At 55.8% G+C, this 60,948-nt stretch overlaps 1 protein-coding gene across 1 annotated transcript; it reads left to right on the top strand.

Moving 5' to 3' along the window:
• The first annotated feature begins 32,116 nt into the window (after positions 1-32,116).
• On the top strand, positions 32,117-59,669 carry KLHL14 (kelch like family member 14). The gene is made up of 9 exons (XM_078862771.1): positions 32,117-32,863; positions 35,040-35,422; positions 36,211-36,332; positions 42,365-42,454; positions 48,222-48,300; positions 50,622-50,812; positions 53,966-54,124; positions 57,920-58,077; positions 59,002-59,669. Exons 1-9 carry the CDS (start codon positions 32,177-32,179, stop codon positions 59,140-59,142), a joined length of 2,010 nt encoding a protein of 669 aa, XP_078718897.1. The 5' UTR covers positions 32,117-32,176; the 3' UTR covers positions 59,143-59,669.
• Positions 59,670-60,948: the final 1,279 nt, after the last annotated feature.

Here is a 60,948-nt window from a genome sequence, read left to right on the forward strand (position 1 = left end):
GCGCGATCGCCAGGCCGCGCCACCCACGTTTGGACTGAGGGGGCAGCCACGAATAGCCCCTGCCGCTCCACGCGTGGGTGGCAGACTTAAGGCTGCCAGTGATCGACTATACTTCACCACGTTGGTCATTGCAGGTTGGTCAAAGGCTGGGATGTAGGGGCGGAAGGTGGGGTAGGGGTGGGGGGGACTAGGCCCAGTTCAGAGTTCACTCGCCACCACTGGACATCTGTGAAAAAGAGCTTCATAGCTCATCGGATTCCTCCTCCAGTTGTAAATGTTCTGAGTCTGATGTTCGCCGTGGTCGGGGATCGAGCGAGTTACAGGACGCCGGGTGCAGTGCGGTAACCAGTGCGCCACCGCTCTCACTACCGCGAGCGGTTGTGTAGTTAGTGTGGTTAGTGTGGTTGTGGTGGTTAGTGTGGTTGAGGTGGGTGATGTGATTGTGGTTGATGTGGTTGTGGTTGAACGTGGTTGTGGTGAATGTAGCGGATGTGGTTGATGTAGCTGATGTGGTTGTGTTAAATGTGGTTGTGGCTGATGTGGTTGTCGTTGATGTGGTTGTGGTTTATGTGGTTGAGGTGCTTGTGGTTGTTGTGGTTGATGTGGTTGGTGGGGTTGTGGTTGATGTGATTGATGTGGCTGATGTGGTTGTGGTTGGTGTGGTTGTGGTTGATGTGGTTGTGGTTGATGTGGTTGATGTGGCTGATGTGGTTGTGGTTGATGTAACTGATGTGCTTGTGTTTCATATGGTTGATGTGGCTGATGTGGTTGATGTGGTTGTGGTTGATGTGGTTGTCGTTGATGTCATTGTTGTGATTGTTGTTGTGACGGCACTGACCACTGCACCTTTCTGCGCTCCACCTCGATCTCCGTGAAACTTTTTTGTGCAATAAAAAAGAAGACATTGAATAGGTATTAAATAATTAATTATTCAATTAATTACTTATTTCGCCACCCGCAATTAAGGCGCGCGACCTTCAGGTTGGGTGCGCGCGCGAGAGGGGCGCGCGCGCGAGAGGGGCGCGCGCGCGCCACGTTATTGATGCCCCTGCCTCGTCCCGCGATCAAAGTTGCTGCAACGGGGACTTTGCACGTCCGCTAATTACCCAGCCTAATTGAGCGCGGCCATCGCTCGCCACGCAGCGAACCCCCCCACCCCCCATTCCCCCCCCCCCCCCCCCCAACGCTCCCCCCCCCCCCCGCGGACTCGATCCCCACGACCCCCTCAGTCCCCCACCACCCCGCCCCTCCCCCAAAGACACGGGACCCCCACGATCGTGACCCCCCCCCCCAACTCCCTCCTCCCCCCTCGCGACTCTACCCCAATCCCGCCTTCCCCCCACCCCCAGCACCCCGCCCCTCGCCCCCACCCCCACCCCCCCCAACCCCCACCCCCTGGTCGCGAGTCGCGTCGGAGTTGCCCGCGTCACGTGGTTTGTCTAATTCGCCCGTTTGGCTCCGACGCAGAGAATGTTTGGTTTCTAATTCGTCAGAGAGGGCGGTTTAATGTGAGAGCTCATAAAGGCGGAAGAGCGGGAGGGAGAGCGGGGGAGAGGAAGGGAGAGGGTGGGAGAGGGTGGGAGGGGGTGGGAGAGGGTGGGGGAGAGGGTGGGGGAGAGGGTGGGAGAGGGTGGGAGAAACTGAGCGGGGGGAGAGGGAGACAGCTCCTGTGAGGGATGACCAAGGGAGGGAGAGAGAGTGGAGGAGAAGGGGGGGGGGGAGAAAGGAAGCGGGGAGAAGAGGAGAGAGAGAGAGAAGGAGAGAGGGGGGGTCTGAGAGAGGTGAGCAGGAGAGGAGAGAGATTGTGGAGTGAGTAGGGCGAGTATGGGAGAGGGTGAGACGTGTTGGGGGGAGGGGGGGGGGGTTGGTGGATGGAGGAAAAAGTGGAAAGGAGTTGTGAAGGATGGAGGGAGGGAGGCATGAGCAGGAGGAAGAGGAGAGGGGGGTGAGTTGGTGGGCGTGGGGGGTGTAGTGGGGAGTGGAGAAGAGGCGAGCGATGAGAGAGAGAGAGGATGGGGAGACGAGGGAGAGTGGGGGGAGATGTATGGGGGAGCGTGCGGGGGTTTTATGCGCGCTCGGGAGCTCGCGCCGCGCGTCTGAATTTGAGCGAAATGAGAGCCCCGAGCAGTCCCCGCTTTGCGGAGCGGTCCACGTGGAGCGAGAGGCGGAGCGGGGGGGGGGCAATGGGGGGGGGGGGCGATGGGGGGGGGGGGGCGATGGGGGGGGGCGATGGGGGGGGGGGCGATGGGGGCGATGGGGAGGGGCGAGGGCGGAGTCCTGGTGGGGGATCCACAATTTGTGCAACTTTAGCGGAGTGAACCGCTGGGTGAGCACTGGGGAGTGAGTCGCTGGGTGAGCACTGGGGGGTGAGTGGCTGGGTGAGCACTGGGGGGTGAGTGGGTGGGTGAGCACTGGGGGGTGAGTGGGTGGGTGAGCACTAGGGGGGGGTGAGTGGGTGGGTGAGCACTGGGGAGTGAGTCGCTGGGTGAGCACTGGGGAGTGAGTCGCTGGGTGAGCACTGGGGGGTGAGTGGCTGGGTGAGCACTGGGGGGTGAGTGGGTGGGTGAGCACTGGGGGGTGAGTGGATGGGTGAGCACTAGGGGGGGGTGAGTGGGTGGGTGAGCACTGGGGAGTGAGTCGCTGGGTGAGCACTGGGGAGTGAGTCGCTGGGTGAGCACTGGGGAGTGAGTCGCTGGGTGAGCACTGGGGGGTGAGTGGCTGGGTGAGCACTGGTGGGTGAGTGGGTGGGTGAGCACTGGGGAGTGAGTCGCTGGGTGAGAGATGGAGACGGCGAGGAGAGTTTGTGGATCAAGCGGAGGTTGGCGTCTGGAGAGGCGCACAGAGACGAGGGGAGATGCGAGCAGAGAAAGTGGGCGGCAGGAGTGCGGGAGAGATGGAGGGAAGAGTCGAGGGGGTGGGGGGGGGGTAGATGGATGGAGACGAAGCAGCGGGGGGAGGGACGAGGAGTGCGGCGAGCAAGAGGAGGGGGCGGGAGGGAGAGCGCCGTGGGGAGAGGGGGGGGAGGCGCGTGGCGCTTCACGCAGCGAGTTTACGACTGCGCAGTCGCGCTCGCTAATAAAATTACTCGCGTTGCGCTCCGAGCCCCTTCCCCCCAACTCGACACCGCCCCCCCCCTCACCTCCATCACCTCCACCACAGACCCTCAACTCCCCCCCCCCCCTCTCGTAAAATCCCATAAGGTGCGAGCAACCATAAAGCAGCGCCACGCGCACGGTCGCCGTGCGCGTGGCGCCCAAGTGCCGCAGCTGTCGTTGTTAGCGAGCACCTATTAAGGCCGCCTCGGCACAGGACGGGGGAGGCGGGGGTCAGATGGGAGGAGGTGGTCGAGATCGTGGAGGAGGAGGAGGAGGAGGTGCAGGAGGAGGGGGGGTCACGCAGCGTAGTAGCGCAGGTGTCACGCGCAATACGGGTTCGATATCGGAGTTATCCTCGGCTCACTGATGTTGGCCGTGAGCGCGAATCGAACTCGGGCGGCCGAGGTTCGTAGCGCGGTGCCCTAATCACTGCGCCACCGCTCGGCACACACACGAGCACAGCCAGGGACCCACAGACCTGTGCCCTCCCCCTCTGTCTGTCTCTCTCCCTCTGCGTGTGTCTCTCTGTGGGTGTCTCTATCTGTCTGTCTCCGTCTCCCTCCCTGTCTCTGTCTCTGTGCGTGTATCTTTCTCATCTCAGTATCTCTATATCTCTGTATCTCTCTCCTCCTTGCTCTCTCTGCCTGCCTGCCTTTCTCCCCGTGCGCTCTCTCTCTCTGTCTCTCTCTCCTTTCCTCTCTCTCTCCCCGTTCTCGCGTTATCTCGCTCTCTCTCTCTCTTAATATCGCGTTGGAAATGTGAATTATCCCGCAGATCACGCGTGCCGCACGCCTGCGCTCACGATGCCGTTACACGGCACCGCGGGGGGGTGGGGGGGGGGCACAGTGGGGGACCTGGGTCATGCGAACCCCCCCCTCACCACCACCCCCCACCACCACCCCCCCCTCTCACCACCACCCCCCACCACCACCCCCTCTTCCTCCCCTCCAATCATACAAAGACACTGATCTTCCGCTTCGCCTTTTACAGACGGTTGGAGAAAGACAAACAAACACACACATAGACACACCAACACACAGACACATACACACAGACACACACATAGACACATCGATACATAGACACATATAGACACAGACACACACATAGACACACCAACACACACAGACACATATACACACAGACACACACATAGACACACCAACACACGCACACACAGACACATATACACACAGACACACACATAGACACACCAACACACACAGACACATATACACACAGACACACACATAGACACACCAACACACACAGACACATATACACACAGACACACACATAGACACATCGATACATAGACACATATAGACACAGACACACACATAGACACACCAACACACACACACAGACACATATACACACAGACACACACATAGACACATCGATACATAGACACATAGACAAAGATCCCCCATGTAGCTTTAACAGACGCTTATGGAAAGTGCTGTAAGCGAGCACCTTTGAAGGCCGGCACGGCACACGATTGGGTCGGTGTGGCCAGAGGCCTACGCCTGGCCGCCTTTGTCTCCCCAGTGCTGATGTTTTACACACAACACCAGGTCATCTTTTTAAGGCTGAGTCGACCTAGGGGGACGCCCAGGACCGGCTCAGAGCGTGATTCTAACTCGGGTCGGCGGTTTCGTAGCGCAAACCACATAGCGACACTCTACATAGATTCTTCATCATCGTCATCGGAAAAGCTGCTTGTTGTTGTGTCCAGTGTGTTGTCCTCCCCCCGCACCTCCGATTATCACGGTTGGCTACGTACGGTGCGAAAGAAGTTCAACATACACACGCACATAAATCGTGATCTCTACACTGCTGGCGGAAGGCCTCGCCAAGCCGTCGCCATCTCTCACGTGCTGGCGATGCGACGGTCCGTCTCGATCCCTGCCCGGTGCGTTCGCTCCATCCTTTGGCTCCCACTCCGTCGTTAGTCTCGACCGCTGCGGGACACGGTCCCTCCTCCTTCCCCTCCTCCTCCTCCTCCTTCCCCCTCTTCTTCCTCCTCCAAAATGGCCCAGTGGTGATATATGGGCAAAGTGCACACCAGGCTGTTGTGCCAACAATACACCTGGGGGAGCACCGGACAGAAGAACGCGGACATCACCGACATGGAAGCCCGAGTCCACGATTTGGAGGGTCGGCTCGCGGAGGACAGTGACCCTGCTCTTCTCCGAGAATTCGAGGAGAAGAGGAAGCGTCTCTAAGGGCTACAGGAGGAGCAGACGAGGGGGGCGTTTGTGCAATCCCAGGTGAAGCTCATCACCGACCTCGACACGGGATCCCCACTTTTCTACTCCCTCGGGAGGCAGAACGGGAGGTGCAAATCCATGGAGTGCCTCTTCGACGGTGACGGTGTCTTGACGCATGAACTGGTGATGCCTCAGTCTTGGAGGAGGGCGGTGCTCACTCTGCTTCCCAAGAATGGAGACCTGAGGCACCTACAAAACTGGTGTCCGGTGTCCCTCCTGAACACCGACTACAAAATATTGACGAAGGCTCTCCCCCTGCCACTGAAAGGGGTGATTGCACAAGTCGTAAACAGGGACCAGTCCTACACCATCCCCGGACGAACCATCCACGACGGCATCTTCCTGGTCAGGGACCTCATCGCGGTGTCCCAGAGGTTGGGCATCCCAATCGCGTTTCTGACCCTTGACCAGGAAAAAGCTTTTGACAGAGTGGACCACAAATACCTGCTGGGAACCGTCAAGACCTTTGGTTTTGGGGATGGCTTTGTCCAAACGATCCGCCTACTCTACACCAAGGCGGAGTGCATGATCAAGGTCAATGGCGCTCTCACTGCCCCGGTCAAATTCGAGCGAGGAGTGAGACAGGGATGCCCATTGTCGGGCCAACTTTATGCCCTGGCTTTAGAGCCTTTCCTGAGTCTCATAAGGCGGATACTCAGCGCCCTGGTGCTCAGGGAACCAAGTGTCAAGTTGGTCCTGACGACACACGCCGACGACATCCTCCTCATCCTGCGCTCCCTGGATGGTGTCGCCCTGCTGCGCGAGTGCCAGGAGGTCTTTTCGAAGGCCTCCTCGTCAAAAATGAACTGGCAAAAGTGCAGCGGCCTGCTGGTTGGAGCGTGGGACATGACCGAGTGTACTGAGAAGGCAAAAACCATCAATTGGAGCACAACATCATCGCTGCCGCTGCACCACCTGGGGGTGTTCCTGGGACCAGAGGAGGAATCACCGCAGAGGAACTGGCTCGAGCTGGAGGAGAAGGTGAAGGAGCGGCTGGGCACCTGGAGTCGCCTGTGCAAGTTCCTCACCTTCAGGACAAAGACGTTGGTGGTGAACCAGCTGGTGACGTCCATGCCGTGGCACCGACTCTTCTCCCTGCACCCCCCCCCCCCCCCATGATTGTCGTCAACGCAATTCAGAAGTGGGTCCTCGACTTCTTCTGGTCGGGCGGAGGACACCGGGTCGCGGTTGGGGTCCTGTCCCTGCCACTGGATGAGGGCAGTCACGGGCTGGTGTGTTCCTGCACACTGCACCTGCACCGGCCTGGAGCGTCACGGCCTCCTTCCTCCTGAAACAGCTGGGGGGTCTGCAGTGCTCCAAACAACGTTCCTACGTGGACTTGCAGGGCCTCCCACTGGGACAGCTGCCATCTTTCTACCGGAGGATCCTGCAGACATGGAGCTCCCTCGCCGTCAGGAGGCTGAACCAGCCGCGATCGGCCGAGGATCTGGTCTTCGATCCGATCCTCATGAACCCGCAGACAAAGCTGCCATCCACCACCACCACCCCCGGCATGGAGAGGCGCCTTGCCAACGCACGGCTCACCAGGATGGGAGATCTTGTGGAGCCTGGAACATGGGGCCGGTGGCTCGGACCGGCAGACATGGCCACAAAGACAGGGCTGCAGTCGCTCCGGGTGGCTGCCCGGATCTTGGCCGAAGCCAAGGGGCCTTCTCAGCGGCAGCGGGGAGAATGCCGCCCATCGGCGTTGGGGATGATGAGGCCCCTCTCAGTCCCACTCCACCGGAGCTCTCCGTCGTGCCACTGCATCGCCAATGCCGACAAACGAAGGCGGATCACAACCTGTGCCGGCTGGAAGACCTTTCGGAGGTGGCCTTCGCAAATGTGAAGAGGAAGGTGCTCTACTCCTACATGGTCCGGATTCACCAACAGGACACCCTGAGGAGCCACAAGGACCATGCCTGGAGGAAAGCCCTGCTGCCCTGCGTCTCTCCGGAGAGGCCTCTCTGGAGGCAACTCCACTCCAGCCCGACGTACAACCGCATCGGCGACCTCAGCTGGAGCATCGCCCACGGCACCGTCACCGCCAACGCCTCCCTGGCGCGCTTCACCGACACGTGCCCGGAGTGCCGGTTCTGCGGTAAAGTGGAGACGGTGGCGCACCAATTCGTGGAGTGCAAGAGCCTGAACTCGCTGTTCAAGGTCCTGAGAAATATCCTCCTAAGGTTCAGCCTCCACTTCTCCCCGACGGTCCTCATCTTTGGACACCCGAAGGGCGACGGATCCCAACATCTTCAGGGGCTGGTCAAGGTGCTCGTCGGCTACGCCAAGCTCGCCATGCACAGGGCGGGGAAGGGGGCCGTGGGGAAAAAATGTCCGGCCAGCAGCCTGGGCATCTTCCACGCTCTGGTCGGAGCCAGGGTGTGTGGGCCGGAGTTCCGGCATGCGCGGCTGAGCCACGCTGTGCCGGCCTTCAAGGAGCAGTGGGCGATGGAGGAGGCCATGTGTTGGTGGCAGATGACGGAAAGCTCTGCATGCACCTTCGGAGGCCGGAAGGACTACGAGGAGGGCTGGGTGCAGCATTTGTCGTAGTAAAAAAAAGATTACATATAAAACAGGGGGAACATGGACGTAGAATAGGGAGAGAGAAGGTAGAGAGAGTGGGGGTAGAGAGAGGGGGTAGAGAGAGGGGGTAGAGAGAGAGGGGGTAGAGAGAGAGGGGGTAGAGAGAGGAGGTAGAGAGAGGGGGTAGAGAGAGGGGGTAGAGAGAGGGGGTAGAGAGAGAGGGGGTAGAGAGAGGGGGTAGAGAGAGGGGGTAGAGAGAGGGGGTAGAGAGAGTGGGGGTAGAGAGAGAGGGGGTAGAGAGAGGGGGTAGAGAGAGGGGGTAGAGAGAGGGGGTAGAGAGAGGGGGTAGAGAGTGGGGGTAGAGAGAGGGGGTAGAGAGAGGGGGTAGAGAGAGGGGGTAGAGAGAGGGGGTAGAGAGAGGGGGTAGAGAGAGGGGGTAGAGAGAGGGGGTAGAGAGTGGGGGTAGAGAGTGGGGGTAGAGAGAGGGGGTAGAGAGTGGGGGTAGAGAGTGGGGGTAGAGAGAGGGGGTAGAGAGAGGGGGTAGAGAGAAGGGGAAGGGGCAAGAGAGCTTGAAATCTTTCCTAAAATATTTCATTTAAAAAGGGGGCGGCGCACATAAAGCAAAGCAATGAAAAAAACTAAAAAGCTAAATGATGAACGGAGCAAAGTGCCGACTACACCGAGCATCTTCTTGTTTCTTCTGATGGAAAAAAAAAGAGAGAGGAGGGAGAGAGGAGGGAGAGGGGGTGAGAGAGAGGAGAGAGAAAAGAGGGAAGATGGGGGGGGGGAGATGAGAGAGATGGAGAGAGCGAGGATGGGAGAGGGGGGGAGAGAATGAGAGAGAGGAGAGAGAGATGGTAGAGGGAAGAGAAGGGGATGGGGGTGTGAAGATGAAAGAGATGAGAGAGACGGGATAGTGAGGGGAGATGGGGAAGGAGTGACAGCGGGTAAGAGAAGAGATGGAGGGGAGTTTGAAGAGAGGGGAGGAGAGAGGAGATGAGAGAGGCGGGAGAGCGAGAGAGAGGCACGCGAACGCGTAACTCATGCGTGCAGGGCAACATCTGTCCCCAAACAACATCTCCACACGGCCGACTGCGACAAATATCGCATCCACCCCGACACGCGTCCACCCACCCTGTGCGCACGCGTGCGTGTGAGAGTGTGCGTGAGAGTGTGTGCGTGAGAGTGTGTACGTGTGAGAGAGTGTGCGTGAGAGTGTGCGTGCGAGCGTGTGCGTGTGAGAATGTGCGTGAGAGCGTGTGCGTGAGAGTGTGTACGTGTGAGAGTGTGTACGTGTGAGAGTGTGTGTGTGTGAGTGTGCGTGTGAGAGTGTGTGTGTGTGCGTGTGAGAGTGTGTGTGTGTGAGTGTGCGTGTGAGAGTGTGTGTGTGTGTGTGAGTGTGCGTGTGAGAGTGTGCGTGAGAGTGTGTGCGTGTGAGAATGTGAGTGTGGGGAGCGGTGGTGTAGCGGTTAGCGCTACGCTACGATCCCGGATCACGGCCACCAAAACCAGTGGCGATTATCCGAACCGGTCCTGGGCCTCTCCTTGTGCCAGGCAAGGTGCAATTAGAGGCCATCGCGTGCAGCGTCAAAGGTTCGCCGAGAGGAGGTCACGTGACAGGCCCAGGTGCCACGGGTTGAGTGACTGAGATGACCGGCAATGCACCAGCAGCTGTGCTTGCCACCGTTGCTGGAGGGCGACTGCCTCCAGCTGCCCAGCAGTAGCAGCGGCAGCGGCAGCAGCAGCGGCAGCAGCAGCAGCAGCGTCCTTCACGAGACTCCTCATCCACAGGGGCCGATCTTGACACCGCTGGTACCGGTCACAGGCAACGATGACAAAGATCCCCCGTATAGCCCTAACGGACTATAGGGTCAAGTGCGGTTAGCGAGGAGCACCTATGAAGGACGGAACAGTACACGAAGGGGTGGGTAGCCAGCACCACGCCTGGCCGCCTTTGTCTTCCTCGTGGCGATGTCTTCACATCGCAGCAGGAATTCCTTTGAGGCCGAGTTGACCTAGGGTGCGGGCAGGACCGGATCAGACAATCGTCACCAGCGTTGGTGACCGTGAGCGGCAATCGAATTCGGCTCGCCAGCCTCGTGGCGCGGTGCCTTGCTAACCGCTGCGCCACCGCTCCCCGGTGCGGCATCTCTCATCCTCGCACGCACGGAGGTCTCCCGGGGCATGCAGCGCGCGGCGGAGACGCGCGGAGCTAAAGACTCAGAACATAACTCTGTCTGGCCCCCACCCCCCACTCCCCACAGCCCCCCCCCCCCATCACCCACTCCCCCCCCCCCACCACCAATAGTCCCCCAACTTCACCAAGCCCCCCCGCACATAAACGCGCCGTGACCTTATTTGAGGCTGCGGGACTCTGTGATCCGTGGCTAATCCCACTCGCGGGTTCACTCCCCTGGGTTTGACAGTCGTGGGGGGGGGTGGGGGTTTGGGGGGGTTGAATTGTTCTAGCGGGGGGGGGGGCTTAAGGGGGTGCGGCGGGGTAAAGGGGGGGAGGTCCCCCAATCATGACCCCAGGTGCGGCAATGATTTTTTTTGACTCAAATAAATTCGACAACAACGAGAAGAAGAAGATTCCCAACCCGTGCTTCGATTTTGACGCGGCTAGTCACGTGGTTAGCGTGTCCGTGGTGCTGTTGTTGTTTGGTGTGTTGTTGTTTGTGTTGTTGTGTGTACGTTATGTACATGAAGTATACACGGTTGATTTTGTTTTCATGTCCGTGTGCGTTTGTGTTGGCCTTCATTGGTGATCGCTCACAGCACTTTGCCCCAACCGCCTGCGTAGGCTATTCGGGGGATATTTGTCTTTGTCTCTTTGTTTTTGGTTTGTGAATCGTGGGGAGCGGTGGCGCGGTGCTTAGCACACTGCGCTACGGAACCCGATCACCTGACTTAGATTCGCTGCCACGACTAACATCAGTGGCGAATGACAAGCGGGAGTTTACAGCGTTTGTGTTTTGTTGATGAAACCCGATTCAAGAGCTTCTTAGATCACGGGGCAATTCTAAATAAACTGTTCGAGAGAGGGGCAGTAGGAGGGAAGGGAGAAGGCAGGAAGGAGATGCATTAGGTGGGGGGGGGGGTGCAGTAGGAGATCGGGATGAAAAGGGTGGGGGGTAAGGGGAGGGTGGGAATGTAAAGTCGTGTCGGAGGGAGGGATGGAGGTCGTGGGTGGAAGGGAGAGGGGGAGTGGTGGGAGGGAGTTCTTGATGGGAGCGAGGGAGGGATTGGAGATGTGAGGTGTATTAGGAGGGGGTGGCAGGCGGAGGCAGCGGGAGGTCGTGGTGGGGGGGGGGGGCGAGGTGGGGGGGGCGAGGTGGGGGGGGCGAGGTGGGGGGGGGATGGAGCCACCTGTTCGCGCCACACGCCGCGTGTGCAGCAGCAGCAGCAGCTGCTGCGCTCCCCGCGCGCTCCCCGCCCCATCACCGCCATCCCCTCCACCTGCTGCTCCTCCTCTTCCCTCCATCACCTCCTTTCCCACCTCCACCACCTCCACCTCATTCTCCTCCACTACCTACTTCTCCTCCCTCCACTATTTCCCACCTAAGCACTCATCCGGTAACCTCACACCACCACCACCCACTCACCGATCTCTTTCACCAAGAGAATCACCCACTCACTTCCACTCAACTCCCACCATCACCTCCTGACACCACTATCTCCCACCCAGACACTTACCCACTGTCCAATACCACCACCACCACTCACCTCCCACTCACTCACTCACTTACCCACTAGTTCACTCACTCACCTCCCACTCACTCACTCACTCACCTCCCACTCACTCACTCACTCACCTCCCACTCACTCACCCATTACCTCACTCACTCACCTCCCACTCACTCACTCACTCACCTCCCACTCACTCACTCACTCACCTCCCACTCACTCACCCATTACCTCACTCACTCACCTCCCACTCACTCACTCACCTCCCACTAACTCACTCACTCACCTCCCACTCACTCACTCACTCACCTCCCACTCACTCACCCATTACCTCACTCACTCACTCACCTCCCACTCACTCACCTCCCACTCACTCACTCACTCACCTCCCACTCACTCACCCATTACCTCACTCACTCACCTCCCACTCACTCACTCACCTCCCACTAACTCACCCATTACCTCACTCACTCACCTCCAACTCACTCACTCACCTCCCACTCACTCACCCATTACCTCACTCACTCACCTCCCACTCACTCAATCACCTCCCACTCACTCACCCATTACCTCACTCACTCACCTCCCACTCACTCACCCACTAGTTCACTCACTCACCTCAATCACTCACCTCCCACTCACTCACTCACCCACGAGTTCACTCAATCACCTCCCACTCACTCACCCACTAGCTCACTCACACCTCCTACTCACTCATAGCTCACTCACTCACCTCCCACTCACTCACTAGCTCACTCACTCACCTCCCACTCACTCACTAGCTCACTCACTCACCTCCCACTCACTCACCTCCCACTCACTCACTAGCTCACTCACTCACCACCCACTCACCCACTAGCTCACTCACTCACCTCCCATTCAGTCACAACCACCACCACGTGCTATCCTATGATGATGATAATAATAACCAACGGTAACATCGATACTTTCATTTTTTTAGGAAAGCCTCGCTGAGTCTCGAGCCAACAAATATTTCATCATCACCTTCAGCTGAGACTCATCAGAGACACCGCCGTCTCTTCCCGACATCGCAAACATCACATGGCCAGTCTCCCTGCCCTTCCACCGAGACCCCGCTCGCCACGCCATCCTCCCTCCTGCTTCTCCCGTGCCCCCTACCCCGTGCCCCCCACCTCACCACCCCCCCCCATCCCCTCCCTCCCCAAGCTGAGCGACAATCGCTTCAAAGGTCTCTTGGTTACGAAGCCAGTGGAGCGTTCAGCCATCCGTCCCGCGGCGCGGGCAGCCAATCGCGCCTCGAGACGCGGCAGCGGCGTGGGCCGCGTTGGGAGCGCCGGGCTCGGTCAAGCGCAGAGCCCAGCCAGGCGGACAGCAGGCACTCAGTCAGAGAGACAGAGAGAGAGAGAGGGGCGGAGAGAGAGAGAGTGAAGCGGAGCGGCAGCTAGAGATGCAGAGAGAGGCAGAGAGATATAGGTACAGAGATGTGTGTGTGTGTGGTGAACTTCTGTCGCGCCGTACGTAGCCAACCGTGCTAATCGGAGGTGCGGTGGAAGGACAAAACTGAACACAAAAAGCAGTTACACAAAAAAACGAGTTTTCAGTTTAACTCCAGTGGCTTCCTAATATACATGCAAGAGATACATAGATAGCGAGAGAGAGAGAGACGGAGAGAGGAAGAGAGTCAATGAGAGGCGGCGAGAGAGGCAGAGATATCGATTAACGGAGAGAGACAGACACAAAGGCAGGGAGACAGAGACACGGGCAGTGTGAGAGACAGAGACACTGCTCGAGAGACAGAGACACAACTGTAAAGACACACAGGCAGCTTGTCGGACAGTCAGACAGAGAGTTATTCAGTGAGACAGGTAGTCAGTCACAGAGCCCATTCGGCGAATTATCTAGCAAGCCAGACAGTCATACAAACACCTGCTTAGTCAGACAGACAGCGAGTCAACCAGCCAGACATTCGGCAAGTCAGTCGGACAGCCAGCCAGCCAGCTAGCGAGCCAGACAGTCAGACAGACAGTCAGACAGCCAGCTAGCTACACAGACAGCCGACTAGTCAGACAGACAGACAGACAGACAGTAGGGCAGGCGGGCAGACAGACAGTCAGACAAACAGTCAGACAGACAGACAGTCGGGCAGGCTGGCAGACAGACAGGCAGACAGACAAACAGCTAGCTACACAGACATCCGACTAGTCAGATAAACAGACAGACAGTAGGGCAGACAGGCAGACAGACAGTCAGACAGACAGTCAGACAGATAGACAGTCGGGCAGGCAGGCAGGCAGACAGACGGGCAGACAGACAGACAGCTAGCTACACAGACAGCCGACTAGTCAGACAGACAGACAGACAGGCGGGCAGGCAGGCAGGCTAACAGGCGGTAGGCGGCTGTAGCCGACCGGGCTGTGTGTGGCGAGGCGTGGCTGCCCGTTACGCTTTATGAGCCGTGGAGTGCGTGGGAATGAGAGCCGAGATCTCATGAAATGGAATTCCATATTTTTTGCGCACGTGCGCACACGCACACACACGTGTACACAGCCACGCACGCGTGTAAATGTGTACACACGTGGGTACGTGCAGACATGTGGACACACGCACACGTGCATGCGCACGTTCGCACATGACCAACGAAGACAAAGGTCTCCCGTATAGCCTTAACAAACTGTTGGGGCAAGTGCTGTGAGCGATCACCTATTAGGGCCGGCACGGCACACGAGGGGGTGGGTGGCCAGCGCCACGCCCGACCGCCTTTGTCTCCCCAGGCTGAGTCGACCTAGGCGAGGCCCAGAGACCGGTTCAGACAGTCGCCACTGGCGTTGGTGGCCATGAGCGGGAAGGAACTCGGGTTGCGGGGTTCCTAGCGCAGCGTAGCGCTAACCACTCGGCTACCGCTCCCCACGCATAGTATTCGAAACAAGTTTTGCTCGCTGGCTGGCTGGCTGGATTGTCACGTTCGCATGACGCGCGCGCTGCTAATGTGAATAAACATCGAAGAAGAGTCTGCTTCTTCTTCTCCTCCTCTTGTCGTTATGGTGACTGTAGCGGCCTCTCGTGGCTTGCGGGGTTCAGATTGCGATCGAAGGATCGATGCTAAGGATCGATGCTAAGGTTTGCCTCTGGCAGCCCGCGGATTCGGGGTTAGCGACCGCGACGCGGGATTTGCCTGAACGAGGAAGAGAATCGCGCACGCGAGGTGGGATTCCGTGACGATCGCCACCGCCACCCCGAGACGTCGTCGTCCAACACGCGGACACGCTCCGTGAGCCCGCTTCGTGAGCCCGCTCCGTGAGCGCGCGGGCGAGAGGCACGGACGCTACCCGTGGTCGAAGTGCCGGATGAAGCGAGTGCGGGGCCTGTAGTATTAGTGTTATAAAGGGGCCCTAAATATAAACAAAACTTGCATGGTTAAGTAATTGTATTGTTTCATTTGCTATACTGCCAGATAAACGACACATCGCTAACCTTAAACAGCCAGTCGTTCATAAAAGTTGAAGGCGGTATAGTACTGTAGGAATAGAGCAAGTGCAGAATCACTGAACCGGAATTGATAGCTTGAAATAATTTAGCGCGGGGCCCTTGAAAGTGCGGGGCCCGTAACTACTACATATGTAGTAGTAGCTACTACATATGTAGTAGTAGCTACTACATATGTAGTAGTAGCTACTACATATGTAGTAGTAGCTACTACATATGTAGTATGTAGTAGTAGCTACTACTACATATGTGTACATATGTAGTAGTAGCTACTACATATGTAGTAGTAGCTACTACATATGTAGTAGTAGCTACTACTACATATGTAGTAGCTACTAGCTACTACATATGTAGGTACTTTTGCTACGAGGATCATCCGGCACTGCGTGAACGCCAGACCCATGAACGCGAAATCTGTAACGCGACGCGAGAGAGGCGCGCGCCGGGAATGACACCAAGAGACAAACATCGCCGATTCGAGAAACGCGCGTGATTTAGATTCTTCATCATCATCGTCATCATGCATATTCTCAGATGAAACGTGCTCCATTGTGATTCATACGACTGCATTAACCCCTCTCCTCTGGTCTTCGCGCCCGATCGGCTCACACAGTGATGGCATCACCTCTACCCCGCCTCTGTTTGAGACCGACACGGGAAGACCGTTGTAGATTTGAAGTTTTCGTGACTGCAAGGATCCATACTCGTTGGTTCTTTCGGTAAAGTCACGTAGGTGAAAAATAAAAAAATAAAATTTTAAATTGAAATCAATAAATTTTTAGTTCAGTAAAAATGTTCTTGCTGTGGCTGTCACACCTGATGATGATTGCTTGTGTTGCAATCGAAACGTCGTGATTTATGTATTTCTATTTTTTGTTCACCTATATGACTTTACCGAAAGAACCAAAGAGTATGGTGAGACCGCTTGACAATGTTGTCTAATCGCCTGGTGAAGCCGGTGGGTGCAATCGTCAGCGACACGTCGCACTCAAAGTGTCAACCATGTGCTGCCGGTTTGACTCTCCAACACACAACCGCCGTGGTGCTGAACTAGTCACCAATTGGCACGCTTTGTTGACGTCACAAACCTTACTAACAAACTAAACTATATATATGTTTTATATTATTTGGATCTTTCGGTAAAGTCACGTAGATAGGTTCAAAGAAAATAACAAAAAATTACCAAAAACGTCTCGATCGCAACACAAGCGTTCGTCTTTTTTCTTCCCGATGACGAACGCTTGTGTTGCGATCGAAACGTCGGATTTTTTTGTTATTTTTTGTTATTTTCTTTGAACCTATCTACGTGACTTTACCGAAAGACCCAAAGAATATGAATTCCTGCAGTCACGAGAGCTTTAAGTCAAGATTTACATATGTTTTACCAGGTAAGGCCCACTTAGCTTAATTGGCTGTGTCGGGTGGTGGTGGGTTCAACGACACAATTATATTTTCACGATATAACCCAACACAACCCCCCTCCCTATATTATACATCAAGATCAAGATCATATTTAACATGTATTAAAGATTGATTTATTTTTGTGCGATACTTTCAAATCCCCAGTGTGATGCCGTTGTTTTGGTGCTGATTTCTCCTTGCTACATTGCTGTGACTTATGTCATTTGTTTTGGAGGTTCTGTTTGTTATTTTGGTGAACCAGATCGCCCCTTAGTGGCGAAGATTCCACAACGCACCATGTACTCATTCAAGGCTGAGTCGACCTAGGAGAAGCCCAGGACCGGTCCGATTATTCGTCACCGACGTTGGCCAGCGAGCCAGAATCGAACTCGGGTCGCCGGGTTCGTAGTGCAGTGCGCTAACCGCTGCACCACCGGCGCCCCACACTCAGACACACCCAGACACACCCAGACACACTCAGACACACTCAGACTCACTCAGACACACTCAGACACCCTCAGACTCACTCAGTCACACTCAGTCACACCCAGACACACCCAGACACACTCAGACACACCCAGACACACTCAGACACACTCAGACTCACTCAGACTCACTCAGACACCCTCAGACTCACTCAGTCACACTCAGTCACACCCAGACACACCCAGACACACTCAGACACACCCAGACACAACCAGACACACTCAGACACACTCAGTCACACTCAGACACACTCAGACACACCCAGACTCACTCAGACACACCCAGACACACTCAGTCACACCCAGACACACTCAGACACAACCAGACACACTCAGACACACTCAGTCACACTCAGGCACACTCAGACACACCCAGATTCACTCAGACACACTCAGACACACACACACCCAGACACACCCAGACACACTCAGATACTCAGACACACCCGCACACTCACTCCGCGCTCATCCCAGCAGCAGCGGCGGCGTTGTTGTTGTTGTTGACGTTGTTGTTGTCGTTGTTGAGGCGCGGAGGGAGCGGCGTCTCGAGGCGGTCACCGCTCACAGCGACAGAGACGCACGGCCAGAGAGACCCCCACCCCCTCCCCCTCCTCTTCCCCCCAATCCCCCCGTCTCCCCTCGCTGCCCCCTGCTCCCCCACTGCCCACCCCTCCCTCCCTCCCTCCATCTCTCCCTCCGCCTCCCACCCTCCCACCCACCCACCGTGCCTACCTCCTACCGAACTGCGCGATCCCACCTTGCACCCCCCTCCCTCTCCCTCCCTCCCTGTACCCCCCCGCACCCTCCCACCCACCATGCCTCCTCGCCTCCCTCTTTTCCTCTCTTTCTTTTCTTCCTTCCCTCCCAGGGCTTTCCTCCCTCCCACCCACAATCCCTCCCTCCTTCTCTCCCTCCGTCTGCTGATGCTGAGAGAGAGAGAGTGGCGAGGAGGAATAATAGAGACAATCAACACGAAACTGGTGGAGCGGTGGCGCTTCGGTTGACGCAACACGCTGTGAGCCCGGCGACCTGAGTTCAATTCCCGGTCGCGGTCGACATCAGTGGAGAGCGACATCTGAACCGAGTCACCTTGCCGCCTCCTTAGCCCCCTCCTTCACCAAATCGTGATTGAACGAGAACAAGCGTCTGGTCGTAAGGCCAACACACACCCCCATCCCGCATGAGCGACACCGCGTGGCGAGAGACCTCATCCAGCAGTGGAGTCACACGTGGCATGAACCACAGAGACGTGAGCGTGAGTTTTAGACCGGGACGGGGTTTGTGATCTCTTCCCGAGTCGGCGTGTGAAGTGTTTCGAGTCGAGAATTGGGGCCCTTGGTTTGCCCTCGTGCTCAGTTGCCCCTGGGTTCGAGTCGGGGGTCGCGCCACATACGAGGCGGTGAAACTCACAACAAACGCTTCTCTTCGTGATTGACATCCCGTTGACACACCACTGCTGGGCGATGGCATCCCCACAACCATACTTCACCTCGCTGGTCAGGGCGGCTTGACAGCGTTGGGTGGGGAGGGTGCCCAAGACCGGTTCAGCTCTCACTCGCCGCTGATGTTAGCCGGGGCCGAGATCACTCGAGCTGAGATGTGTTCGTATTGCAGTGTGCCAACCACTGTGCCACCGCTCCTCCGCAGGATACAAGGAACAAGCAAAATTACGCAAAACCCCGTACACACACACGCAACAAAGATCCCCCGTATAGCCTCAACATACTGTTGAGGCGAGTGCTGTTAGCGAGCATAGACACACCCACACACAGACAAACTCACACACAGACACACACAAACACACAGACACACACAAGCACACAGACGCACACAAACACACACAGACACACACAAACACACAGACACACACACCTAAAGGCACACACGTACGCAGCACAAAAACAAAGGTCCCCCGTGTAGCCTTCGACACACTGTTGGGGCAAGTTCTGTTAGCGAGCACCTATGAAGGCCGGCATCAGCACACGAGGGGGTTGGGTGGCCAACACCACGCCCGGCCGCCTTTGTATCCCCAGTGTACACGCAGCACACAAAGACGCACACACACAGAGACTCACAGGCGCGTACACAAGACATCGATCCCGTGGAGCCCCGTAGACTTGTGGGGCAAGACGAGTTGTCGAGAAGCTGTCAAACGACAAAATGTTGGCGGCTGTGGGCACACCACGCCCGACCGCCTTTGTCTCCCCTGTGCCGATGTCGTCCACGCGGCAACAGGCACTCAATTAAGACCGAGTCGACATCGGAGAGGGGGGGGGCACAATCGGTGCGTATAAGCGCTGCTTGGCGTGGAGAGCGCAACGCGCTGACCGCTGCGCCACCGCTCCCCACAATCGCCCCCTCCCCCTCTCTCAGACACACACACGCAGACAGACGCAAAGACACACACAGACACACACGCAGACAGACGCAAAGACACACTCACAGACACAGACACACACACGCAGACAGACGCAAAGACACACACAGAGACACACACGCAGACAGACGCAAAGACACACACAGAGACACACACGCAGACAGACGCAAAGACACACACAGACACACACACGCAGACAGACGCAAAGACACACACAGACACACACACGCAGACAGACGCAAAGACACACAGACACACATACACACACACGCAAAGACACACACACAGACGCACACACGCGCGTCACCTCCCCACACCAAGACTAACACAACAACAACAATCATTATTGTCGCTGCTGTTGCCATCACCAACATTGATTTCGCGAGCACGCAAAGTCCACGGACGCGAGCGATTCGTCTTGGAGCGACATCATCCGTGATGGACTAATTATTTATTTATTATCCCGCTCGTCCGTCTCGCCGCCGCCACGTGACGCGCTGGGTGCCTCTCTCGCCGCGTCGCGCTCAGCTGCCTTGACCCCCCCCATCCCCGCATCCCCCCCACCCCCCCTCCGTCTCGCCCCCCCCCACACAGCGTCCCTCTCCCTCCCTCCCTCCCCTCCTCTCTCTTCTTTTTTGTGTTTTTAATGGCGTGGCGGAGACACGCGGCCCGCGGAGCGTGTAAAGTGGGTCGTGCGGAGCCAAGCGTGCCTCGCCGGGGGGCGGGGCTTGTGGGCGGAGGGGAGGGGCGATGGGGGAAGGGAGCACGGGGGGGAGGGGCAGCTCGGAGTTGGCCGGGGGGGAGATGCGGGGAGACGCGGGATGACAGCTCGCTAGTGCTGTGTGGGTGGTGCTGTGTAGGTGGTGCTGTGTGGGTGGTGCTGAGTGGGTGGTGCTGTGTGGGTGGTGCTGTGTGGGTGGTGCTGTACTGGGTGGTGCTGTGTGGGTGGTGCTGAGTGGGTGGTGCTGTGTGGGTGGTGCTGTGTGGGTGGTGCTGAGTGGGTGGTGCTGTGTGGGTGGTGCTGTGTGTGTGGTGCTGTACTGGGTGGTGCTGTGTGGGTGGTGCTGTGTGGGTGGTGCCGTGTGGGTGGTGCCGTGTGGGTGGTGCCGTGTGGGTGGTGCTGTGTGGGTGGTGCTGTGTGTGTGGTGCCGTGTGGGTGGTGCCGTGTGGGTGGTGCTGTGTGGGTGGTGCTGTGTGGGTGGTGCTGTGTGGGTGGTGCTGTACTGGGTGGTGCTGTGTGGGTGGTGCTGTGTGTGTGGTGCTGTGTGGGTGGTGCTGTGTGGGTGGTGCTGTGTGGGTGGTGCTGTACTGGGTGGTGCTGTGTGTGTGGTGCTGTGTGGGTGGTGCTGTGTGGGTGGTGCTGTGTAGGTGGTGCCATGTGGATGGTGCTGTGTGGATGGTGCTGTGTGGATGGTGCTGTGTGGGTGGTGCTGTACTGGGTGGTGCTGTGTGGGTGGTGCCGTGTGGGTGGTGCCGTGTGGGTGGTGCCGTGTGGGTGGTGCCGTGTGTGTGGTGCTGTGTGGGTGGTGCCGTGTGGGTGGTGCCGTGTGGGTGGTGCCGTGTGGGTGGTGCTGTACTGGGTGGTGCTGTGTGGGTGGTGCCGTGTGGGTGGTGCCGTGTGGGTGGTGCCGTGTGGGTCGTGCTGTGTGGGTGGTGCCGTGTGGGTGGTGCTGTGTGGGTGGTGCTGTGTGGATGGTGCTGTACTGGGTGGTGCTGTGTGGGTGGTGTTGTGTGGGTGGTGCTGTGTGGGTGGTGCTGTACTGGGTGGTGCTGTGTGGGTGGTGCTGTGTGGATGGTGCTGTACTGGGTGGTGCTGTGTGGGTGGTGTTGTGTGGGTGGTGCTGTGTGGGTGGTGCTGTACTGGGTGGTGCTGTGTGGGTGGTGCTGTACTGGGTGGTGCTGTGTGGGTGGTGCTGTACTGGGTGGTGCTGTGTGGGTGGTGCTGTGTGGATGGTGCTGTACTGGGTGGTGCTGTGTGGGTGGTGCTGTGTGGGTGGTGCTGTGTGGGTGGTGCTGTGTGGGTGGTGCTGTGTGGGTGGTGCTGTGTGGGTGGTGCTGTGTGGGTGGTGCTGTGTGGGTGGTGCTGTACTGGGTGGTGCTGTGTGGGTGGTGCTGTACTGGGTGGTGCTGAGTGGGTGGTGCTGTGTGGGTGGTGCTGTACTGGGTGGTGTTGTGTGGGTGGTGCTGTACTGGGTGGTGCTGTGTGGGTGGTGCTGTACTGGGTGGTGCTGAGTGGGTGGTGCTGTGTGGGTGGTGCTGTACTGGGTGGTGCTGTGTGGGTGGTGCTGTACTGGGTGGTGTTGTGTGGGTGGTGCTGTGTGGGTGGTGCTGTGTGGGTGGTGCTGTGTGGGTGGTGCTGTGTGGGTGGTGCTGTACTGGGTGGTGCTGTGTGGGTGGTGCTGTGTGGGTGGTGCTGTACTGGGTGGTGCTGTGTGGGTGGTGTTGTGTGGGTGGTGCTGTGTGGGTGGTGCTGTGTGGGTGGAGCTGTGTGTAAACAGAGTGGTAACCAATGAGGTAACAATCGCCCCACGCTTTCAGGGATTCCACAATTCATCACGTGATCGATATTATAACACTGTAACAAAAAACGTGTTCTTGGGTAGTAAGTGTTATTTCCGAATTGCTTATGCCTCAGAAGTACAGAAAATGGATATTATTACCCACAAACTTTGCTTTTGTGACCAGGACATTGATATTTTGAAATGTACCTATTGTCAATGAGTAAACGTGGTTTGCATTTGTGTCTTTCGTTCAATAAAGACCTGGTCACAAAAGCAAAGTTTGTGGGGAATAATGGCCATTTTCTGTACTTTTGAGGCATAAGCAATTAAAAATAACACTTAGTACCCAGGAACAAAAATAGTGTTACGTAGTGTTTAATCGATGATTCTCTCTGACCTCTTGTTCCTCGCCTGCCCCGTCTCGTTTGTAAAGTTCTGCTCTCTGCCTGTGGAAAAACCCAAAAAAAACACACAAGCATCATTAGCATCTAATTTGCATCTCATTTGCATGTATGCTAATGCGTTGGCAAGCGGCGCGCAGCGGAAACGCCCACGACCTCCACGCGAAAGGGGAGCGCGTGTCTAAGTAGCCAGACGTTTCGGGCAACGACCCCCCTGCTCTTACCAGGGTTCACCAAGGAAGGGAGAGCCTCGCCGAGTCTCTCGACACTTTTGCTCAGCAGGGTCTCGCCAGTGACTGCAGTGAGTGGGTGATGGTTACTTTGTCATCATTTAGAATTTTTAAACATGGCAAATTTTGGACCGTGACCCCGGCACGCAACGATCCTCCCCTCCTCTAGCGAACGGCTTCCTCGGAATCTTTAACGTCCACTGCTAAGCGAGACGGCGCGTCGTTTTTGTTATCGTTCATTCGCCCGCAGTATTGACCAGAGCGGCCGCTGAAATTCGAACCGCTAACCTCTGCAAGAACAACAACAGCCACAACAACAACAACCACAACAACAACAACCACAACAACAACAGCCACAACAATAACAGCCACAACAACAACAACAGCCACAACAACAACCACAACAACAACAACCACAACAACAACAGCCACAACAACAATAGCCACAACGGGGATGTTCTATCCGTTGTTCTGAGCGTTTAAAAAGCTCCGGGGAAGGGGAGCGCGAGTCTGCCCCGCCCCTCTCGTCCCCGCAGCCCCTCCCCTCCCATCCACATCACCGTCACGCATCGCCAGGTGACGCCACGCACGCATGCACACACACACACGGATGCACACACACTGATACACACACACTGACACACACACACTGGCACACACTGATACACACACTGACACACACACACTGACACACACACTGATACACACACACACTGACACACACACACACACTGATGCACACACACTGATACACACACACTGACACACACACACTGACACACACTGATACACACACTGATACACACACACACTGATACACACACTGATACACACACTGATACACACACACTGATACACACACACACTGACACACACACACAGATGCACACACACACACTGATACACACACACTGATGCACACACACACCACACCGATGCGCACACACGCACACATCTTGCACGCGCATGCACAGACACGCGCGCACTCACTAACAGAATGCACAGGCACACACAGTCACACTCACGTGCACACAAACAGTCACGCACACGAAAACAAAGTCATACAAAAACAATGATTCCCTGCATAGCCTCATAGAATGTTGGGACAAGTGTCGTTATTCGCGAGCACCTGTGAAGGCCATTACGTCGCACGAGTCGTGGTGTTAATGGTGTGGTCGATGCCATGCCCGGGCGCACACCCAGACACTCACACACGCAGTCACACACACTCACTCGCTCACACACGCAGTCACACACACACGCAGTCACACACTCGCTCGCTCGCTCACACACGCAGTCACACACACAGGCAGTCACACACTCACACACGCAGTCACACACTCGCTCGCTCACACACACACGCAGTCACACACACAGGCAGTCACACACTCACACACGCAGGCAGTCACACATACACACTCAAAAAGACAAAGATCCCCCGTATATCTTTAACAGACTATAGGGGCAAGTGCTGTTAGCGAGCACCTATAAAGGCCGGCACGGCACACGAGGGGAAGGGGGGCCAGCACTATTCACGGCCGCCTTTGTCTCCCCAGTGGCGATGTTTACACACCAGGTACGCATTTGAGGCTGAGTCGACCTAGGCGAGACCCAGAACCGCTCCAGTTAATCGTCACTGGTGGTGTTGGTGGCGGGATTCGAACCCCGGCCGTCGGGTTCGTAGCGCAGCGTCGCGCTAACCGTTGCTCCACCGCTCCACGCGCCCGCACACTCACCCACCTATCGCAACACATCCCTCCTACACTCGCACGCACAGTCACAGACACAGTCACGCGTCCGCACGCACCCACCCGGTCGCACACACAGTGACAGTCTCACATGCACACGCGTGCGCGCGCGCCTTGCGCTGCGCTCTTCCCGAGTCCCGTTCGCTCCTCGCTTCTCGGCCAGCGCCGCTATAAATCTGTTTATATCGCTTTCCAGGTCACTGCAATCGATGGCAGCAATGACAAAAGCGCATTCCATCTGTAAGATAGCTTAATAGCACACAACTAATTGGCGAGGCGCCGCCAAGTTTGAAGCAAATAAGAACACAACTCGCCTGTGTTTGGTGTGCGGGAACGAAATTGCTGCTGTCTCTCCCCACGGCATCACCACCACCACCGTCACCACCACCATCACCACCAACACCTCCATCACCACCACCCACTCACTCACCTCTCTCCCCACGGCATCACCACCACCACCACCACCGTCACCACCACCATCACCACCACCACCTCCATCACCACCACCCACTCACTCACCTCTCTCCCCACGGCATCACCACCGTCACCACCACCATCACCACCAACACCTCCATCACCATCACCGTCACCCACCCACTCTCTCACCTCCCTCCACCATCATCACCACCACCTCCATCACCACCACCGTCACCACCACCCACTCACTCACCTCCACCACCACCTCCATCACCACCACCATCACCCACTCACCCACCTCCCTCCACCACCATCACCACCTCATCACCACCACTCACTTACTCACTCACTCACCTCCTTCCACCACCACCCATTCACCTCCCTCCACCACCAACTCTATCACCACCATCATCACCACCTCCATCGCCACGATCACCCACTCACTCACCTCCCTCTACCACCACCACCTCCATCACGACCACCACCACCCACTCACTCACCTTCTACCACCACCACCCACTCACTCACCTCCATCACCACCACCACCCACTCACTCACCTCCACCACCATCATCACCACCTCCATCACCACCACCACCCACTCACTCACCACCACCACCCACTCACTCACCTTCTACCACCACCACCACCACCCACCCACTCACCTCCATACACCACCAATTCTATCACCACCAGCACCATCACCACCTCCACCACTGCACAGCTCCATTTCGTTGGGAGCGGGTTACACAATCTGTGTGTCTAGCCATCACCACGATCACCGGCACCACGACCACCAGCATCACCACCAGCACCACCACCAGCACCACCACCAGAACCCCGCCACCTTCGTTTTGAAAGGGGGGGGGGGTTTCCCCCCTCTCTCTCTCGCGGCGCGCAGCTCTTTTCACGCACAACAATTTCACTATCGCCGCTGGCAATTATTTGCGAGCGTCTCCTCGGCCTCCGTCCGCCGAGTCACCGTCGACCGACCGAGCGAATCCGCCCGGCCCCCCCGACCGTGAAGTTCCCATTACTCTCGTCTCGGGCGGTCGCCCCGCCTGGCCCAGGGATAATGATGTGTTGTTTCTCTCCGGCATAATCTGTCATGCGTGCCTCCTACGACCAAGCTCGCATTTCTCCTTGTTCTTATTTTTTTTATATTCGTTTCTCGTTTCCCCGTGGTCGCGGGCGCGGAAAGAAGAGAGAGGAGAGAGGGGAGGAGGAGGAGGAGGGAGACGCCGCGACGTGGAGAGAGCTCCTCCGATCCGCTCGCTCGCCACCAAGAGAGAGAGAGAGAGTGTACGCAGAGGAGCGGTGCGTTACATCGCTGCTGTTGTTGTTATTTATACATCGTTACTGCTCCTATGATTGTTGTTGCTGCTGCTGCTGCTGTTGTTGTTGTTGTTTAGGTTGAACATGTAGCGACGGAGAAGAAGGGAGGGGGTAAGAGGATAAGAGGAGGTCAAGAAGGGGGGAGATCGTCAGAGGAGGAGGTGAAAGAGGAAGAGGGCAGCGACCAGGAGGAGGTAACGAGGAGGAGGAGCAGCAGGAGGTAACGAGCAGGAGGAGGTAACGAGGAGGGTTGATAACACACGGGGGAGGGGGAGGGGGGCAGAAGTTGAAAAGGAGGAGGACCCCAAGAAGAGGAGGGGAGAAAGAACAACAACAACAAGAGGAGGACACAACAAGTAGACGAGGAGGACAAAGAGGAGGAGGAGGGAGAGGGAGCGCGCTCGCTGCGCGCCCGTGCGGCGGGGCGCGTCGCCTCCGCGGCTGCCGCTGGGAGAGGCGGCGCCTCGCGACCCGGGGAGCGGGGAGCGGGGGGATAGGGGATAGGAGGATCAGGGGATCGGGGGATCAGGGGATTGGGGGGACGGCGCACAGCTCGGGGAGGTCCTCTTGGAACTTCTCTGGAACCCTGAGAACTTCTAGGACCCCACCAACCCTCCACCCCCCCCCCCCTCGTCTTAGAACCGCTGTTGTAGAACTGCTCGCAACTCCCGCGCTGGAACTGATTGGGATCGTTGGAATATCCAGATCCCCTTGATCCCCTCTGGAACCCCTTGGGACCCCTTGGAACTCCTCGATTTGTGTTTGCAACTTGGGACTCGTTGGTTTCCTCCGCAAACCCCGTGGAACTGTTTGGAACTTCTACAACCGCCTGGAAGCGATTGCAATCTCAGGTCTCCCAGGACCCATTTTGGAATCTATTGGAAGTCTTTGGACTTGGAGAACCGCTCCTCGTGCAAGCTGTAGATCACCTCTGGGACTTCTTGGAACTTCTACACCAACCAGAGCCGCTTGCGACTTCGGAACTGCGCGAGGCTCTCGGGACTTCTTGGAATCTCTTGGAACCCCAAGAAGTCTACTCCCCCCCACCGGGCCCCCCCCCCACCCCGCCCCCCTCCCCCCAGCTCGCCACCCCCCCCCCTCGCCTTGAGGAGCCGTCAACGCGGACGCGCAGAGGTGAGAGAGAACTTAGCGGGGAGTGGGGAGAGTGGTGGTTTGTGTGTGTGCGGGTGTGTGTGTGTGTTGGTTAGGGTGGGGTGTGTGTGTGTGTTGGGGAGGGTGGTGGGTGTGTGTGTGTTGGGGAGGGTGGTGAGGGTGGTGGGGTGTGTGTGGGTGGTGTGTTGGGGAGGGTGGCGGGGGTGTAGCGGTTAGCGCGCCGCGCTACGTATCCAGCGAGCTGAGTTCGATTCCCGCTTACGGCTAACACGACTGACGACTATCCGAGTCCCTCCTGAGCCTCCCGATGCATGTGTGTATGTCGGACTTTATTCGCACCGTGCGTAGCCAACCGTGCTAATAGGGTATGCGATTAGGTTGACTCAGCCTCAAATGAGTACCTGGTGCGGTGTGCAAAGCATCGCCACTGGGGAGACAAAAGCGGCCGGGAGTGGTGCTACTCGCTAACAGCACTTGCCCCAACAGTCTGTTACAGGCTATACGGGGGATCTTTGTCTTTGTTTGTGTGTCTGTGTGTGTGTCTTTGTGTGTGTGTCTGTGTGTATTTGTGTGTGTGTGTATGTGTGTGTGTCTGTGTGTGTGTGTCTGTGTGTGTGTGTCTGTGTGTGTGTCTGTGTGTCTGTGTGTGTCTGTGTGTGTGTGTCTGTGTGTGGTTGCGGCGGTGAGGTTAGTGGCGTGCGTGGATTATTGCATTATTTGCCATTGTGGTTGATGGTGGTAGGTGTCGGCGGGACAGGTGGTGGTGGTGGTGAAGTGTTGTGGGGTGGCAGTGCGGCTTGTGGGCTGCTGCTGCTGCTGTAGTGCTCCTATTGTGTCTATGGCAAGACGGTAGTCCTGGTACCGGCAGACGATCTGAATCCGATTTCACCGCTCCATCTCCCCGGATTCATTGCTGGGGCAACCTCCATCCCTTAGGTTGCCAGTCCATCCTCACCATCACCATCATCACCATCATCACCACCATCACTATCATCACCATCATCGTCGTCATTGTTATTTATTTACTTATTCCACCTTTAGCTGGGACACAGACCCGGGTCGCGACTCGCTCTCTCACCCCGCGTGGCGGGGAGTTCACTGCGGGTCACTCGGAGCCTGCAGACCCCAGAGACACGCACAGCCCATTGAGAGGAGATCGCTTTCCCTCCCTCTCTCTCCCTACCCCCTCTCTCTCTCTTTACCTCTCCCTCCGTCTCCGCCTCTCTCTTTTTTTAAGATCAGAGGAAACAAAATGCTCGGTGTAGTCGGCACTTTGCTTCGTTCATCATTTAGGTTTTTTTTCCAATGCTTTGCTTTATGTGCCCCCTCCCCCCTTTCAATGAAAGATTTCACAAAAGATGTCACGCTCTGCTCTCCTCCTTCTTACCCCCTTCCCTCTCTCTCTCTGGCGGGGTTAGCAATGTCCCCTCTGTCGTCTACGTTGTTTTGTTTAGAATTGGTCTTTAACAGTAGTAACAGCAACACACGACAACATTGTTGGCACCGCTTACAGCCATACTTCACCACGCTGGTCAGCCCTGGAAAAACTATACTAATAATGAAGATGATGATATATACTCCGAATATACAGAGTGCACCACTCGTGAGATGAAAGTCCACACACCAGGTGATGATGATGATGGGGTGGTGGTGCCGATGGTGGTGTTGGTCGTGGTGATTGTGGTGTTCATGGTGGTGGTGGTGATGATGATGATAGTAGTGATTATATTTATGGTGATGATGATGGTGATTATGGAGGTATCGGTGATCATGGTGATGATGTTGATGCTGATGATGTTAAGAATGGCGATGGTGATGATGATTGTGGAATTGATGGTGTTGATAATGGCGTTCGTCGTAGTGTTTGTCGATGGTGTTAATGATGATTTGTTGGTTGTGTTGATGGTGGTGATGGTGTAGGTGGTGATGGTAGTGATGGTGGTGATGGCAGTTATGGTGGTGATGGCAGTTATGGTGGTGATGGTGTAGGTGGTGATGGTAGTGATGTTCGTGGTGTTTGTCGATAATGGTGGCAGCGGGTGGGGGAGACAAAGGCGGCCGGGCGTGGTGCTGGCCACCCACCCCCCTCGTGTGCTGTGCCGGCCTTCATAGGTGCTACTCGCGAACAGCACTTGGCCCAAATTAATGTCAGGGCTATACGGGGGAACTTTATCTCTGTGGGGATATGCACGGGGAGCGCTGACGCAGTGGTTAGCGCGCCGCACGGCGACGTTTAGCCACCCGAGTTGCCCTCCCGCCCACGGTCGACATCACTGACGAATATCTGAAGCCGTCTTTGGCTTCTTCTAGGTCGACTCAGCCTTAACATTGCGGTGTGTGCACATCGGCACTGGGGAGACGAAGGCGGCCGGGCGTGGGTCCTGGCCGCTTCACACCCCCTCCATTCTTGCCTTCATAGATGTTCGCTATACGCACTTGCCCTAACCGTCCAATCGAGGCTATACGGGTGATCTTTGTCGTTGTAGCTCACAGTTCCTCGTGTGCTGTGTGGTGGCATTAATCGGCGGCTCGCTGTCGGCACTTGCTTCACCCGTCTGTTAACGCTATATGGGGGATCTTTGATGTGAGTGCGTCTTTGTGTTTTGTGTGAGTGCCGACATCATAGGCGCTCGCTTACAGCACTTGCCCCTACAGTCTGCGAAGGCTATACGGGGGCGCTTTGTCTGTGTGTGCGTGCGTGTGACGCGCACGCGTGTCGCGCGAGCTGTAGAACACCGCGAGGGGTGTCAGCACAGGCCCACGGCGGGACGCGCTCTCTCTCTCTCCTCTCTCTCCCTTCCCTCTTACCCCCCAACTCTCTCTCTCCCCGTATCTCCCTGCGCTTTATCCGCTCTCCTCTCATCTCTCCACTCTACCGTCTGTCCTCCATTCTCTCCCCTTTCCTTATCCCCACACTGCATCTGCCCCCTCGCGTTCTCTTGCTCTCTTCTCCCCTCTCTCGGCTCTCTCCTCTCTCAGCTACAATCTCCCCCCCCCCTCTTCCCTTTCCTCTCCCTTTGCTATCTCCTCTCTTCTCCCTCCACACTCTCGACCCCCCCCCCCTCTCGACTCCCCCCCCCCCCCATCGTCCCCCCCCCCACCTCTTGACTCCCCCCCACCGCCCCCCTTCTCGACTCCCCCCCCCCCCATCGTCCCCCCCCCCCACCTCTTGACTTCCCCCATCGCCCCTCCCCCTTCTCTACTCCTCCCACCCCCCTCCGCTTCAAACCTCCAGCTCTCCACGCTTCGCGCTCGATGAGTTTGGGTTTCCTGCAGCAAGATTCGAGCGAGCAGCCCGGCGGGGACTTTTAATTTGGCTAGAAACGCCGTGGGGTGTCGCGGGGGGGGGGGCGGTCCAGGGGGGAGGGGGGCGTGAGGGGCGGGGGGATGCGAGGGGGGGTTATATGAAATTCCTTGACGAGTAAAAATGAAAAACCTTCATTCACAAATTTTCCCCCTCCGCTATGATGTGAACCTGACCCTAAGGAATTACTAAGCCCCCCCCCCTCCCCCGTCATAGGAATGTGGAATTCCCACAAATGTCACGTGGCTGTAAACTGGAGACGAGTCCCCTTCCACGCTCATTTGAGCCTTGCAAAGATGACACGGGGAGATGTTTGCTGCGTGTATGTATGTTGATGTATGTTGATGTATGTTGATGTATGTATGTTGATGTATGTTGATGTATGTATGGGGAGCGGTTAGCGCTACGCTGCGCTATGAACCCGGCGACCCGGGTTCGAATCCTGCTCACGGCCAACACCAGTGACGATTATTTGAACCGGTCCTGGGCCTCCCCTAGGTCGGCTCAGCCTCAAATGAGTACCTGGTGTGTTGTGTAATTATCGCCACTGGGGAGACAAAGGCGGTCGGGCGTGGTGCTGGCCACCCACCCCCTCGTGTACCGTTCCGGCCTTCATAGGTGCTCGTTAACAGCACTTGCCCCTAAAGTCTGTTCAGGCTATACGGGGAATCTTTGTCTTTGTTTTTTTGTATGTTGAACTTCTTTCGCACCGTACGTAGCCAACCATGCTAATCGGAGGCGCGTGTGAATGTCACTGAGACGAGAGGACTCGTCGTGGGGGCAGGAGGATGAGAGGACACGCGCGAGATGGGGCTCAGGGCAAGCGCAGCGGTGGTTGTTGACAGAAGTTGGGCAGGACGCGACGTGGGCACACTGGACAGACAATGGTACCCGGGTGGTCGAGACCCACCGCGGAGTGGCAGTCAAAGGAGGAGGCGGCGACAAGCCACCTCAGGAGGACGTTCACGACGGAGATGGAGGGTGGCCTTCATCCAGCAGTTGATAGATCATGGCTGCTGCTGCTGCTGCTGCTGATGTAACGATGGAGGCCTCTGCGTGTATATGTGTGAGGCGCGGCACGTGCCAGGGTACGCGACTACCGTCACAGGAGCCTCGTGATGATGCCGTGAGCTACGTTGCAGCGATATCGGTCAAATATTTGGCACCTAATGGGGCATGAGTTTGACAAGCGGGGAGATCCAGACGTTGGGTGCAGCAGAGGAGAGTGAGCGACCCCCCCCCCCCCCCACCACCACCACACATTCACCTTCGCTCAGTGGTTGTGAACACTGACGTGAACCCCGTGCGTTCACAGACTCGACCTGCTACTGCGCAGCCATCCTCACCGCCGCTTGTTGAGACTTTTCCCCCACGGGTCACGCGGGGCTCACGTGGATATTGTAGGCGCTGTGCACTTCTAGACGGGTTCACGTAACGTGCTTCGATATTTCTGCTTTACGATTACAAATTGGGGCCAGCCCACTTGCAGCGGAGATGAAAGGAGAGACGCATGCACGAGACGGAGACGTCGTCGGCTAAGAGAGACGTGCAGAGCAGACAGCGACGACGTGGCGGAGAATTAGCGGCTTTGATTCTGTTAATGAGCTCGTTGTGGTTACGCGCGATCTGAATTCAAACGCAGAGTCAATGCACCCCCGAATCATTCATGACACCCCTTGAGCCGCTTGGGATTTCACGCTTTTGCTTGGTTTGCTTCTGCCCCCCCCTCCCCCCTCCAGGCAACATCCATCCAGTCAGCAGCACCACCACCACCACCACCTCGTCCTCCTCGTCCTCCGCGCCACACCGCGACGCAGCCATGTCCAAGTCGGCTGACCGCACCTCGACGTTCGACCCCTCGCACAGCGACAGCGTCCTGAGCGGCCTCAACCTCCTGTGGCGGCGGCAGATCATGTGTGACGTCACGCTGCTGGCCCACGGGCAGGAGTTCCGCTGCCACAAGGCCGTGCTCGCCTCGTGCTCGCACTATTTCCGCGCGCTCTTCGAGAACGGCCTCCACCGGCCCTCGGACCCCTTCTCCACGCCGGGTCACGGTGGAGGAGGAGGAGGTGGTGGCGGTGGTGGCGGTGGTGGTGGCGGTGTCGCCGGACTTAGCAGCAGCGGCAGTGGCAGCGTGAGCGGAGCTTCGTCTCCGCATGACTGCAAGGATAAGGTGACGCCGCATGGCTCGCCTTCGTCCGAAGGTCGAGGTGGCGGTGGCGGTGGCGGCGGTGGCGGTGCAATTAACGCAGCGGCAGCAGCCGCGGCGGCGGCAGCAGCGGCGGCGTCGGCCAAGTCGGGCCTCATCGCGAGCGTGGTGCTGCAGGGATGTCCGTCCGGAGGCTTGGCGCTGGTGCTGGAGTACATCTACACGTCCAACATGACGCTGTCGCTCGACACGGTGGAGGAGGTGCTCGTGGCAGGGAAGCAGCTGCACATGCCCTCGGTCACCAAGCTGTGCGCGCAGTTCCTCAACGGGCAGATTTCGGTGCAGAACTACAAGCAGGTGAGGCCGCTGGCAGGCGTCGTGGAGACGTCGGCGGCACCGTGATTCGGCGATGCCAAAGTCGCTTAAACTGAGCGACGAGCTCTTTGGTCGGAGGCGACCTGGCCACGCGTGATGATAACTCAAAATCGAAGGGGCTGATGTCATCATCACCATCACCACTCGTGATGATAGTTCACCATCGAAGAAGCTGATATCATCATCATCACCATCACCACGCGTGATGATAGTTCACAATCGAAGGGGCTGATATCAGCATCACCATCACCACTCGTGACGATAGTTCACCATCGAAGGGGCGTATAACAACATCATCATTCCTCATCACACGTGGGAATAATTTATAGCTGTTGCCAACTAACTTAAACGCGTGTTGTTTATACATGTGGAGGAGGAGGGGGGCAATACCGGAGGAACCCAGATACACAATCCCCGCCACCACCACGGGGAGAGAGAGCGAACCACGCGGACTCCAAATATACAACAGGCATCGCCAGATCCGCGGGATCGAACTCATGGGCTCCTGTGCACAAGCACAGCGAACGACAACACCCTGTGTGTGTGTGTGGGGCCTGAAACGGAACAGTGTACAGGAGGCAACGTTTCAGGCAATGGCCCTTTATCGTAGCACATACATAGAGAGGCAAGGAGAGAGAGAGAGAGGGAGAGTGGTTGATGATATTGAAGACTGCGCTTGTTGATTTGCATTCTTTAAAAAAAATCTCGATTAAAAGTTCTGAAATTGGCGTGTGAACAGTTATCCATTAGTTACCAATAATTATAGAATACTGAGTTCAATTGGACTAATGATCGTGATGATGACCATGATGGCATTTGTCTAGTCAGGGGCGGAGTGGTGGTGCAGCGCTTAGCGCAGTCCGCTAGAAAACCCGGTCGTGAGTTTGATTCCCAACCACGGCCAAAATCAAGGAAACACAAATACTAGGCGACGTTTCGGGTAATGCCCCTTCTGAACAGCACGTACTGCTTGCTGACTTATTCCTGTCTCAACGGACGCATTGAAGGGGAAGTCACACGGCAGTGGCTTCTGCCTGGATGTACGTGCCCCCTGTCATAGTAACGTGGAATTCGTCGCAACAGACGGCGAGTCAGCGCGCGTTGAGGGGCCAATCCCCCCTTCTTCGAAGCACGTAACAACAATGTTTATATTTTGTAAACATATACAGGGCGGCCCAAAAGTCAGGACACAGAGGGTTATTTCATTGATTCGAACACTGGCATGAAAACATTTAATTATTTATTATTTAAGTTTATATTGTTTCCACTATTTCCATGATGAATATCTCCTTTTCTTCACATCCATCGTTTTTACAAAACCCGACCAAGAAAGCCCTGCGAATGAATTGAGACAACAACACAAAACGGATGACCGTTCAGAGGTTACCCCCGCAAACTTAAGATAAGTTCCGAAATGAATTTCAAAAGAGAATTCATGCACGCGTGAATGTGCATGGAAGTGAGTGCGAACATTTGCTACAATAAATGAACTAACTCGAGGTGTCTTCTTCTTGGTTCTTTCGGTAAAGTCACGTAGAATGGAAATAATAAAATAATAAAAATGAAACATAATAAAATACTTCTCACGACGTTTCGGCCACAACGCAAGCAGCCGTCCTCAGGTGAAGAACAGGTCTGTCGAGTAGACAGAGTCTGAATGACACACTCCAGGCTTGGAGCGACTATTTAAGCTGGGATGGAGGGGGGAAGGGCGCCTTGACAAAAGAGGTGATTTGTTAAAATAAATATAGTAACCCTATGTGTCCTGAATTTTGGGCCACTCTGTTTAATAATTACCCCACGTGTCCTAACTTTTGGGCCACCCTGTATAATATAATAGACAGCCGGCAACGGCGAACGACCCACGTTGATTTGCTGCTGCTGCTCCTGCTGCTGCTGCTGCTCCTGCTGCTGCTGCTGCTCCTGCTGCTGCTGCTGCTGCTCCTCCTGCTGCTGCTGCTGCTCCTGCTGCTGCTGCTGCTGCTGCTGCTCCTCCTGCTGCTGCTGCTGCTGCTGCTCCTGCTGCTGCTCCTGATGCTGCTGCTCCTCCTGCTGCTGCTGCTCCTCCTCCTGCTGCTGCTGCTGCTCCTGCTGCTGATGCTGCTGCTCCTGCTGCTGCTGCTGCTCCTGCTGCTGCTGCTGCTGCTGCTCTCAACAGGTGAGCCGCATCGCTGCGGCGCACGACCTGGACGAGACGCGCAAACTCGCGAACCGCTACTTCGTGGAGGACGTGCTGGCGCTGGGCTTGGGCGAGGTGTGCGCCGTGCTCGACGGCCCCCCGCCGCCCGTCGAGTCGGAGTTGGCCCTCTTCCAGATGGCCGTCATGTGGCTCGAGCACGAGCGCGAGGGACGCATGCGGCGAGCGCCCGAGCTGATGCGCCGCCTGCGCTTCGCGCTCATCCCGGCGCACGACCTCGTGGAGCACGTGCAGAGCGTCGACTTCATGCGCTCCGAGCCCGCGTGCCAGAAGATGCTACTCGACGCCATGAACTACCACCTGATGCCCTTCCGGCAGCACTGCATGCAGAGCGAGGCGAGCAGGTGGGCGGGAGGGAGGGAGGGCGCCCGGTGGGTGGCGGTGGTTAGCGGTGGTTGGTGGTGGTGGTGGTGGTGGTCGTGATGAAGATGCTCATAATTCTATCGTAAGAATGTTGATATAATCGTACGTGATGATAATGATGGTGATTGGCGGCAGTGGAGATGATGATACTTTGAGAGTGCTGTGGTAAACATCACGATCACAATCATCATCATTACCGCAGCCATTCTCTTCTGAAGAACGACAATCAAACGATCTCACTCACTTGATCTCATTCAATAGAATGTCATTCGCCTGATCCTTTCCACACGATCTCATTCGTTAATCTCATCCACCCGGTGGCTATGAGATGTTAACTCTCTCGCCTGATGTGCAGGAGGTCGTGGGTTCGATACCGACCCTGATGCCTGCTGCTGTATATTTGGAGTTTGCGTGCCTCTCTCCCCGTGGTCGAATAGATTCTTCTTCGGGTCCTCCGGGTTTTCCCCTCCACATCTAGAAACACCGTGCGTCTCGAGCATTTGACTTCTACAGATTTCCACACGAGCCACTTTGTTCAGCTGTCACTTGTGATAGTCGGGTCGCTTCTGAAAAATAACTTCATAGCTCAGTGAGGGCCTCACCTGGTCAAATAAAAATAGTCGTGTTATAGTCTCAGAGTTTTCATCCATTGACCTCACCCCTCTCGATCTCATTCATTGATCTCATTCACGAGAATCTCCTTCACCCGATCTCATGATTGGCCCGGGGGGGGTCCGCATGTCCCCCCCACCGCCCCGACCCCGCGCAGGATACGAGGCACCAAGAAGTCTCTGCTTCTGTTGGGGGGGCTCCCCCCGGGACCCGACCGCCTGCCCAGCAACCTCGTGCAGTTCTACGACGACTCGCGCAAGACGTGGAAGATCCTCACCGGTGAGCAGAAGGGTTCGCACCCCACGTGGGGCAGGTGCCGTTAGCGGGCAGCACCTGTGAAGGCCGGCACGAACGCACGAGGGGGTGGGTGGCCAACACCACGCCCGGCCGCCTTTGTCCCACCGGTGCCGATGTTTTACGCACTGCACACATGTACTCATTTGAGGCTGAGTCGACCTAGGGGAGGCCCAGGAACCGGTTCAGATATTCGTCACGGATGTTGGCCGTAGAGCGGGAGTCGAACTCGGGTGGCCGGGTTCGTAGCCAAGCGCGCTAACCACTACGCCACCCCCCTCACACAGACTCACACTTACACACATACTCTCTCACACACACACACTCACACATACTCACACACACTTATACACACATTCACACACACACTTACACACTCACACACATTCACACACTCTCTCACACACTCACACACTCTCACACACACTCACACATACTCACACACACACATACTCACACACATACTTACACACTCACACACATTCACACACACTCACACACACTCACACACATTCACACACACTCACACACACTCACACACTCTCACACACACTCACACACACTCACACACACATACTCATGCACACACTTACACACTCACACACACACACTCATACACACTCACACACACACACTCACACACATACACACTCACACACACTCACACACACTCACACTCACTCACACACACACTAACACACAAACTTTCACTCTCGCTTAGCGCGCGGGGCGGCAGGTGGAGCCCATCTGTGGTTGAGTCAGCGCGAGGAGGAGCAGACACAGACACACGCGTAGACACACCACGTGTACACACACACACACACCACGTGTACACACACACAGACACACCACGTGTACACACACAGACACACCACGTGTACACACACAGACACGTAGACACACACGTAGACACAACACCTCCAGCACTCCCCACACCCCCAACACTCCTAACACACCCCCAACACACCACCCCCCCCCAACACTCCCCACCCCCCCCCCCACTGTTAGGCCACGAGACGCGCGTTCATCTTCTGCCACAGCCGCCCTCGATCCCACATCATCGTCATCATCGTCATCATCATTATCATTGTCATCATCCTCATCATCATCGTCATCATCGTCATCATCATCATCACCATCATCATCAGTAGCAGCATCATCATCGTCATCATCATCAGCATCATCATCATCAGTAGCATCATTATCAGCATCATCATCGTCAGCATCATCATCAGCATCATCATCAGTAGCAGCATCATCATCATCAGCATCATCGTCATCATCATCAGCATCATCAGCATCATCATCAGCATCATCATCAGTAGCAGCATCATCATCATCATCATCATCAGCATCATCAGCATCATCATCAGCATCATCATCAGTAGCAGCATCATCATCATCAGCATCATCGTCATTATCATCATCATCAACATCATCATCAGCATCATCATCAGTAGCAGCATCATCATCAGCATCATCGTCATCATCATCAGCATCATCATCAGCATCATCATCAGCAGCATCATCAGCAGCAGCATCATCAGCAGCAACAGTATCAGCAGCAGCATCATCATGATCATCAGCAGCAGCATCAGCAGCAGCATCAGCAGCAGCAGCAGCATCATCTTCTAGCCTTCTTTATTATCACTGCAGTAGCAAATAACATATCATCAGCAACTGCAGTACCTATCAACATGATCACTTATATACCACCATTATCATCAGTGCCACTGCTTTACCTTCTATACCATCACTTATTTACACCATTATCATCATAATCATCAGGGACATTCATTATCATCATCGTTATCATCATAATCTCTGGTTCATGTGTTCCTTTTTCATAATCAGTCAGAAGAAACTGAATCATCACCGTTACACATTCAATGTTTTTTTTTTATCACATTGTTATCATCGCCATCTTCACCACCACCATCATCATCATCATCATCAGAGGCAAATGATGATGATGATTATGATGATGATGAAATAATAATCATGATGACGATCATAAACATAATATAATCAACTGGAATCACCCACAGCAGCAATCGTCTCCCTCGAGTGGAACGACGGACGGCCACGTGCTGGAGTCGCCTCGTGCCGCACAGGGACAGCTGCCACTGTAGGGGGGGGGTGCCCCTTTCACCGTTACCGCGAATAGCTGGTACATGATGTATCATGATAATATGAAATCATAATTTAAATAGTTGAGGATGATATGATTTGAACTAAAAATATCGAGTTACTGTATGTTGATCGTTACATATCATCCCCACCCATGTTTATGATTATGCTCGACATTTAAATGATGATTATGATTGAACATGATTATGACAATAATAATCGGTTTAACGAAATCATCATCATCGTCACCATGATGATGATGATGACTTAGCGAGTCATTGTTTTCAATGGGCTCACAATGGCTTACTCTTGCGAACAAGGACGTTACACGATCATTGAACAAGAGAGACACACACAGAGACACCCACACAGACACAGTGAGACACACAGACGAAAACAGAGAAAGAGACACACACAGAGACAAACGCACAGACACAGTGAGACACACAGACGAAAACAGAGAGAGAGAGACACACACACACAGAGACAACGCACAGACACAGTGAGACACACAGACACAAACAGAGAGAGAGAGACACACACACAGAGACGCCACCACAGACAAAGAGAGAGACTAAAAGACTAAGACACACAGACGGAGAGAAACACACGTGCATGCAGACACACAGACACAGAGAGACACACACAGACACAGAGAGACACACACAAAACAAAGACACACACATCGAGACGACACAAAGAGACACAGACACACACACGAGACAGGGAGTGGGACACACATTGGAGCTCTCTTCCTCCATGCATCTTTAATATTAAAGACTAATGAACTTTGCGAGATAGGGCAATTAACTATGCGCGGCTACGGAGGCATCTGGGTGAAACTAATTAATGACTTTGGGGGGCGGCGGTGCATAATGCAGCACGTTAATGTGGCGGGGCTGCACGGGCACCGCTCTGGCAGGCGGTGTCATTAAGTGGGGGGCGGGGGGGGGGGGCTCTTTGCAAAATCCGCCCCCACCGTCCTTTACAACCCCTCCCCCCGCCCCTACAATCCCCCCACAACCCCCCCCCCCCGCCACGCAAAGCCAAACCTCCAACCACCCACCTCATAAATCGCCCCCCCCCACGTCCCCCCACCAAGAGTCGTCCCGCTTCTCCAGCCCCCCAACTCTGAAATCTACTCTCGATCACGTGACTCTCCAGCGCCCGACTCCCTGTCCATCCCATGACTCTCCAATCCCCGTGACTCTCCAATCCCCTCTCTGTCCCATGCCTCTCTTTACCTGCGACTCTCCAATCCCCGTGACTGTCCTATCCTCTACCCCATGCCTCTTCACGGCGTGACTCTCTCTCCAGCCCATTACTCTCCAATCCCCTCTCTGTCCCATGACTCTCCATCCCCGTGACTCTCCAATCTCCGCGTGGCCCTCCTCTCACCGTGCCACTGTCTCCCCGCTCTCTCTCTCCCTCTCGTGTTGTGAGAGTGCGCGGGACACGCGGAGACGATCGACACGAGTACAGTATAGACACGTGGACTTCTCGATGCGAAGTGCTTGTAGCGTGTCGCGCCGCAGACCGGCGGCTCAGCGCACGAGGGGCTGGGTGGCCAACATCAACCAAGCCCGCCCGCCTTTGTCTTCCCAACGCTGATGGTAACACACCGCAGCAGGTATAATTTAGGGCTGAGTCGACCTAGTGGGGTGCTTGTTCAAATATTATTATCGAGTTGAAAGGTTGGGGCGGTGGGGCGGTGGCGCAGTGAATTGCATTGTGCAATGAAGCCGGCCACCTGAGTTCGGTTCCCGGCCACGTCTGCCCACATTGGTGGCGAGCACGGCCGTGTGGACAGTGAAGCTCTCACGGGAGCCGCGTAGAGCCGCGCGGTGCTCTCCGCCTGCCTGCCACTGTCTCACAGAGACTGCCCGTCTCAGAATCGGGAGGGAGGGATGCGGTGGGGTGGAACAAGGATGGGAGATATCATCTTCTTGGTTCTTTCGGTAAAGTCACGTAGAATGGAAATAATAAAATAAAAAAAAATAAAAACATGATAAAATAAAATATTATATAAATAATATATTATTTTATTTTATTATGTTTTTTTATTATTTTATAATAATATATTATATAAATAAAATGTTATATATGTTTTTATGTTTTATTTTTATTATTTTATTATTTCCATTCTACGTGACTTTACCGAAAGAACCAAGAAGATGAATCCCTGCAGTCACGAAAGCTTTAAATCGAAAGGGTGGAAGATGGTGGGATGAAAGGGGGAGGGAGGGATACGGTGAGATGGAACACGGGTGGGAGATGGTGGGATGAAAGGGGGAGGGAGGGAGGGAGCGAGGCGGTGGCGTGGAAGCGGGGAGGGCAGGCGGGAATGTTCGTAACGGCGTCAATGTAGCATCACCCCCCCTCCTCCCCTCCCTCACCCCCCCCTCTCCCCACCCTCCACAACCCCGCCCCTCGCCCCCATCCCATCTTTCTCCACCACCCGCCCCTTGCTTCCCTCCTTCCTCCCTCCCCCACCACCTCCCCCTGCCCCCCGCAAAGTTAGGGTCTCGCGCCGATGAGCTCATTACGCATGCGCGGCGCGCGCGCGCGTGCACGCGGAGCGGGTCTGGTGTAGTCACGTGCAACACAATGCGTTACCAACACCCGGCGCCTGTACACGCGTGTACGCACAATGACAAAGATCCCCCGTATAGCCTTGAGAGGCTGTTGGGGGCAAGTGCTGTTAGCGAGTAGCACTCGCCTATGAAGACCGGCACGGCACACGAGGGGGTGGGTTGCCAGCACCACTACCACGTCGCATCGGGTTCACATTTGTGGCCGAGTCAACCAAAAGGAGGCCCACGACTGGTTCAGATAATCGTCACTCGTGTAGGTGGCTGTGGGCGGGAATAGAACTCCGTTCGCCGGGGTTCGGATCACAGCGGCGCTAAGCGCTACGCGACCGCTCCCCCCGCATCGGTGTTTTTATTTTACGATGTTTTCAGCCACTTAATGATGAGGAAACCAGAGCTCCCGGAGAAACCCCACGCACGCGCGATGGGACACCACCACTCTACCCCCATACAGATGGGAACAGATGGCGATTAGTCCACACTTTGCTGTACCGTGGCAAGTCAGGTGTACGGCTCCTCTTCGACGCCCACGGGAAGGGAGTTTCACGGCAAGATCCGTGCGGTGACCCACCAACCCTCGCCGCTGCCTGCACACGGTGCTGGGTTACAGGCAGCCGCGTGCAGCAGCGTAGCCACCACCGTCAGTCCACTGCTGGATGAGGCGTTCGGCGATGCGGCGAGTCACTGGGGTGGTCGATTTGACCGCCGGTTTTCAGCACCCCGGACAGCGCTGCTTGGCCAAGATTGAGATGCATTGCTTGGTCCACTTCAAACACTCCCGGGAGCATAGACGCACAGTACAGTACAACAATGCGTAGTCTTTTCCCCCTCTGCCATGCCCTCTGCTGCCCGTAACGTAGCCTCCTAGCAGCTTGAATTACTCCTGTTCAGCGCCAATGTTTCGTAGATCCAAGCGCTATCCAGGCTCCAAAACCCTGCTGAGCTTCTTCAGAGGATCTGACGGCTCATGCCGAGTAACGTTGGTGCTCGGCACCATGAGATGTATGGTGTCCTGGTGTCCATAGGCAACGTGGGGGGGGGGGGGGGTGGCGTAAGGGGCGGTGCGCTAACCACAGCGCCACCGCTCCATCCTCAGCAGTATCGAGTTGGGGGATCAACCAATTGCATTGCCAATGCAGCAGCGGATGTCACAATGCTGGTGAACACACGACACGATGGTTGCTGTTACCAATCGGAACTCTGCTCGCGTCCCGCCTGCCCCGTGCCCACGCGCCAATGCCCCCCTCCACCCCCCGCCTGACCTTGCCCTTGACCCCCGGCCCCCGTGTCACGCAGGCATGCCCTACAACAGCGCGCACCACTGCGTGGTGGAGGTGGAGAACTTCCTCTTCGTTCTCGGCGGAGAGGATCGCTGGAACCCGGACGGTGAGCCTCGACTCACCCGCGTACTCAAACCTGCACATTCACCCGCCCAGTGATGGACTCACCCACAGACAGCGAGCGATCGACTTACTCTCCAGCTCGCCCAACCTCTCAGCGATCCACTTACCCACTAACTCGCTCACTCGCCAAGTCACTCGCTCACTCACTCACCCACTCGCTCACCCAGTCACTCGCTCACTCACTCACTCACTCGCTCACTCACTCACCCACTCGCTCACCCAGTCACTCGCTCACTCATTCACCCACTCTCTCACCCAGTCACTCGCTCACTCACTCACCCACTCGCTCACCCAGTCACTCGCTCACTCACTCACCCACTCGCTCACCCAGTCACTCGCTCACTCACTCACCCACTCGCTCACCCAGTCACTCGCTCACTGACTCACCCACTCGCTCACTCACTCACCCACTCGCTCACCCACTCACTCGCTCACTCACCCACTCGCTCATCCAGTCACTCACACACAGCCACGCACAGTCACACACAGCCACGCAAGTCACACACAGTTACACACAGTCACAAACAGACACACACAGCCACACACAGACACACACAGCCACACACAGACACACACAGCCACACACAGTCACACACAGTCACACACAGACACACACAGCCACACACAGACACACACAGCCACACACAGCCACACACAGTCACACACAGCCACACACAGTCACACACAGTCACACACACACAGTCACACACAGACACACACACACACACACAGTCACACACACACAGTCACACACAGCCACACACAGTCACACACACACAGTCACACACAGTCACACACAGTCACACACACACAGTCACACACAGCCACACACAGTCACACACAGTCACACACACACAGTCACACACAGTCACACACACACACAGCCACACACAGACACACACAGTCACACACACACAGTCACACACAAACACACACAGTCACACACAGTCACACACAGTCACACACAAACACACACAATCACACACAGTCACACACACAGTCACACACACACAGTCACACACAGTCACACACAGTCACACACAGTCACACACACACAGTCACACACAGTCACACACAGTCACACACAGTCACACACACACAGCCACACACAGACACACACAGTCACACACAGTCACACACAGCCACACACAGTCACACACAGTCATACACACACAGTCACACACACACAGTCACACACACACACAGCCACACACAGACACACACAGACACACACAGTCACACACACACAGTCACACACAGAACAACACAGTCACACACAGTCACACACACACAGTCACACACAGTCACACACAGTCACACACAGTCACGCACACACAGTCACACACAGCCACACACAGTCACACACAGTCACACACACACAGTCACACACAGACACACACAGTCACACACAGTCACACACACACACACAGCCACACACAGACACACACAGTCACACACAGTCACACACACACAGTCACACACAGTCACACACAGTCACACACAGTCACACACACACAGTCACACACAGTCACACACAGTCACACACACACATCCACACACAGTCACACACAGTCACACACACACAGTCACACACAGTCACACACAGTCACACACAGTCACACACACACAGCCACACACAGTCACACACAGTCACACACACACAGCCACACACAGTCACACACAGTCACACACACACAGCCACACACAGACACACACACACAGTCACACACAGTCACACACAGTCACACACACACAGCCACACACAGTCACACACAGTCACACACACACAGCCACACACAGACACACACACACAGACACACACAGTCACACACAGTCACACACACAGTCACACACAGTCACACACAGTCACACACAGTCACGCACACACAGTCACACACAGCCACACACAGTCACACACAGTCACACACACACAGTCACACACAGACACACACAGTCACACACAGTCACACACACACACACAGACACACACAGTCACACACAGTCACACACACACAGTCACACACAGTCACACACAGTCACACACAGTCACACACACACAGTCACACACAGTCACACACAGTCACACACACACAGCCACACACAGTCACACACAGTCACACACACACAGTCACACACAGTCACACACAGTCACACACACACAGCCACACACAGTCACACACAGTCACACACACACAGCCACACACAGTCACACACAGTCACACACACACAGTCACACACAGTCACACACAGTCACACACAGTCACACACACACAGTCACACACAGTCACACACAGTCACACACACACAGTCACACACAGTCACACACAGTCACACACACACAGTCACACACAGTCACACACAGTCACACACACACAGTCACACACAGTCACACACAGTCACACACACACAGTCACACACAGTCACACACAGTCACACACAGTCAAACACACACAGTCACACACAGTCACACACAGTCACACACACACAGTCACACACAGTCACACACAGCCACACACAGTCACACACAGTCACACACAGTCACACACAGTCACACACACACACACAGACACACACAGTCACACACAGTCACACACAGTCACACACACACAGCCACACACAGTCACACACAGTCACACACACACAGCCACACACAGTCACACACAGTCACACACAGTCACACACACACAGCCACACACAGCCACACACAGTCACACACAGTCACACACACACAGCCACACACAGCCACACACAGTCACACACACACAGCCACACACAGTCACACACAGTCACACACAGTCACACACACACAGTCACACACAGTCACACACACACAGTCACACACAGTCACACACAGTCACACACAGTCACACACACACAGTCACACACAGTCACACACAGTCACACACACACAGCCACACACAGTCACACACAGTCACACACAGTCACACACACACAGCCACACACAGTCACACACAGTCACACACAGTCACACACAGTCACACACAGTCACACACACACAGTCACACACAGTCACACACACACAGTCACACACAGTCACACACAGTCACACACACACAGTCACACACAGTCACACACAGTCACACACAGTCACACACACACAGCCACACACAGTCACACACAGTCACACACAGTCACACACACAGCCACACACAGTCACACACACAGCCACACACACACAGCCACACACAGCCACACACAGTCACACACACACAGCCACACACAGTCACACACAGTCACACACAGTCACACACAGTCACACACAGTCACACACACACAGTCACACACAGTCACACACACACAGTCACACACAGTCACACACAGTCACACACACACAGTCACACACAGTCACACACAGTCACACACACACAGCCACACACAGTCACACACAGTCACACACAGTCACACACACAGCCACACACAGTCACACACACAGCCACACACACACAGCCACACACAGCCACACACAGTCACACACAGTCACACACACACAGCCACACACAGCCACACACAGTCACACACAGTCACACACACACAGTCACACACAGTCACACACACACAGTCACACACAGTCACGCACACACAGTCACACACAGTCACACACAGTCACACACACACAGTCACACACAGTCACACACAGTCACACACACACAGTCACACACACAGCCACACACAGTCACACACACAGCCACACACACACAGCCACACACAGCCACACACAGTCACACACACACAGCCACACACAGTCACACACAGTCACACACAGTCACACACAGTCACACACACACAGTCACACACAGTCACACACACACAGTCACACACAGTCACACACAGTCACACACACACAGTCACACACAGTCACACACAGTCACACACAGTCACACACACACAGCCACACACAGTCACACACAGTCACACACAGTCACACACACAGCCACACACAGTCACACACACAGCCACACACACACAGCCACACACAGCCACACACAGTCACACACAGTCACACACACACAGCCACACACAGCCACACACAGTCACACACAGTCACACACACACAGTCACACACAGTCACACACACACAGTCACACACAGTCACGCACACACAGTCACACACAGTCACACACAGTCACACACAGTCACACACACACAGTCACACACAGTCACACACAGTCACACACACACAGTCACACACAGCCACACACAGTCACACACAGTCACACACACACAGTCACACACAGTCACGCACAGTCACGCACGCACAGTCACGCACGCGAACACTCCGCTTCGACTCGTCTTCCCCGACTCTCCGTTCACTGACCCCCGCCCCTCCCCTGTCATTCCCTCCCCCCGCCCCTCCCCCACCCCCCTCGGTGCTGCTGCGTTGGCAGTGGTGCACAAACAAACAACAACAACAACTCAACGCGTTCCTTCACAACAGTGTGCGCGTCTGAGCGGCCTTACGAGAAAACGTTTATAACGGGTGACGTTTCGGGCAATGGCCCTTCCTTGTGTAGCACACACAGCAACATAGAGAGAGAGAGAGAAGACAGAGACCAGAGCGATGGAGCCACTGCGCTATGCAGCAATGCAGAGGCGCATGGCGGCGGCGGCGGCGATGATAACGCGCAACCAAAGCGGGCGTCGCTGAGCTGGAAAGGCGCTGACCGCAGCGAATCGCCGCGCCGCGTGCGTTGGCGACAGGGCCCGTGTGTCCCCCCCCCCGTCGCCCCTAATGGGCAGAGCCGCATCCAGGAAGGGGGCGAGGGGGTAGGCGGGAGAGGGAGAGGATTTAGGGGACCACAACTCCTGGGCGGGGCGTGGCAAGGAACGCGTCAAATGGCTCCGTTGGGATTTCTGTACCCACAGCGGCGATCTTCGCCCCTCCTGCTGTCACACGGATGCCGACCTGCAGGCCGCGCGCCCAGGTCACGCGCGCCGCACAGGGGCGGCTGCCACCGCGGGGCCCTTTCAAATGTTTGCGATGAGATGCGAGGCAGCGGGGGGGGGTGTTGTTTGGTTGCCGAGAGGCTTTCAAGCGAGCGTCAATAAACATCCAAAGACGATTGTACCGCGATCGATGCCTCGCAATAGCAGAAGAGGGCCGAGGCACGTGCGAGTGCGTGGACTGAATGGTGGTGGATCGTTGTTGATGTTGTTGCTGCTGCTGCTCTGGTTGTTGTTGTGACGCCACGGAGAGGAACCGCGGCTTTGAATGTCCCCCGCAAGACTGACAGATGTTTCCAGGACAGTAGCTGTCCCCTCAATTAGAGAACAATCCTGGGGAAACCGGGACAGGTGGCAACCAAATTTGAGAGGAGGAGGATGACGAGGAGCTGTCCACCTCCAGCCCCCCCCCCTCCGCCCCCGCCTGTAATCCAGCGAGGGTTGGAAGATCACCGCAGCAAAGTTGCAGAACTCCGTTTGAGTTGGGCGTAGAAGAGGCGCCATACACTGGCACGCCAAGAGATGGCGGTGCAGCAACGTGTCGACCAATCTCCGCATGTCACCATCCCGACGTGATCGAGTATTGCTCCCTCGCATGCGCACGCCTGCGGATCTCTCTGGGTGCACCGGTTTCCTCCCACTTAATAATCGCGCGCTAATTGCTCAACATACCGTAACATGAACAGAATAGATGATGACATGCGGGGCCCTCCATCCCGGGTGGAAGAGTTCGTGTTGATGACTATTGTGGCTTCCCACGTGGTTAAATGAACGTTGTGTTGCCGCAGGGAAGCACAGCACCAACTTTGTGAGTCGCTACGACCCCCGGTTCAACACGTGGGTGCAACTTCCTCCCATGCAGGAGAGGTGAGTGGGGGTGGCAACGCGAGGGGAGGGGGGCACAGGTGTGGAGGCGAACGGGGGAGGGACGGGCCCCTATGCTACCTAACCCCAACCCTAACCCTGACCCTGCCCCTAACCCTGACCCTGATCCTAACCCTGACCCTAACCCTGACCTTAACCCTGACCCTATCCCTACCCCTAACCCTGCCCCTAACCCCGGCCCTATTTATAAGCTTTACTCTATCCCTAACTCTATTCGCTAGGCCAAAACGCAGACCAGTCCAGGCCCCGCTCTCTGTAAAGGTTGTATATCGTGATCTATTGCTGGAGTTAAGAGACAATTGGTGGGAAAGGGGGAGGTAACAGTTTGGAAAATTCACGGTGCAGAAGAAAAGTTATAAATAATTAATGAACTTTCAATATATATTAACGACGCTGAAATGGTGAACGGACGGAGTTCTAAACGGGGACAGATATTTCTCGTTATTGACAAAAAAATTGGGAAAAGGGAGGGCAGGAGAGGAGAGAAAAGGGGAGGAGAGGGGAGAGGGGAGGAGATGGCAGGAAGGAGAGGGGAGAGGAGAGGAGAGAGGAAAGGGGAGAGGAGAGGGAAGGGGATGAGAGCGCAGGAGAGGAGAGGCTATGCCAGGAGAGGAGAGGGGAGAGAGAGAAAACAAAACAGGGAAATGTATATTTTACAAATCAGCGATCGCAGACAAATAAATCAGATGCGGGCGCGTGGATTGCGCGCGTAATTGAAATCGACGAGGGCTGCGCGCTGGCCCGGCCACGGCGCGCGCCCTGCGCCTCTGATTGGGGAGTCCTCGCGAGATTTGCACGAACGTCGCCGCTTGAACCCGGAGCCGAACCCAGCCGCGCGAGGTGTGGTGCTGCTGCACTCGGATGAGCCACGCGGCAGGGAGGGAGGCTCGGGGCGCTGAGCTGTGGCACCGCTGAGGATCTGAGTTCGAATCCAGGGTTTCAGCCGTCGGTGAAGAAACTAAAATCCTCTGGTGCAGTGAGTTGATGGTCTCAGCCCGGCCGTGAATGATTCACGCAGAGACCCAGAGACTCACGTAGACACCCAGAGACTCACGTAGACACCCAGAGACTCACACAGACACCCAGAGATTCACACAGACACCCAGAGACTCACAGAGACACCCAGAGACTCACACAGACACCCAGAGACTCACAGAGACACCCAGACTCACACAGACACTCAGAGACTCACACAGACACCCAGAGACTCACACAAACACCCAGAGATTCACATAGAGACGCAGAGACTCAGACACACAGACACCCAGAGACTCACATATACACCCAGAGACTCACACAGACACCCACAGACTCACAGACACCCAGAGACTTAAACAGACACCCAGAGATTCACATAGACACCCAGAGACTCACACAGACACGCAGAGACTGACATAGACACCCAGAGACTCGCATGGACTGTGTCGGGATTAATCCGGGTTCTCAAGGGCAGTGAGTTGATGTCTCAGCCCGGTCACCAATTCAGCATTTTTGACAAAATTCCAGCTCTGCCATGAGACGAACATTACTCTGACATGTGTGAAGGAGAGTTGCCCTCGACTGTGTGTGGAGGTCACGCGAAGGGTTACGGCAGGTAGCTCTGTAATATCCACTTCGCTGGGCCGTTCTCACACGCGAAGACAAAGTCTCTATCATGCGACGTTTCAGGCAATGGTCCTTTTCACAGCACTCACATAGAGAGGTGGAGCCACTTTGCCTGTCTCGTCTCTCTGCCTTTCTTGCCTCTGTACGTGCTCTGCAGAAGGGCCATTACTCGAAACGTCGCCTATTGTATACGTCATTTATTTTAAGACCCACCAAAGAATAATACCCACACAAATGACAAAGATCCCCCGTGTAGCCTGAACAGACTGTTGGGGCAAGTGTTGTGGGCGACCACCTATGAAGGCCGGAACGGCACACGAGGGGTGGGTGGCCAACACCACGCCCGGCCGCCTTTGTCTCCCGAGTGGCGATGTTTGCACACAACACACCAGGTACTTATTTGAGGCTGAGTCGACCTAGGGGATACCGAGATAATCGTCACTGGTGTTGGCCGTGAGCGGGAATCGAACTCGGTTCGCCGGGTTTGTGGCGTAGACCGCGAACACACACAACAGCGTTATCCACCAACATGCTGAGTTTGTTCTGTTCTGCAGCCTCTGACCTTCCACCCATTGTTTGACCCCCCCCTCCATCCCCCCCAACCGCACCCCCTCCTTCCCCCGCCTCGCCAACCCCCCAACCTCGCCCCCCCTCTCACCCCCCTCGCCCCCCCCCTCCACCCCCCGCCCTGCTCGTAGGCGCGCGTCGTTTTTCGCGTGCCACCTCAACCGCCAGCTGTACGTGATCGGGGGGCGCAACGAGACGGGCTACCTCTCGTCGGCCGAGGGCTACAGCCTGGAGAAGAACGAGTGGCGCTACGTGGCCGCGCTGCCGCACGCGCTCGCCGCTCACGCCGGGGCCCTGCACGACGGGAAGATCTTCATCTCCGGTGAGCAGGAGGAGGAGGAGGGGGAGGAGGAGGAAGTGGGGATGGAGGAGGGGGAGGAGGGGGAGGAGGAAGTGTGGATGGAGGAGGAGGAGGTTGTCGAGGAGGAGATGGAGGAAGAGGAGGTGGGTTAGGGAGGAGCGAGGAGGTGGAGGAGGAAGGTTAGGGAGGAGGAGGTGGAGGAGGAACAAGTGAGGATGGAGCAAGTGGGGATGGAGTTAGAGGAAGTGGGGATGGAGTTAGAGGAAGTGGGGATGGAGTTAGAGGAAGTGGGGATGGAGTTAGAGGAAGTGGGGATGGAGTTAGAGGAAGTGGGGATGGAGTTAGAGGAAGTGGGGATGGAGTTAGAGGAAGTGGGGATGGAGTTAGAGGAAGTGGGGATGGAGTTAGAGGAAGTGGGGATGGAGTTAGAGGAAGTGGGGATGGAGTTAGAGGAAGTGGGGATGGAGTTAGAGGAAGTGGGGATGGAGTTAGAGGAAGTGGGGATGGAGTTAGAGGAAGTGGGGATGGAGTTAGAGGAAGTGGAGGTGGAGTTAGAGGAAGTGGAGGTGGAGTTAGAGGAAGTGGGGATGGAGTTAGAGGAAGTGGAGGTGGAGTTAGAGGAAGTGGAGGTGGAGTTAGAGGAAGTGGGGATGGAGTTAGAGGAAGTGGAGGTGGAGTTAGAGGAAGTGGAGGTGGAGTTAGAGGAAGTGGAGGTGGAGTTAGAGGAAGTGGAGGTGGGTTAGGGAGGAGCACGGAATAGGGGGAGGAGGAGGGAGCGACGAGGAGGAAGAGGACGAAGAGGAGGAAGAGGACGGCACGGCATGGGTGGCAGGTGGGGGGAGCAGGGGGGGTATGAAGGTTCACGTCGCCTATTGGACGATGTTGGTGATGCTGCGTCGCCAGTGGTGCACCGGGGCAGCTAACGACGTGAATACAAATCCACACGTTCGACCAGAAGGCCTCAAGAGGAAGCGCGTGTGCGTTGTGCGACGTGTCAGGCGATGTGGCCCTTCTTCATAGCACTATGAAGAAGAAGAATTGCCCGAAACGTCGCCTATTATATATATATTATATCCCTTTAAAGGCCACGCAGTGTGATTGACAAACGCGTTCAGGTTGATTTGTTTGTTACGTTACAGAGTCGCTGCAGCGATGCGCTGACGCTGCCCGGATTATATCCCTGCACGGTCTCCATGCCGCTGCCTGTGCCCGACTCGGCCCGTCACCCCCCTCCCCTCCCCCCTCCCCCACCCCTCCCCCCTCCCCCTCCCCTCCCCCTCCCCTCCCCCCCTCCCCTCCCCCCCTCCCCTCCCCCCTCCCTCTCCCCTCCTGAACGGCGCCCCACGGCGTGAAGAGCCGCAGAACAACATCACGTGACGCGCGTCGTCCTCACCACCACCACTCACCACCACTCACCACCACTCAGCATCACCCCCACCCACCCACCCGTCACCCTCCGCCCCACCCCCCGTCTCAACATCACCGAGTCGCGCTCTGGCTGTTGACATCTGTATTGATGAGTTATTTTACTGGTGTAATACCCAGTTATTGACCGATACAGACGCGTTGGCCCGGATCAGTCAATTACCCTTTATAGTTCCTGCCCAGCCGCTGATAAGAGGCGGCTAGCGGGCGCGCGGGGGAGGAGGAGGAGGAGGGTTTGGTTGTTGTGTGTCTCTGATGGAACGAGAAACAGGGAATTTATTTTGAGTGAGTGCGTCTGAGTCGCAGTGTGGTCTTGTTTGTGCGCCGTGCGGCGGTGAGCGACGACGCGCAGCGAAATCCGGCGAGTTCGATTCCCGCTCATGGAGTAATGCCAGTGATGAACACTTACCTGGCAACCCCTTATCAGTGCCCTACCTTATCACAGACCAATTCAGACCTCACTGGTCACCCTGTGCCCTTAGAAATCTCAACGTTCATACCTACAAAGTCCCATCACAAGGGAGACACAAACAATTATACAGACATTTTTTTTGCCCTTATTCAAACGGCTGTACGCCGTATCGACTTGAACACTTTATTTCCCTGCACAAGAATGCGGGGTAAAACCTATGGGTTGATAGGTTTCCTAAATCCATGTATCTCTGTGGGTCTCTATGTATCTCTGTCGGTCTCTATGTATGTCTATTGGCTTTTGTGGATCTCTATGGGTCTCTGTCTATAATCATACTTGCAAACCCCTTATCAGTGCCTACCTTATTACAGACCAATTCAGACCTCATTGCTCACTCCGTGCCCTTATACATCTCAACGTTGAACCTACAAAGTCACATCGCAAGGGAGAAACACAAACAAATAGACAAAAAAAAAATTGTTTACCCGGATTGAAACGACTGATCACTCAATTTACCTGGACCTGAAAACTCAATTTCCCTGGACCTGAAAACTCAATTTCCCTGCACAGGAATGCGGGGTAAACCGTATGGGTTGACAGGCTTGCGAATACCTAAACCAGTGCTCGCCCCTGCCCTAGGTCGAGTCAGCTGTTCGCTAGCAGCACTTGCTCCTGCAGTCTGTTCAGGCTACATGGGAGATCTTTGTCTTTGTTTGTGGTGAGCGCACTGCGTGACAAACCCCACGACGAGAGTTCGATTCCCGCTCTCTTCCAATATCAGTTGCAAATATTTGAACTGATCCTGGAACTCTCCTAGGTCGTTTCAGCCTTAAATGAGTAACTGGTGCATTGTGTAGCACTGGGGAGACAAAGGCGGCCGGGCGTGGTGCTGGCCACCCACCCCTTCGTGTACCGTGCTCGCCCTCATGGGTGCGACTCGCTAACAACACTTGCCCCAGCAGGCTGTGTGGGCTGCACGGGTGATCTTTGTTTTTATTTGTATTATTTTCGTGGGTGATTGAGTGTGTGACGGTGAGTGTATTTGTGAGTGTTCATGGGTCAGTGTGTTCCTGTGTGCGTGTGTGTGAGTCTGTGCGTGGTTATGTAGTGCGGAGAACGGTGGCGCAGTGGTTAGCACAGTCCACCGCGAACCCCGCGTAGCATAAGTTGGCTTCCTCGTCACGGCTAACATCATAGCGCAGGGGAAAAAGTAGCGACAAAATGTTTTACTTTTTTGCTCATTAAAGAATTTCACATACCCCCCCCACTCCCTCCTCGCACCCCCCTCCCCTCCCGACGCCCCCCCTCCCACCCTGCCCCCCCCTCCCCCCGTGCAGGAGGGGTTCACAATGGCGAGTACGTGAAGTGGCTGCACTGCTACGAGCCCGAGAGGAACGCGTGGGCCAAGCGTGCCGACATGAGCACCAAGCGCGCCATCCACGTGCTCGCCGCGCTCGGCAGCCGCCTCTACGCCATCGGGGGCAACCACCTCAAGGGTAAAGTATGGGGGGGTGGGGTGGGGGGTGGGGGTGGGGGGGTGGAGGTGGGGGGTCACGGAGCACCCCCCCCCCCACTAATGTTTTATTAGGACTAGGGGACCCCTCCCCCCAGCGGCAGCTGTCCCTGTGCGGCACAATGCCACTCAGCACTTCGACTCGCCAGCGGGCATCGGTCTGCCAGTAGGCGGCGATGGTTGAGTGATTTGCGCGCACTTGTTCAACTTGGGATTAGACGACCCCGCAAATGACTCAGCTGGCAGCAACATCGCCGCAAAAAACGTGGCAGGACCCTCCTGAAAACCGATCATGAAACTCGGTGAGAATTTCGTGGATAAACGAGCGGAATCATAGTAACTGGTAAAAAAATTGATAACGATCGCGATGATACATGAAACGATTGTAATTATCATCATCATCATCATCTACTGTAGATATACCAATAGTAATAATCACAGTAGTCATCATCCTTCAGTGGGATTGCACGGAGCAGCAATCATCGCCTGCCGCTGGCAGACGAATGCCGGCCGGAGCTGTCCCCTCGTGCCACACAGGGGCAGCTGCTGCTGGGGGGTCCCCTGTGCGGCTAAACACTGCGCCGTGAGACGTTACGTGACGGACGCTATGTAAATGCAAATCATTGCTGCGATCGTCGTTCTCGTTTTCACAAACCTCTCCTTGCAGAGCGGAAGACAAGTGTTTCATGCTCTTCATCACCATCGTGATCATTCAGAAAATACAGTGTTTGTGATCGTCGCGATCGTCTTCATCATCACTCGGTGTTGACGTCAAAGACAAAGATCCCCCGTCTAGCCTCAACAGACTGCTGGGGCAAGTGCTGTTTGCGAGCAGCACGGCACACGAGGGGGTGTGGATAGCCAGCGACACGCCCGGCAAACTTTGCCTCCTCTGATGTTTAAACCTCACCACGCGGTGCACTCGCTGCAGACTGAGTCGATCTCGCAGAGGTCTAGGCATCGGTTCCAATATTCGCCAGTGATATTGGTCGTGAGCGGGAATCGAACTCGGGTCGCTGCGGTTTGAAGATTCAAAGGGCAAGGCGCGCGCCAAACACTGCCGCCTCTCTCACCCCACCCACAAAAAACACACACACACACTACACACACTACACACACACACTACACACACAATCAACAACCGCCATTCGCCACTAAGTGGCAGTGACGTCACCACGACGCTTGTGCCAGGCCATGTGCACCTTGAGGCCACGTGAAGTGTCGAACGCCCGCTGGCAGGAGGTCACGGGGCAGACCCAGGTGCCACGGGTCGACTAACTACACACACTACACACACTACAGTGACTACACACACACACTCTCTACACACGCACATACAACTGAACACACGCACACACAATAGACTCTCCACATTCGCATTAATTTAACAAAAAATTCATCGCCCCTTCAGGACGAGCTGACGCGCGCTCCACGTCGGGCGAACGCGACGCCCTTTTACACGCGGCGCTGCTTCCACTGCCACTGCTGCCACTACCGCCACTGCCGCCACTGCTGATGCTACTGCTGCCACTGCTGCCTCTGCTGCCACTGCTGCTGCTGCTACCACTGCTGCCACTGCCACTGCTGCTGCTACCACTACCGCCACTGCTGCTGCCACTGCTGCTGCTGCTGCTGCCACTACCACTGCTGCTGCCACTGCTGCTGCCACTACCGCCACCGCTGCTGCTACTGCCGCTGCTACTGCTGCCACTGCTGCTGCGCTTTATCGCACTTTCACTCCCGCGGGAGATGGCGACGCGAATCATTTCGTGCCCCCCCCCCCTCCTCCTCCTCGGGTTCCTGCGGCCGATGCGAGCACCACCGCGCGAGTCGCTTCCAGGTGTTTGCCTCCGACGGTTGCCGTCATCGTCATTATCATTGTCGTCGTAACTATCGGCGGCGGCAGCAGTGGCAAGCAGCAGCAGCAGTAGCAAGCAGCAGTAGCAAGCAGCAGTAGCAAGTAGCAGTAGCAAGCAGCAGTAGCAAGCAGCAGTAGCAAGTAGCAGTAGCAAGCAGCAGTAGCAAGCAGCAGTAGCAAGCAGCAGTAGCAAGCAGCAGTAGCAAGCAGCAGTAGCAAGCAGCAGTAGCAAGCAGCAGTAGCAAGCAGCAGTAGCAAGCAGCAGTAGCAAGTAGCAGTAGCAAGCAGCCGCGATCGACCCACTGCTGGATGAAAACGTCCTCCCCTCCACCCAGCTGCAGCTGCTGCTGCTGCACGCTCCTATTGCTGATCTCTCCGTCATCGTCCCTTCAGGCACTGATGATGATGATGTCCTCAACCTGGCACGGGAATGTCGGTGTCATGTGACGGGCCATCTCTTGTAGAGCAGTGAAGCGGATATCACAGAGCTACGTCTGAGATCATCTCAGGAAAAAAGACAAATACAATGACCCCCCCCTCCCCTCGTGTAGCCTGTAACAGACTGTTGGGGCAAGTGCTGTTAGCGAACAGCACCTATGAAGGCCGGCACGGCACACGAGGGGGTGGGTGGCTGGCACCACGCCCGGCCACCTTTGTCTCTCTCGTGACGATGTTCACACACCGCGCCAGGTACTCATTTGAGGCTGAGTCGACCTAGAGGAGGCCCAGGACCGGTGCAGATAATCGTCACTGGCATTGGCTATGCGCGGGAATCGAACTCGGGTCGCCGGGTTCGTAGCGCAGCGTAGCGCAGCGCTAACCGCTACACCGCCGCTCCCCACACCTCCCCTCTCCCCCCCAAATAAAAAAAAACCCGAACAAAAGATTAATTTTACAAAAAACACGAAGAGGAGATTTTTCTCCAATCTGATCGTCCCCTTTGAGGTTCAGCTCCCAACGAAGCTGCCCGTGGCACGTGATGCGAAACGTCGGACGCCGGGCCAAACGACGCGCGGCAAACGCAACGCGAACGCTGCGTCGGCGAGGTCCTACAGTGGCGGCGCAGAGAAAATGCCTGCGTGTGCCTTTGTGAGTAGTGATGGTGATAATAATATTATTATTTTATTTTTATCACGCTCTCGGCTGAGCGCGCGATCATGCGGAGAGAATTGGCATCAATGCAATTGCCGGGACGCGCATTTGTTTTTTTGAGTTTCTGTCGACATGACCCCACGCATCACAAATCCCACTCTTCTGGCCCGAATTATATAAATAACTTGAACATAAAACTGTAATTCGCTACATTAGCCAACTCCGTGCATTAGGGCTGCGTGGAGAGCAGGGTTGGTGGTGGTGGTGGTGGAGCAGGAGGAGGTGGGGGGAGAGGAGGGGGATGCAGCAGCAGCTATCCGCGTTGCTGAACGAGTCGATGGCGAGTCTGGGTGGTGCGGGCTGCACGGGATGAAACGGATCGTGTTGGACTGCACTTCTAGGCTCCCGCATCTGTGCGTCTCCCGACACTTGACCCCTTCGGTGACGACCGTGATGGCACCGATTGTGGTGATGATGACGCTCATGGTGTTGACGACGCTGATGGCGATAACGCTGATGATGATGATAACACTGATGATGATAACACTGATGATGATAACACTAATGATGATGATAGCGCTGATGATGATGATAACACTGATGATGATGGTGATAACGCTGATGATGATGACGCTGATGACGATGGTGATAACGCTGATGATGATAACACTGATAATGATGGTGATAACGCTGATGATGATAACGCTGATGACGATGGTGATAACGCTGATGGTCATAACACTGATAACGATGGTGATAACGCTGATGATGATGACGCTGATGATGACAATGATGCTGACGACGATGTTGGTTCCTCGTGCCCCGCAGGCTCGAGTCACCTGGACGTGCTTCTTGTCGAGTGCTACAGCCCGCAGGCCGACCAGTGGAGTGTTCTATCCACTGCTATGCTGGAGGGCCGCAGCGGGCCCGGCTGCTGCACCCTCGATGGGCTCGTCTACCTCGTGGGCGGATACAGCTGGAGCATGGTCTGTGAGCCTCTCCCTTTCTCTCGCTTCCTCTCTCTCTCTCCCCATCTTCCTCTCCCTTCTCTCTCCCTCTCTCTCCATCTCTTTCTCTCTTTGCCTCTCTATTTTGTTTGCTTGGATCATCATTTCGTTTTTTTTTGTTTTTTATGCTTTGATTTATGTGCCCCCCCACCCTTAAATGAAAGATTTCACGCTCTGCTCTCCTCTTTCTTACCCCTTCCCTCTCTCTCTACCCCCTCTCTCCCTACCCCCTCTCTCCCTACTCTATGTCTATGTCCCTCTCTCTCCTCTGCTGCACCCACCGAAAATCAGTTTTACGCGACGCGTCGTATCTAATTGTGTTTGTATAGAGCGCCTTAGGTCAAGGCTGTAACAACAACAAAGTGGTTTAGATGGCAGGGGCAATGCAAGGGCCGATAAATGAGTGAGCGTACCAGAGGTCACGTGGGTGTCACGCAAGGGCTATGGGGGAGGGACGGGCAAGAGTGGAGGGGCGACGGGAGGGCAGGGGAAAAGAATGGGCAGTAGAGAAGAGGCGAGGCTTTAAGAGAGGAGTGAAGGGGGGTTAAGGAGGGGGACTGCTCAATGTACAGGGGGAGATTATTCGATGAGAGTCGATGTTGACGATCATGTTACACGCACTCGGTGAGTTAGTTTATGGTCTCCGCTCGGCCACCAATGGCACGCACGCAGACCCACGACAGACTCACAGAGAGACTCACTGGCGAGCCAGCTGTGGTCATGGACTGCGGCTGCAGCCCAGACTTGAACCCAGGATCTCAGCCGTGCCAGGACAGGCCCCCTCTGACCTACGAACCACCCGGGACTACCTCTCGTCACGGGCCTCGCTTGGCGGCTAAATCCTGCCACTTGCTGTTGTTCCGGCCCCCACGCCCCCCCCCCCCATCCCTCCCGCCCACCCAGGGTGCGTACAAGTCGTCCACGCTTTGCTTCAGCCCGGACACGGACTCGTGGACAGAGCTGGAGGGGGAGATGGTGGAGCCGCTCGCCGGTCCGGCCTGCACCACCAACGTCCTGCCGGCGCACATGCACTACCGCGCCTGACACCCCCCACCCACCACCACCACCACCTCGCTGGGGGGCGGCGGTGCGGAGTGTTTCTGCATCGCCTCGCCGCACGGGGCGGCAGCAGCAGCCGCGCTCTCCGCGTGGCACCACCGTTCGGTGATGGGGGAGCTGATTGGTTTGGCGAAGGTTTAGAGCGCCGTGCCGTTTAATGTGGTGAACACGCCAAGCCACGGGACACCGCGCCAAAATACACCACGCCACGGTACACCACACCAAAATACACCACGCCACGGTACACCGTGCCAAAATACACCACGCCAAAATACACCATTCCACGGTACACCGTGCCAAAATACACCACGCCAAAATACACCATTCCACGGTACACCATGCCACGGGACACCGTGCCACGGGACACCACGCCAAAATTGACCACGCCACGGTACACCGCGCCAAAATACAGGGTGTTTTTAAGAGATGGACCCAATTTCAAAGCAGTTTATTTCACGATGGCAACATGTTGCAATTACACAAAAAGTTACAAACGGTTGAATGAGTTATCAAATTTTACTAAATTTTACTAACCATTTTATAAATGCTCTATGTGTCCTCCACCTGCTGTACGGACAACATCGAGACGATAGTTGAATTCGTCCCAAACGCCTCTCAAAGTGTCTTCTTCCACTGAAGTCACCCCTGTCGGGATTCTGTTTTTGAGGTCATCCAGATTAGTCGCTAATGGTGGCACAAAAACACCACGGGTCTTTGACGTATCCCCGCAAGAAAAAGTCGCAGGGTGTCGTGATGTCTGGGGATCTTGGGGGTCAAGAGTGTAGCGCCAAGTCTTGGGGTCCTGTGCGACCTATCCAACGTTGAGGCAGCGCGTCTTGCGAATGACTGAGGCTAGGGGCTGTTTGTGCGCTGGGAGAGGCAGCTATCGGTAATCATTTGAAACTCTATGCCCCGCCCTTTCAAGTGGTAAGAGTTTCATTCATGGGCGGTTCGTGGTTGCAGAGACGGGTCAATCTTTTTGAAACACCCGGTACATCACGCCACGGTACACCATGCCAAAATATACCCCACCAAACTACACCGCGCCACGGTACAGCGCGGTACAACAGCAACAACAACGACAACAACAACGACAACAACAATGCACCACGGCTCCCTTCTAGCACAGCGCCACCGCGCGGCAGAGCACCGCAACACGGCAGCCGTGGCGGCTCAGCAGTGCGCACCCGCCCCTGCTGCTGCTGCTGATGCTACTGCTGCTACTGCTACTACTACCACTACTGCTACTACTACTGCTGTTGATGCTACTACCACTGCTGCTACTGCTGCTGCTACTGATGCTGCTACTGCTGCTGCTACTACTGATGCTACTACTGCTGCTGCTACTGCTGATGCTACTACTGCTGTTGCTACTACTGCTGCTACTACTGCTACTGCTGCTACTGTTGCTATAACTACTGCTGCTGCTACTGCTGCTGCTACTGGTGCTGCTGTAACTACTGCTACTACTGCTGCTACTGCTGCTACTGCTGCTGCTACTACTACTGCTGCTACTACTGCTACCACTACTGCTGCTACTGCTGCTGCTACTACTGCTGCTACTGCTGCTGCTGCTACTGCTGCCGCTACTACTACGACCACTGCTGTTACTGCTACTTCTGCCAACTCGTGTCTGTGGGTCCTCAGCTACTGTGAGAGATGCAATTTGCTTAATCGACGCAATATATAAACTAGACACAGCATTAATATTGTACCGTGCCACAATATACCACTACACACTTTGACACTACACACCGTGACACTACACACTGTGACACTACACACCGTGAC

Source organism: Lampetra fluviatilis, chromosome 14, assembly GCF_964198595.1.
Source record: "Lampetra fluviatilis chromosome 14, kcLamFluv1.1, whole genome shotgun sequence".
Taxonomy (NCBI): domain Eukaryota; kingdom Metazoa; phylum Chordata; class Hyperoartia; order Petromyzontiformes; family Petromyzontidae; genus Lampetra; species Lampetra fluviatilis.

Excerpts from the sequence above, each read along its gene's own strand:
- KLHL14 (XM_078862771.1), top strand. The coding sequence starts at position 32,177 with ATGTCCAAGTCGGCTGACCGCACCTCGACGTTCGACCCCTCGCACAGC. Across the intron at positions 36,333-42,364 it reads GACGTGGAAGATCCTCACCG|GCATGCCCTACAACAGCGCG; the intron begins GTGAGCAGAAGG and ends CGTGTCACGCAG. Across the intron at positions 50,813-53,965 it reads CGGGAAGATCTTCATCTCCG|GAGGGGTTCACAATGGCGAG; the intron begins GTGAGCAGGAGG and ends CCCCCCGTGCAG.